This window comes from Herpailurus yagouaroundi, unplaced genomic scaffold (assembly GCF_014898765.1).
Source record: "Herpailurus yagouaroundi ecotype Mexico unplaced genomic scaffold, PumYag 188, whole genome shotgun sequence".
Lineage (NCBI taxonomy): Eukaryota > Metazoa > Chordata > Mammalia > Carnivora > Felidae > Herpailurus > Herpailurus yagouaroundi.
In genome coordinates, this window is record NW_024412419.1 from 25917012 (window position 1) to 25989100 (window position 72089).

Genomic DNA, 72089 nt, shown 5'->3' on the forward strand with positions numbered 1-72089 from the left:
ATTTGCGGATGTTGAACCAGCCCTGCATCCCAGGAATGAATCCCACTTGATCATGGTGAATAATTCTTTTTATATGCCGTTGAATTCGATTTGCTAGTATCTTATTGAGAATTTTGGCATCCATATTCATCAGGGATATTGGCCTGTAGTTCTCTTTTTTTACTGGTTCTCTGTCTGGTTTAGGAATCAAAGTAATACTGGCTTCATAGAATGAGTCTGGAAGTTTTCCTTCCCTTTCTATTTCTTGGAATAGCTTGAGAAGGATAGGTATTATCTCTGCTTTAAACGTCTGGTAGAACTCCCCTGGGAAGCCATCTGGTCCTGGACTCTTATTTGTTGGGAGATTTTTGATAACCGACTCAATTTCTTCGCTGGTGATGGGTCTGTTCAAGCTTTCTATTTCCTCCTGATTGAGTTCTGGAAGAGTGTGGGTGTTCAGGAATTTGTCCATCTCTTCCAGGTTGTCCAATTTGTTGCCATATAATTTTTCATAGTATTCCCTGATAATTGTTTGTATCTCTGAGGGATTGGTTGTAATAATTCCATTTTCATTCATGATTTTATCTATTTGGGTCATCTCCCGTTTCTTTTTGAGAAGCCTGGCTAGAGGTTTGTCAATTTTGTTTATTTTTTCAAAAAACCAACTCTTGGTTTCGTTGATCTGCTCTACAGTTTTTTTAGATTCTATATTGTTTATTTCTGCTCTGATCTTTATTATTTCTCTTCTTCTGCTGGGTTTAGGCTGCCTTTGCTGTTCTGCTTCTATTTCCTTTAGGTGTGCTGTTAGATATTGTATTTGGGATTTTTCTTGTTTCTTGAGATAGGCCTGGATTGCAATGTATTTTCCTCTCAGGACTGCCTTCGCTGCGTCCCAAAGCGCTTGGATTGTTGTATTTTCATTTTCGTTTGTTTCCATATATTTTTTAATTTCTTCTCTGATTGCCTGGTTGACCCACTCATTCGTTAGTAGGGTGTTCTTTAACCTCCATGCTTTTGGAGGTTTTCCAGACTTTTTTCTGTGGTTGATTTCAAGCTTCATAGCATTGTGGTCTGAAAGTATGCATGGTATGATTTCAATTCTTGTAAACTTATGAAGGGCTGTTTTGTGACCCAGTATGTGATCTATCTTGGAGAATGTTCCATGTGCACTCGAGAAGAAAGTATATTCTGTTGCTTTGGGATGCAGAGTTCTAAATATATCTGTCAAGTCCATCTGATCCAATGTCTCATTCAGGGCCCTTGTTTCTTTATTGACCGTGTGTCTAGATGATCTATCCATTTCTGTAAGTGGGGTGTTAAAGTCCCCTGCAATTACCACATTCTTATCAATAAGGTTGCTTATGTTTATGAGTAATTGTTTTATATATTTGGGCGCTCCGGTATTCGGCGCATAGACATTTATAATTGTTAGCTCTTCCTGATGGATAGACCCTGTCACTATTATATAATGTCCTTCTTCATCTCTTGTTACAGCCTTTAATTTAAAGTCTAGTTTGTCTGATATAAGTATGGCTACTCCAGCTTTCTTTTGGCTTCCAGTAGCATGATAAATAGTTCTCCATCCCCTCACTCTCAATCTAAAGGTGTCCTCAGGTCTAAAATGAGTCTCTTGTAGACAGCAAATAGATGGGTCTTGTTTTTTTATCCATTCTGATACCTTATGTCTTTTGGTTGGCGCATTTAATCCACTTACATTCAGTATTATTATAGAAAGATATGGGTTTAGAGTCATTGTGATGTCTGTATGATTTATGCTTGTAGTGATGTCTCTGGTACTTTGTCTCACAGGGTCCCCCTTAGGATCTCTTGTAGGGCCGGTTTAGTGGTGACAAATTTCTTCAGTTTTTGTTTGTTTGGGAAGACCTTTATCTCTCCTTCTATTCTAAATGACAGACTTGCTGGATAAAGGATTCTCGGCTGCATATTTTTTCTGTCTAGCACACTGAAAATCTCGTGCCAATTCTTTCTGGCCTGCCAAGTTTCAAAAGAGAGATCAGTCACGAGTCTTATAGGTCTCCCTTTATATGTGAGGGCACGTTTACCCCTTGCTGCTTTCAGAATATTCTCTTTATCCTTGTATTTTGCCACTTTCACTATGATATGTCGTGCAGAAGATCGATTCAAGTTACGTCTGAAGGGAGTTCTCTGTGCCTCTTGGATTTCAATGCCTTTTTCCTTCCCCACTTCAGGGAAGTTCTCAGCTATGATTTCTTCAAGTACCCCTTCAGCACCTTTCCCTCTCTCTTCCTCCTCTGGGATACCAATTATGCGTATATTATTTCTTTTTAGTGTATCACTTAGTTCTCTAATTTTCCCCTCATACTCCTGGATTTTTTTTATCTCTCTTTTTCTCAGCTTCCTCTTTTTCCATAACTTTATCTTCTAGTTCACCTATTCTCTCCTCTGCCTCTTCAATCCGAGCCGTGGTGGTTTCCATTTTGTTATGCATTTCGTTTAAAGCGTTTTTCAGCTCCTCGTGACTGTTCCTTAGTCCTTTGATCTCTGTAGCAAGAGATTCTCTGCCTTCAGCTATACTGTTTTCAAGCCCAGCGATTAATTTTATGACTATTATTCTAAATTCACTTTCTGTTATATTATTTAAATCCTTTTTGATCAGCTCATTAGCTGTTGTTATTTCCTGGAGATTCTTCTGAGGGGAATTCTTCCGCTTGGTCATTTTGGATAGTCCCTGACGTGGTGAGGACCTGCAGGGCACTTCCCCTGTGCTGTGGTGTATAACTGGAGTTGGTGGGCGGAGCCGCAGTCAGACCTGATGTCTGCCCCCAGCCCACCGCTGTGTCCACAGTCAGACTGGTGTGTGCCTTCTCTTCCCCTCTCCTAGGGGCGGGATTCACTGTGGGGTGGGGTGGCCTGTCTGGGCTACTTGCACACTGCCAGGCTTGTGATGCTGGGGATCTGGCGTCTTAGCTGGGGTGGGTAGGCAAGGTGCACAGGGGCAGGAGGGGCAGGCTTAGCTTGCTTCTCCTTAAGTGATCCACTTCAGGAGGGGCCCTGTGGCAGCAGGAGGGAGTCAGATCCGCTGCCGGAGGTTTGGCTTCGCAGAAGCGCAGAGTTGGGTGTTTGCGTGGAGCGAGCAAGTTCCCTGGCAGGAACTGGTTCTCTTTGGGATTTTGGCTGGGGGATGGGTGGGGGAGATGGCGCTGGCGAGCGCCTTTGTTCCCCACCAAACTGAGCTCTGTCGTCAGGGGGCTCAGCGGCTCTACTTCCCTTTGTCCTCCAGCCTTCCCGCTTTCTGAGCAGAGCTGTTAACTTATGACCTCCCAGCCGCTAAGTCGCGCTTGCTGTCGGCACACATTCCGTCAGGCCCCTCCGCTTTTTGCCAGCCAGACTCGGGGGCTCTGCTAGGCCGGCGAGCCGCCCCTCCGCCCCGGCTCCCTCCCGCCAGTCCGTGGAGCGCGCACCGCCTCGCCGCCCTTCCTACCCTCTTCCGTGGGCCTCTCGTCTGTGCTTGGCTCCGGCGACTCCGTTCTGCTAATCCTCTGGCGGTTTTCTGGGTTATTTAGGCAGGTGTAGGTGGAATCTAAGTGATCAGCAGGACGCGCGGTGAGCCCAGCGTCCTCCTACGCCGCCATCTTGATCATGCTGATTTTCTATGTGTTCTTTTCAAGTGCGCATGAATCATTTACAAGAAAAGACCACATGTTAGGTTGTAACAACAGTTTCAATCTATTTAAAAGGGTTCAATTCGTACAAAAATATGTTCTTTTACCACAATGGAATCAATTTAGAAATCAATAACAGAAAGATATCTGGAAATTTTCTAAACATTTCGGAAATAAATAAAACATTTCTAAGCAATCCAAGGGTCAAAGAAGAAAACGTAAAGGAAATAAAATGCTTGAACTGAAAGATACAGAATGTACGACATATCAAAGTTTATAGGATACAGGTAAAGCAATGCTTAGAGGGAAATTTAGTACTTATAAAAGCAGAAAGTAAGTAATCAAATTTAGTACTATAAAAGCGGAAAGTAAGTAATCTCATAAGTAATCAAAGGCTTTACTTTAAAAATTTTTTTAAAGTAAAATAGAGTTCAAATAGTTCAAAATTTATAAAAACAGTACCATTTATAATAACATCCCAAAATGGGATACTTAAGAATAAATACTACAAAATATGTACCAGAATCTGTATGCAGAAAGCTATAATACACTGATAAAGAAAGCCAGTAAGACCTAAAAAAATGGAGAGACATACAATATTCATGGATTGGAAGATTAAAACTTGTTAAGATGTCAATTCTCTCCAGAAGAAGCCATAGTTATAATGCAATGCAAATCAAAATCTCAAAAATTAATTTTGTAGATGCTAATAAGCTCATTCTAAAATTGATATGGAAAGGCAAAGAAATTACAATAGCCAAAACAATTTTGAAAAAGGAAAATAAGGAGTATATACATACTTGATATCAAAACTTATAAATCTAAAGTTATCAAGGCAGTGTGGTATTGGTAAAAAGACACACAGATTAGTGAATCAGAATAGACAAGGCAGAAACAGACCACACCAATATGGTTAGCAAATTTTTGGCAAATGTGCAAAGGCAAATCAATGAAGGAGAGAGTGTCTTTTTAACAAATGGTGCTGGAACAATTGGATATTCATATACAAAAAGTTAACTAAAACTCATTCCTCACATCTTGCCCCCACCAAAAAAATTAACTCAAAGTGGATTATAGACCTAAATGAAAAAAACATAAAGCTATAAAATATCTAGAAGAAGACAGAAGGGAAAAAAATCTTTGTAAACTTGGTTTAAGCAAAGAGTTCTTAGATATGATACCAGAAATATGATCCAGAAAAGAAAAAATAAATTAGACTCCATCAACGCTAAACTTTTTTCTGTTAAAGGCACTTTAAAAAGAATAAAAAAGGGGCCGCTGGGTGGCTCAGTCAGTTAAGTGTCCAACTCTTAATTTTGGCTCAGGTCATGATCCCAGGGTCATGGGATTGCACCTGTGTTGGGCTCTGACCTGAGAATGGAGCCTCTATCTCCCTCAGCCCCTTGCCTCATTCACACACACTCTCTCTTTAAAATAAAATTAATAAAAGAATAAAAAGCCAAGGCAGAAAATGCGAGAAGGTATTTTCAATACATATATTTGGCAAAGCATTTGTATTCTAAATATGTAACTCGCAAAATTCAACAATGAGAACACAATTTTTTTAATGCAAAAGATTGAAACAGTTTACCAATAAAGAAAATAGATGACAAACAAGCACATGAGAAGATACTCACCATTATTAGGCATTAAGAAAATGCAGATATAAAACGTTTTAAAAATCATTACTCTATACCTACTTAGAATTATCTTTTTTTTTTTTTAATTGACAATATCAAGTGCTGGTAAAGATGCAGAACTGGAACTCTAATATGTTGTTGTCAGGGATGCATAATGACGGGGCCGCTTTGGAAAACCAGTTTGGCAGTTTCTTATAAACATTTGTGTAGTATATTCCAGGATTCCATTCTTAAGTATTTATTTACCCAAGAGAAATGAAACTTATGTTCACATACAAATCTGTACACAAATGTTCATAACTGTTTTATTTAGAATTGCTCAAAACTAGAAACATCCTAAATATCCTTCAATATGTGAAATAGAAAATAAAACGTGGTATCCTTTGGCAAATTTAATGCAATTATTTGGCAATTGTAAGGAATGGACTGATCACATAGATGAATCTCAGCACTGTCATGCTGAGTGACGGAAACCAAATACAGGACAGTACATACGGTATGATTCCAATCAGATAAAATTTCAAACTAACCTACAGTAAACAAACAAACAAAAACCTATCAGTGATCGTCTGTGACCAGGAGTGGAGGGAAGAATGCACTGCAAAGAAGTATAAGGAATCTTTTGAGAATGAGGAAATACTCTGTATCCTGATTGGAAGGGTAGTTTACAGGTGTATATACTTGTCAAACCCATGGTATTTACACTTGAAACAGATAGTTTATTGTAAATAAATATAAATAAATAATATCTTATCAAGTTGATATGAAAAAGGCATCCCTAATCATTTTGCTTTCTAATAACATTTTTCTTTCTCCTAAAAATGAATAAAACATAAAATTTTCTGTCTAATAAAGTGATCTGCCTAATAAACTCACAATGTAGCATCTTTCTAGAGTCTCTTCTCATCTATCAAAGTTTCTCCATCTTTTTTCCTTCACCAGCTCCTTTGAGTGCAAGTAGCATAAGCATTCTGGAACACTAACTCTACTTCTTTAGATAGAAGCTAACTTCCGTTGCCCAGATTGAATTGAACTAAACTTCTTGAATTCTGCATTTTTTCATCCACTCATATCCAGGAGTTTCTGGCTCCATCTCAGAGATCAATTCAACTGAATTATTGATGCTTGGGGAGATTGTATTCAGATTCTCATTAACTGCCTGGAACTATAGGCCAGATTGCCCCAGGAAAACTTGTCAACCAGGAATATTGTCTTCATTGCCTAGCACTCAGAGTCTCAAACTCAGAGTGGGGCTTAGAGAACACTAGTCTAGTCACTGGCTTCCATTCAACCTGACCCTTCACCACCAAGATATCTTCCAGCCTCTTCTTGAACACTCTGGTGATGAGGAGCTCACAGCCAGGTTTGTTGTCTTCCTTATGATTAATCAAATCTCTCCCTTGAAGTTGACTCCTTGTTTCCTTTCTGGACTCTCTCTCCACTTTCTGGGGTGCCCAGGGTTATCTCAACTTCCAATTGCCCATGGCCCCTTCTGCACATCTAGGCAGTTCCCACCCGAGGGCACTCCAAGCACTGCTCAGTCTCTCTTCTGCAGATATGTCCTCTGCTTCGATTTCTTCATCTTGCTCTCTGCCTTGTGCCAAGGTGTCAACCAAACTAATCCTTGCCAAGAGATACTTAACTGTCATTTCAGATCACTTAGTGCTTTAAACCCAAATAAAGGTAGATAGATACCTAGGAGTAGAATTGCTGGATTGTATAGTAATCCTACATAACATTTTCTTTCTTTTTCTTTTTTTTTTTTTCAATATATGAAGTTTATTGTCAAATTGGTTTCCATACAACACCCGGTGCTCATCCCAAAAGGTGCCCTCCTCAATACCCATCACCCACCCTCCCCTCCCTCCCACCCCCCCATCAACCCTCAGTTTGTTCTCAGTTTTTTATCCTACATAACATTTTCAGGAACCGCCAAACTGTTTTCCAAAGATTGCACCATTTTATATTCGCACTAGCAATGTATGAGGGTTCTTTCTGATTTCTTCACATTCCCCTCAACCCTTATTATTGTCTGTCTTTTTTAGTTATAGGTATTCTGGTAAGCATGAAATGGTATCTCATTGTGGTTTTGATTTGCATTTCCCTAGTGATTAACGATGTTGAGCATATTTTATGTCCTTATTGGACATTTCTATATCTTCTGTGAAGAAATGTATATTTGAATTTTTGTCCATTTTTAATTGGGTTATTTTACTATATATTATTGAGTTGTAGAAGTTCTTTATATTCTGGATATAAATCCCTTGTGAGATATATGATTTGCAAATATTTCTTCTCAGTCTGTTGGTTGCTATTTTACTTTATTGGTAGTATCCTTCGAAGTATGAAAGTTTTTAATTTGGATAAAATCCATCTTGCCAATCTTCTCTTTTATTGCTTGTGCTTTTGGTGTCATATCTAAGAGATCATTGCCTAACCCAACATCACAAAGATTTATTCCTATATTTGCTTCTACACATTTTTAAATTTTAGCTCTTACATTTCTTTACCTTTATAATTCATTTTGAGTTAATTTTTGTTTATTGTGTGAGATATGGGTTCAAATCCATTCTCCTGCATGTGGATATCCAGTTGTTTCAATATAGATTTGCTAAACGGATAATGAAAAGTTTGACGTGATTTGTCTTCAGAGATCACCAAGCATCTAGATTTTTCCTATGGTTCTTACAGGCTAAAGGAAAATGATGAACCTATTAAACTGGTACCAGACAGAAAAAAATCTACCTCACATATTTCCAAGGCTTTAGAATGAAGAAGAAAATGCATTAGAACTGTTGACAAAGTGTGATGGCATTTCAGCCACATTAGTCTCTGCAAATAATTCTGTTAGTAGCCAAGGGGGTATGCTGTGAAGGGTTAGAGTATTCATAGCACCTCTAAATTTGGGAAGAAGAATGCCTCATTTTTAAAAGAAGAGTAGACCTCAGCTGAATTTAGAAGACCAGATAAAGATTACACAGAGCCCCTAGAGTCCAAATAAATATTGTACATAAGACAACAGGCCTTATTTTCATCTTTAAAATGTTCTATCCCAAATTTTCAATTAAATATATTGGAAGTTTTGCCCACTTTAAAATTCATCTCTGGTTCCATACTGGCCATAAAGAGAGCCTACTTTATGTGCTGCCTCCGTGAACCCTTCCCAACCTGCCCTAGATACCTCTGCCCTCAGAATTCCAGCTACCCTGGCTTTCCCAAATCCTCAACTCTGTCTTATCAACTCGGGGAGATCACCAGCCTCTGTTTGGGCTTCCCTTCCCTGTGCTGTGGCTTGGAAACTTTCTTTAATCAATTAGCTGAGGAAATCATGGGCTCATCTCCTTTTGATCATTTCCTTTTGCTCAGGAAACACTCATGAATTGTAGTTCAACACTTGGACGTTGTTTCATATATTTTTCTACTATTTTAGTTATAAATACAGTCCCGATTTTTACATAATAACCATTTGTGGATGTCCCATGTCACAAATTTTGCTATGTCATGTTTTTCATTTTCATTTTGATTCAAACATTTTTTAAAGATTTTGTTTATCTATTTATTTATTTTTCATTTTTAAAAATTTATTTGAGGGAGAGAGTGCATGAGCATGAGTGCATTTGAAGAGGGGCAGAGGAAGAGGCAGAGACAGACAGAGACCCCAAGAGGCAGAGACAGAGACCCCAAGCTGGCTCCATGCTCAGCACAGAGCCTGATGCAGGGCTTGATCCCACAACCCTGTGATCATGACCTGAGCTGAAATCAAGAGTTAGGTGCTTAACCGACTGAGCCACCCAGGCACCCCTAAGATTATATTTTTTAAATAATTCTACACCTAACATGGGGCTCACAACCCTAAAATCAAGAGTCACATGTTGTACCAACTGAGCCAGCTAGGCACCCATGATTCAAAATACTCTCATTTATCGTGTGATTCTCCTTTGACATACAGGTTATTTGAAAGTGCACAGATAATGTGCACAGAGAGGAGCATTGAAATTTGACTACGATTATGGATTCATTTCTCCCTCCAGTTATAGAAGTTTTGCCTATAGATTTTGAAGCTCTGTTATTTGATGTGTACAAATTTAGGTTTGCTTTCTTGATAAATTGGCTTATCATGATGTAATGTCTTTCTTTATCACTTATAATATTTTCTGCTCTACAGTCCAAATGTTCATCAACAGATGAATGGATAAAGAACATGTGGTGCATATATGGAATTTTACTCAGCCACGAAAAAGAAGAAATCTCTCCATTTGCAATAACATAGATGGATCTAGAGGGTATAATGCTAAGTGAAACAAGTCAGTCAGAGAATTGACTCATGTGATTTCATGTGATTTCACTCATATGTGGAATTTAAGAAGCAAAACAAACAAATAAAAAAAGAGACAAAGCAAAAAACAGACCCTTAACTATAGGGAACAAACTGATGGTTACTAGAGGGGAGGTAGGTGCGGGGGATGGGTGAAATGGGTTAAGGGTATTAATATCATGATGAACACTAAGTTATGGATAGAACTGTTGAATCACTGTATTGAACACCTGAAACTAATATAACATTGTATGTTAACTATACTAGAATTAAAAATGTTTTTAAATATATTCCTTGCTCTAAAATCTACTTGGTCTGATATTAACATAACCTCTCCAGATTTATTTTAACTAATGTTTTCATAGTATATATTTTCCATCCACTAACTGTAATTTTAGCAGGTTTGTTGAATATAGCATATAGTTGGATCTTGCTCTTTTATTTAGTCTGGAAATTCTGCCTTTTAATTGGAATGCTTATACCACTTCCATTTCATCTAATTACTGATATGGTTGGATTTAAATTTACCATCTCACTATTTTCTATTTTCCCCATCTGTTTTTTATTCAATTCTTCTGCTTTCCCTACATTATTTTGGGATTGAGTTGTTTTTTATTATTCCTTTTCGTTTCCACTATTAATTTATTACCTATATCTCTTTTTTTTTTAGTTGTCACTCTAGAGTTTATGCAGTATACATCTTTAACTTAACACAGCTCACATTCAGATTTATACCTCTCTCTATAGATTTAGCATAAGAATCTTACATTAATGAATTAACTAATTAAATGCATTAAATGCAACTAATTAATGAATTAATTAAAGAAATGTAATTGATTTTATGGCATTTGCTTTCTAATCAATGCTGAAAAAAATGCATCCCTGTAGGGAAGGATCCTTTCCTTTGGGGCCTCTGGAGTAAAGGAAAAGAAAGACCATGAAAAAGCCACACCCTGTGGATACTTACTCCTCTGGAGGCTCCCATCCCCCCACTGGCCTCACCAAACTTGGATGCTACCATGCACTTCTCAGCACAACTCTATCTCTTTCTCACAAGTGTCACTGCTGTACAGACTTAAAACCATCTTTATGAGGTGAGTGAACAGAAACATAATTAAATTATTGTGAGGTACAACCATATGGCTTGTGTTTAAAGAAATTAAGCATCTTCCCTTATGAAAAAGGAGCTCTAAGAAGAGCTTATTCTCTCTCCCAGAAGGATTCTTTTTCTGGGAGGATAAGGAAGGGATCAGACTTATGCAAACTGAAGGCAAGAGAAAGGAAAGAATCCCACCCTGTCGGGAGAGACTCCCTCTCCCAAGGCCCTTTCCCTGACTTTATCGCTCACCTTCCCCTGCCCCTACCCCTGCTCCTCCTACATAACTGCCCACCTCCTCCACTTTCTGTGTTCTCCTCCTGCTCTCAGCCAGCCTGCCATGTGGGAGAGGGTAATGGACATCCCTTACCTAGCCTCTGACTTCACTGAGCAAAGCCAAACCCTGAACTTAACAAAGATTAAGACAAAAGGAACTAAACACAGGTTAGTACATATTTAACCTTCCTCAACAGTGCATTTCATTCACCCACATCCCAAGCTATGGCTGGTGGGAAGAAATGGGACATGATACAAATAACATAGAAGCTTTTAAGATCACAGCCTAATGGACTTACAGAGAGAATGAGTAAATCTCTTACTTAAAAATAAATCCACTCAGTGGCTATTAAATCATCCAAGCACCCACATCACCATCTGGTACCATTCCTCTTTCTTTTATCATGGGATAGTGGAGATGCCATAAAACAATCAGCAGCCTTTTCTAGAAGGTTTTGCTTAGCATTTATTGTTACCCTAGCTTATTTGCCATGCCTGGACTTCGGCCCACAGCCTATTAGAGAAACAAAAGGCCAGGCAAGAAAGGAAATGACTCTTCATGAGTTCATTCCTTCATGTGCCAAGAGCTTTATCTTTTGATTCGTGGTGAGATTACCATAAGGTTACCACAAAAAGTCAAGACAGCTATTAAAAAACTGCAAGGCAGTAAAATCGTAGGCTTATTTATTTGTTCCTGAAAGGGTTAGACCACCTAAATCACTATTTAATTGCAAATTTCTCATTAGAGGTCTTCCCCCCCCCCCTTTTGAATACAGTAAAGCCAGTGCTGCTCCTTCTGGAGGCAAGCATTGGGGGTAAGGGTAATTTGGGACTGGAAACCCTTTCCAGAACACAAATGCCATCTCTACTCACCATGATCTCTACCACACCTTCATTTTATGAAACAGGTTCATGATAATGCATAGCCTGATCCTCTCCACAGAGTGCGGGTAACAGATTCCACAAAATGGATGTGACAATTGGTAGATTCTGAACTGTAGCACCACACTGAAGCTCTGGCTGTTTTTCTCCTGCATGAGTTCCTCAGAAATCTAAATGGTAGCCCCTAAAGGACAAGAATCATGTCTAACTCAACAATATCTCCCACCCCTTACCATTTTTTTGTATTTTGAATACTTAATAAATGATTGCAGATTATGTTCAGGCCTTAAATTCTATGTAGAGCCTACCTATGTGGGCTCTGCTGGGTCTCTCTTACAAAAGCCTGCTATGCCCTAAGAAGAAAGACAAACTTTGTTTTTAAGTTTATTTATTTTGAGAGAGACAGAAGTAGCACAAGTGGGGGAAGGACAGAGAGAGAGGGAGAGAGAACCCCAAGTAGGCTCTGAGATGCCAGCCCAGAGCCCGACCCAGGGGCTCGAACTCAAAACCGTGAGATCGAGACCTGAGCCAAAACCAAGAGTCCAGACGCTTAACCAACTGAGCCACCCACGTGCCCAAAGAAAGACAAACTTCTGATTCTTAAAGGGGCAAGAGCAGGATGGCTGCTCTGACCAGCTACGTGACCTTGGAAGGCATTTTAACACTGCAGGTCTCAGTGTCTCCATCTATTATGTGAATGGGGCAGAACTAGCTGATGTCTTAAATGTACTTTGGCTCTTTCATTCTGAAAACAAACAGAACACTACAACATCTCCCACAAGGTCAGGAGGAAAACGTTCCCTCCATGAAAGTTTCAGCAAGAGCAAGACAGAATATTTTGTTAGCTAAGCCACAGGCATATTTTAACCTCTTGTTTCAAAAACCACTCCATAGAATCCTACACTAACCATATTTTTGTTGCACTCTAGTTTTAGGAAAAAAGGGAATACATTTAAGGATGAACATACCTTCCCTTCAGACTTTTATTGTACTCCATCTGCATACATATTCTAGCCCTACACAGAGAAAACGAGTTGAAAACAATGGCCCTAGAACACTGAGAGTACTTCAGTTTTAAAAGAAGAGTTAAGATTACGTGAAGTTTAATCCACATTATATTTAAATTAAGAAAGTCCACATTAGGGACACCTGGCTGGGCTGATATGATAGATTGTAGGACTCTTGATCTCGTGGTCTTAGGTTTAAGCCCCACGTTGGGTGTAAAGATTACTAACAAATAAACTAAAAAAAGAAAAGTCGACGATCACGTTAACTTGAAATGACAATAGGGTATTTAAAATTTCCAAATATGTAAGTTACCTTATTAAATCAGGGTTGGCCTAAAAATTCTAGAGAGCACCCTCTTGTGGCAAAAAATGCAATTGCTGAATGACAGTTTTATCCAGAGATTGTACCTACCAGGCAAAGAGCAGCTGCCATTCATCAAGCACTTATTACAGTTCAAGGACCAGCCCAGATATTTTATATGGCAATAAAATAAAAGTTTTAATAAAGGCAGTTTTCAATGTCATGGAGAGAACTGGAAGTCTTTTGTTTCACGGAGCCCAAGCTACACCTTAAGGTTTACTTCACTGAGAATGTCTCCCCCACCTGTATATTCTTGAACATGAGGGGTATCATCTAGCCTTAGCACATTCTCCAGCACCTTTCCTGCACCTTCTTGGAGTACTGAGCTGTGCCTGAGACACACTGTTAAGTTATATTTCTCTTTTGTTTTCAACTCAGAGACCCTTATTTCAAGTTGACAAAATGAAGACAGAAGAGCAAAAAGGAAGCAATACTTTAAAAAAAAAAAAAAAAGGAAGAAAACAAAAGGCAAACAACAACAACAAAAAAAAAACCCACAGGTCAACACCTTATAAAAATCTTTATGAGCCCAGGGATCTTTAAATTCAAACAAAATTACTTAGCATCCATGATTTGAGAGGCATTTAATAAACAGAAAAACACTTATATGATTACAATTTATATTCTTCAGTAATATATATCATTCCTAGATCTTCTGAGCATTCTATGTTTCTTATATAGCGAATTTCTGTACTTAGTACCTCGTGTGATAAACCTAGTGTTCATTTCTCAAAAGGGCTTGCTAAATATTACCAACACTTGCCACAAACCTGGACCTGAGGGGACAAATATTTTTGTACATTCTGATTATGAATGTTCAGCCCCTCCCTAGAGAGCCCGATGTCAAGTTCCCATGCTAGGTGACCCCTCCACCGAGGTTGCAAATTCTAATGCCTACTAGCTGATCAGTCCCCATTCTTAGTGGGCTTCATGATCTCAGATCCTCCAACTTTTTAAAGACAATTGAAATGTAGAGACCTAACTTTGAAATTTTGGAAACTTCAAATGTTGAAAAAAAGGAAGTCAAACTATGTGTGAAGCCCTGTCTGAGCCAAACAAAACAGGTCTTCTGCCCAGTTGCGTCCCTCTGGTTCAGAGGCAGAGGTTCAGCATCTGCCCTCAGGGATTCTGAGGACTGCTGTTCAGTCTACCCCCAGGAAATGCCTTCCTGATCAGATCCCGAGGACTGCAGTGAAGAAATCTCAGAAGAGGAGAGCTGCTGAGTGCTTCTGATATGCTTCAGTGTCACTGCAATTGTCTTCAGGCAAGCCATGTATGATCTTATCCAGTCAATTCCCTTCTTTAACATTCTCTCATTACTTGGATATTTCCACAGGTTTCAGAGAATACCAGAGTTGACAATGTCTACTATAAAACACTTTTTTTTAATTCTCTCAGGAACCAACCAGAGTCATGTCTTTCTCTTTGTGGTCATGAAAAGCCGTCCTTCAATAAAACTCACACCAGTTCTGGGGATATCTCCAACAGGGATCATGGAATCTTTCAGAAGATAGGGGCACTGAGATAATATACAAATTTGAAATGGGGTCAGTGCATCGTTGCATCTTTAGCAAGATGAAGACAGCCTCCTCTATTAAAAGTCCATCTCACATCTTTCATAATTAACTAAGGAAAAGGAAAGTGTGACTGAGTTTCCATTTGGGAGTAGATTTGCTCAGGATCCATGCAGCTTCAGATTTTCAATATCTGCTAATTTGTATGGGTATAAAATATGTACCTTTAATAAAGTCTATAAGCAATGCCCTCAACTGGGAACCTCTCTGACTACAGAGATGTCTTACATTGATGTAGAGTAGGTATTCAGCCACACGTACTCAGATCACCCAAAGAAAAAAGTATAGGGAAGTTCTATACTTTCTAGAAGGAATAGCTAAGAAGCAGATAGATGCCTCTGTGTGGAAAAGAGCCTTGTCGAAGCTTCAAAAGGAGATCAGGAAAGAGACGCTCTGGGACAGTGGAGTACACACTAAGTACCCACCTCACAGGATCTCCAGGACAGCTGTTGGAACGCAAGAAGCCTACTATTATGTATATGCACAGTGCAGCTTTAAAAGTTACAGGTTCAGCAGCCTGATGGTGCTCGACAGTCATGTGGGAGCTCTGTTCCTTTTTATCTGGTTTCTTTAAAAGATGAATGGAATGAGGGCTTTCCGAGATTTGGGGTAGTCCTCAAACATCTTGAGGTAGAACCTAAAAGACAAGAAAGGATAATTATAATAAGCAGTGGTCAACAGTGGAGGTTCACTGGGTCTGAAATCCTTATGACTAATCAACCTACAGTTATTCAGGGCCTGACTCTTCCACATGGCCATTTGTCCATCTTCTTTCTCCCTCCTGCACCCTCTTCTGTACATGTTGAAGCTTCTTGTGTTGGGAAATAAAAAGTAACAGCCAGAGGACAGTGGTGATGGTTGCACAACATTATGGATGTACTTTAAGATGACTGAATGGTACATTTAAAATGGCTAAAATGGTAAATTTTATGTTATGTGTATTTTGCCACAATAAAAAAAAAAAGTATAAGCCAGAAAGAATTGCTCAATGGATTCAACCGGGAAATAAGGAACCAAAGACCCCAAAGACAATGGGCAAGGTTACTCCTAGAGACCTGGTAATGTTCCCAGGCGAATATCCCCTCATGAGGCCTGGGAATGCCAAGAAAATGTTATCTTGTGTTATGGGTTGAATTGTGTCCCCCAGAATAGATGCTTGAAGCCTTAACCCCCTACCTGGAAATAGGGCCATTGCAGATATAATTTATTAAGGTAAGATGAGATCATACTGGAGTAGGGAAGGCCCTTAATCCAGTATGACTGAAGGGGAGAAGAGACACCACAACAGAGACAGGCAGGGAAGGAGGCCATGTGGGGACAGAGGCAGAGGTTAGGAATGGAGCTGTGTAAACCATGGGACACCTCGGACGGCAGGTGCAACCAGAAGCCGGAAAGAGGCAGGGAGGGATTCTCTCTTAGAGCCTTCAGAGAGAATATGACCCTATATCCACTTTGATTTCAGACTTCTGCCTCCAGAACCACAAGGAAATAAATTTCTATTGTTTTAAGACACTCGGTTTGCGGCCATCTGTTTCGGCAACCCTGAAAGATTAACAGAAGTTGTGAAATGGCTTTCTCCTTCAGTGACCAGTCTGTCCTCCTAGCTAACTGAAGCTGGTAGTTCTCAGGTTATAGTCAAGATGATGCACTCTGTTAAAGTGCCTTAATTTGAACTGGGGGACACCCAGTAATAATATCCGATGAGAGGTGGCATGTTTCCGGTGCTATGATTATGCCCTCTGGGCCTCCCTCTGGAGCAGTCTGACCTAACAGGACAGGGCCACACTTAGGAATTTGTTGGGGCACCAGCTGGAAACCTCTGGTGGAAATGCTGTCCTTCCCCTGACCAGCTCCACTGAGACCACTTCTCAGGGCTCCTCGAACTGCTGGCTGATGCCCTCTCTGCCCTCTCCCTCTCCACCTCTGGTGGTGAGCAGACTGCCTCAAGAGAGGAAGGGTGCTCTGCAGCCTGTCCCCACCAAGTCTAGGAGGTGGCTGGCACGGGTCATGAGGACAGCTACTGTTTTATTCATTTCTGACAGGTCTGCATAAATTCCACTCCAAGGAAAAGAACCCATTCTTGGTTTAACCTTCTAAACTATGAAATTAATCATTAGCCCAACTAAAACACCTATGCAGGAGACTAAGGGTCCCCCAGATCCTGGTTCCAAGGCTATTCTCCCCTTGGCTATCGCTCGCTCTCTCTCTCTCTCTCTTTCTCTCTGTCTCCAGCCACAAATGACGTTTTATTTTTTTTAATTAAAAAAAATTTTTTTATGTTAATTTATTTTTGACAGAGAGAGAGAAAGAGCATGCGCAGGGGAGGGGCAGAGAGAGCAGGAGACACAGAATCCGAAACAACCTCCAGGTTCTGAGCTGTCAGCACAGAGCCCGACATGGGGCACGAACTCACAGACCACGAGATCATGACCTGAGCCGAAGTCGGACGCTCAACCGACTGACCCACCCAGGTGCCCCTATTTTTTTTAATTTTTAAATTTTATTTAAATCCAAGTTAGTTAACATATAGTATAATAATGATTTCAGCAGAATTTAGTGATTCATCACTTACATATAACACCCAGTGCTCATTCCAACAAATGCCCTTCTTAACAAATGCCATTTTAGAGAAAGGATCTGAAATTCAAGTTCAAAGCCTGGTAACAACTTAGCATGTTACCTTCCTTCCCCCTGCAGTGAGACATTTAGTCAATGCTTTGGTCCCCACCCCATCCAAGGTGCAGGGTTTGGGAGGGAGGTGGAAGTTAGTAAAGCTTTAGGCTAGTCCTACAGAGAAAAGTTTCCAAACCCGTACAATTACCCAGGTGAGGGGACAGTCCTGAAATCATACCACATAAGCACTCACTTACCCTGCCTTCCCAGGAAGCCAGCAATGACCTTGGCTATGACTTATGGAGGGAGGAGGTAGAGGGAAAGGGAAGTACCCATACCCAAGTAAGCCCGAATATTGCACAGATTCCAAGAAAATAATCCCAGAGTTTCCAAGGCTCTTTGATTACCTGGACTGTTAGCACCAAGCCTAGAATTAAAGAAAGGAGCCCCACAAGACCTGGGGCCAGGCTGTGCCTTGGTGGGACTGTATCCTGGCTGTCCCTCAGAATTACCTGTGAGGCTGCGGAAAGTTCCGCCCACGGAACACACTTAGAAATGTGGCAGAAGTGAAATGAACTGAAGCAGAGAAATGGAAGTGAGTTGAACTGAAGCACTCCTTGTGCCTCTTGACCCTTCCCTATAGCCCACTGCCACCCAGGATCCACCCACCAGCAGGTGAGCCTGCTAGGAGGGCACAGAGCCGCCTAACATATGAGGACACAAGGTGCTTCTCCCTGGGAAGCCTTCTTCATCAAGGCGTTAGGTGGCTCCCCAAGTCACTCCCCAATGGGTTTAGTTTTCCTCATAGAAAAAAAAATTTTTTTTTTTTTACAATACTGTCATCTGGCTAAATTCCAAGTTCAGTGAAAGCCCAGGAAGTCAGAATTTACCAGTCCAGAAAACTGTATCAATTTTACCTTATACAAACACATGTCTTAGTTTCTACATCTATCTGACTCCCAGGGCTGAAAGCCTGTTTAGAGAAGAAAGCTACTTGGATGCTGCCACCCTGAGTGCAAAGTTTACCTATGGTGGTGAAAAGCTCGCAGCCCAAGGAAACAAAGTGAGAAAAAGGCAAATGCAAGCGCTGGGAGCGACCACGTGGCCAGGGCATAGCCGATCCATTCAATGATCTCACCAAGGAAATTGGCTCCAGAAACGTAGGTAAACAAGCCACCTGCATGCAGAAGAAAGAAAGAATCATCGGAACTGGATCATTGCCACATTAAAACCGCTCCTCCTATGTAGAAATACAAAGGGGAGCTACAATGGACAAGGGGCTGAGGACTTCCTTATGGTCACTGCAGTCTAGGGCAGTTTTCTTGGGGACAAGGGAAAACAAAGTGACGCAGCCTGTTGTTCTCGGAACATCCCAGAATCACGAGGAGTGGCAGCAACTTCTTGACAGGCTCCAGCCAGTCTCTAGCAACGGCTGCACCACTGGCTCCCAGACAGGACGCAGAAGAGGGGCAGGAGGTGTGGGGTTTGTTTCGTTCTATTAAGTAATGTTTCCAGGCCACCTCTCACCTTCTCCCTTCTCCCGCGGACACCCACACTGCCGCCAGCATATTTCACGCTGGCACTCAGACAAAATGCAACAACACACAGTGTGACAATAAAAACCTGAGTTGATGCCAGAAGTAGATTTGGGGACTGCGCCCCCAGCCCCCCGCCGCCACAAGATCTGCTTCTGCTGATTTTCAAGGTTTACTTTTCTATCCAACCATGTATGTCTGATATCAAAACTATAAATAGAAACCAACACATTTCCAATGACAGTAAATATATCCACTTTCTGCCCCACACTAAACTGGGAAACTCACCCAAAACTAGTTGTTTTCCTTCCACAATTCTATAAAGAATATTTTGTTGTTTTCTTATTTTTTTTAAGTTTATTTATTTTGAGAAAGAGGGAGAGAGCACACATGTCTGTGTGGGAGGGGCAGAGAGATAGGGAGAGAGAGAATCTCAAGCAGGCTCCCCACTGTCAGCCTGTAGGCTGATGCCGGGCTAGAACTCACCAACCCGGGGATCGTGACCTGAGCCAAACTTAAGAGTCTGATGCTTAACCAGCTGAGCCACCCAGACGCCCCAAGAATATTTTGTTTTCAAATCATTCTCTAACATACCTTAAAGTTGGAAACTAACTTCGACAATGGGGCTTTTAAGAGCATTCTTTGCTCTTCTTTGTTTGGTTAGTGAGTGAATATTTAAAATCCCACAGCCCCTTAAATTTATCTTCCTTAAAGATGACACTGCCTCAGTAGTTCCAGACCTGTGATTTTCCAGACCCTGGGAGGAACCACTGTCCTACTGCAAAGGGTCTATAAATTGCCTGTGAATGCAGCAAATGGTATTTATCAATGTATGGCATTATTTTTGTTTTATGTAAGATACCATTAGGATGTCAGCAACATTTAAATTTTTAAAAATGAATATTAATACCATATTGTAACTTAGGAAAATTTAGGTTCCATTTACATCAAAAAGGATGGGAGCCATCCTTTTTAGGTTAAAGGAGGTTAAACCTATATAAGTACCACCTAAAATATCCAAGGATTACTTGGACTGGTTCACTCTCAGCTGCTTATGTTTGTCAACCTCACACCCTGATTTCTTGGGAACAGTTAGGGTTTCAAATATCCTGTGACTTTATATCTGAGAATGCATTTGTAGTTGCAAGACCTCCCATCCTAACTTGTGATTAATTATGGCTCTCCACACCTTTAAGAAAATACAAGTGGTAGGAAATATAGCCCTGACTACTCACTAGACAAATCTAGGTCAACTGGAAAAGACAAGTCATACAGGATTCATCTTTATCTGCTGACTCAGGAAGGACCAACACATGATGCTTAACTTTTTGCGTTAACCTGACCGGGCCATAAAGTGCCTAGATATTTGGTTAAATACTATTTCTGGGTATGTCCATGAGAGCGTTCCTGGAAGAGATTAATGTTTGAATCTATACACTGACTGAAGCAGATTTCCCTCCCTGATGAGGGTGGGCCTCACCCAATCCACTGAAGGCCTGAATAGAACAAAAAGGCCGAGTAAGGGAAAATTCACTCTCTCTGCCTGACTGTCTTTAAGCTGGGATGTTAGTCTTTTCCTGCACTCAGATTGGAATTTACACCACCAGCTTTCCTGGGTCTCCAACGTGCACGTAACAGATCATAGGACTTCTCAGCTTCCATAATCAATTCCATAATCAATTCCTCAGAATAAATTTCTCCATATATATATATATATATATATATATATATATATATATATATCTGTATCCGTATCTGTATCCTAGTGGTTCTGTGTCTCTAGAGAAGCCTAACCCAGCACATGTAATCATACCTATTGTAACTAGGTGGTAGCCTATTTCCACCTTGCCCCCAGCCTTGCACTACCCCACCTTTAGGGTGTTATGATCTCACACCTTCCTGAGGATGCCTCTGCCTTTCTTGAACTTCCAGGTTTAGATAAAAAACACAAATGTGTTGTGGGGTGGGAGGGGATGTCAGAGGCAAATGGAGATATAGTGTGTCATTTGTGCCCTCACTGCTCACCCCCCCCCCCATTTGCCGTTCATAGCATAATCCCTGGGAAAGGCTCCCAAGGAAGAGTAGAAATCTGGAGGGCAGGAGAGACATTACCTTGTGGAATCCTATAGATGACTTCTCCAGGCTTCCTGAGCTGGCGCAGTATACAGTCGCTATGAATGTTGATCCCCATTCCCAAAATAAATAAGAAGACACCTTAGCAAAGAAGACAGAAGGAAGAAGTTAAAAATGTATCCTGATTTTGGTGTTTTTCTCACAAGCTAAGTTTTTTTTTCTTCCTAAAAATGGAGACAAGGGCATTCAATTTCAAATTCTGAGGATGCTACAAATAATGTCAAAGGGTGGCCAATTAGTCATGGTCCCAAATTTGGTGGAGAGGCCACATTGTTTCATAGAACTGTGTCATATGATAGAGGCAGGTGGCAGAGAAGAAAAAGGGAGGCAACACCATCGGCCAATACTTGAATGAATGAATGAATGAATGAAGAGCGAGCTTTTGACTCATTCACAAATAATTAAATTGTGATTGGCAAACTCAACAAGGAATTCCAAATCCCCTTCCTTTGCCTTTCCACACTATAGAGGCTGGAAGTCTGAAAAGTGGTCATGTGACCTGTTTCTGCCACAAGGATGTAAAGGGAAGTGAATGTTCTGGGTGTTTCCTTGGAAATGTTTTGCTTCTCTGATAACAGGGCAGATGGAACAGCCCTTCTTCTGTCACCCTCCTCATTCATTGCCAGATGTGATGCCTCGAGTTATAGCAACTGTCTTGCAGTCCTGGAGTGAATATCATGAGGACCACATACAAACATGTTAAGAACAGTGGAAAAGAAAGTATAGAAAGTTCCTGGGATCTTAATGACATCTGTAAGCAACTGAAGGGATGCAGAAGTCACCTGCCTTTGAACATTCTTGCTATGTAAGAAATATAAATTCTTAATTATTTAAGTCATTATGAACTGGTTTTCTGTGACTCAATGCTCAGAGCATTCCTCATTGATACATCCATTCGCATGAAAGTAACATGAGCTGGACTAGGGAGACTGGCACCTAGTAAACTGGTTTCCACCACTGTCAGTCACACACACACACACACACACACACACACACACACACACACACACTTGTTCCCCATTCATTGGTTCAGAAAGAGCCCTGGTCTGAGGTGAGGAGAGCCAGGATAAGGGATGCTAGGTCTTACACCCCAATGGGCACCATTACAACCCAGAAACACTCTATTTTTCCACATAGATGCCCAACCTCACCTCTCAACGATGTGTATTTGTACCGATCAAAACACATGAGGCAAAAAGCAAGAACACTTGAATTCAAAACAGTCAGATCTACTCTCACCTCATTTAGTGTGATATGAAATACAATATGATATGATTTTCAGTCTTGTCTAGTCGAAAGATCATTGGCCGTGGTATGGCATCAAATGGTGACTACACTTATCTTGGTGATCTCTGAATAATGTATAGAATTGCTGAATCACCATGGTGTGCATCTGAAACTAATATAACATTGTATGTCAACTATACTCCGATAATATTTTTTTTTTTAGTTATTGGCCTGGAAGAAGAGGAAACTGGGGAGAGACACCAAAGGCAAGACGTTGAGAGAAGGAGGGGAGATAGCATGCACAGCAGTGGACAAAGCAGGAACCTTGGACTCAGAGTCTGTGCTGTGTGTCCTTGGGCAAGTCACTGACCTTCTCTCAGCCTCCATTTTGTCATCTGTAAAATGGAGATTCTAACAGTACCTATTTCACAAGGATGGTACAAGACTCACTTATGTGTTCATTCATTCATCTATTCAATTCACTTATTCATTCAACTACTATTTACTGTTAACTATGTACCAAGCACTGTCCTAAACATCAGGGATACAGTAGTGAGAAAACAGTCGAGGTGTCTGTTCTCATGGAGCTTACATTTTAGTGGAAGGAAACAAATGAATTCAAATAATTAAAATTGTTTTAATTATATAATGTCACACCAAAGCAGAAGATTATAGGATCATGAGATAGAGAATGAGCTGGGGAGGGGAAGTGGTGTCTCTACTTTAGATGAGGTGGAAAATCTTTTCTGAAGATTTGGCATTTGTCCTGTGATTTGAATAATGAGAACGCACAGATCTGAGGGACAGCAATCTAGTATAGGGATTAGGTGCAAAGGCCCTGAGGCTAGAATAGGTTTACCATGACTAAGAAGTAAAAACTTTGCAGTTGAAACTTTAAGATAGAGGGAAAAGTGAGAAAATGTGGACTGGATGATAATTAAAAAAAACACAGTAAGCATTATATACCTTGGTGAGGAGTTTGGATTTTTAAGTGCAAGAGAAAGCCAGTGTCAGGTTTTAAGCAGGGAAAAATAGGAACTTATTTCTGTTTATTAATATTACAAAAGAAATAAATATGTGGAATACTACATGTGAATTTGTAAAAATAAGAAAATCAAGACACCTTATTCCCACCACCCAGAAATTACCACCGTTAAACACCTTAGTGCGTATCCTTCCAGATTTTCATCTTGTGTAGTATCTAGGCCAGATTTCAATTTCCCCAGGAAGAAGCAAAATGCTCCTTATAGCTGGGTTGAGCAAACCAAAGTCCAACATAGGACCATATCTTGTAGTTGGTCATTATCTCTTTTAAGACCATTTTGACCTCTACCTTTTTAAAACATTTTTTCAGGGCACTGACTTCTTGAAAAGACTGGACTCTTGTACCTCAGAATGCTCCCCTTTCTAGATAAGACTGGCTCATTTTCTCATGGTGCCATTCAACTTACTTCTTCATTTGCCTTATTTCCTGTAAACTGGCATAAGTCATTTTCCTGTGTGGTTATGTTACCAGCTTGATATATAGTTAGGTACATTTATTTGTTCCCAATTTTAGGGAACTTTTTCCATTTAGATTTTTTTAAGTTTTCTTTAAATTTATTTTTTAAAATTCAAGTTAGTTAACATACAGTGTGGTATTGGTTTCAGGAGTAGAACCCAATGATTCATCACTTCCACGTAACACCCAATGCTCATCCCAACAAGTGACCTCCTTGATGCGTATCATAGATTTTTTTTAAGTTTTATTTAAGTAATCTCTACACCCCACATGGGGCTCAAACTCACAACCCCAAGACCAAGAGTACCTTCTCCCTGGACTGAACCAGTCAGGTGCCCCCACTTAGATTTTTTTTTTTTTACCTAAGTTATGAAGTTTTGTGATTCAAAGGACACAACCATATCAAAAGAGAAGCTCTGCCCACCATCCCATTCTCTTTCCCTGAAAATCTTTGTGTTACCTTTTTAGTTTTTATCAATCTGATACTCCCTTTTCCAGTTTTACACACACACACACACACACACTTCCCTCCCACCATTTTTACATGACAAGTAGCATACTATATATACTGTTCACACTTGATTTTTATATAACCACATATTCTGGAGACATCTTACAGGAACACACAGAGACCTTCCTTGTTTTTGTTTTATTTTGTTTGTTTGTGTCTGTGGCTCCAGAACACTCCATTGTGTGCGTGTATCGGCATTCATATAACTAATCCTCCAGTCATTTGTGTTTTCTTTTTACTTCTCTTTCTTTTTTTTTTTTTTTTTTTGAGAGAGAGAGAGAGAGAGAGTGCACAGAGCAGAGGAAAAGGGCAGAGGGAGACAGAGACAGAGACGCTTAAAGTAGGCTCCATGCTCAGTGCAGAGCCTGATGCAAGGCTCAATCCCGTGACCCTGGGATCATGACCTGACCCTAAATCAAGAGTCAGACACTCAACCAACTGAGGCACCCAGGTGCTCCCGGTCATTTGTGGTTTTAAATGTGGACTCTGACTGCTATGTGCAAAAGGGGCTATTGAAGGCCAGTACCAGTGGTAGGAAGCTTAGTTTGAAGTTCACTGTCGTGGTCCCGGCAAGAGGTCATCGCTGCTCAGATTAGGACAAAGTTGGAGCAGTGAGGGAGAAGTGAGCCCAGTTGGCACAGTTATGGAACTAAATGCAGCTGTACTAGGCTGATGGGTAGAACTGGATGTGTGATGTAAAGAGAAAAATTAAGGATAATCCCTGCATTTTGGTTTGAGTCGAAGTAATGCACAATTGAAACTTCCCAACTTGAGTTCCTCTTGCAGATAATGAAAAAAAAATTCAACAATTAGTGTCTTCTACTATTTTAGATAAATGGTCAGGAAAAGTCTCTTTGAGGAGGCACAACTTGATAGAGACCTAAGTAAAGTGAGGGACCAATCTCCATGAATATATGTGGACAGAACATTCTAGAAAGAGGGAATGGTCTGTTTGAAAGTTTTGGGGCCAGACCAGCTTGGCCATTTCAGGCCCAGCAGGCAGTTCCCTGAGGCTACAGCACAGTAAATGGATGGAGGCAGGAAATAGGGCTGAGAAATCGTGCAGGACCAACAATATTTGGGTGTCAGAAGCAGAGACAGTGGTAAGGAATTTGTATTTCATCCTGAGAGTAATAGAGTTCTGGAGGATTCTCGGGGCGGGGGGGGGGGGGGAATGATGTTTTTCAAAGTGCTCTCCTACTGCTTTATAGAGGAAAGACTGGTAGCAGGGAGAGAAGAGGGGAAGGGAGTCACTAAGGGTTATTGCAGTAGGGTGGGGAGAGGTGATGGTGATTCAGGCTGTTGGAAGGGATATTCACTGGGGTGTGGGTGGGAGATGGTCAGGTGTACTCACCCAGGCTAAACCGTATGTCTGTGTACCAATCAGCAGGGTATTCAGCACAGTAAATCAGATAGTAGCCTTGGAGAAGTCCATTTCCCATGCAGAAAACAAAGCCTTTGACGAGGAACACAACTGGAAAAGGCCTCCCTCTAGTACGCAATGAGTAAACAAATGTCCTGGGGTATATGGGAAAGAAAGGACAGGATACACTGTTTTAAAAAAAAAATCAAATAAGATAAAACAATAAACAATTATATCAAGCCCATTTTTTAATTAATTAATTAATTAATTAATTATTTTGAGAGAGAGAGAGAGAGAGAGTGAGAGGAGGGCAAAGAGAGAGAGAGGGAGGGAAGGTAAGAGAGTGTGGAGCCCAGAGCGGGGCTCAAGTACACCTGGAGCAGGATTCAAATGCACAAACTATGAGGTCATGACCCGAGCCAAAGTCAGATGCTAAAACGATTGAGACACCCAGGTGCCCTCCATCAAACCCATTTTATAAAATCATTTTCCGGTGAACTTATGCAAAGAATATTATTATTCAATTCTACAGCAATCATTTATGCTATTATTTATCTCACTTCATTAAAATCCATAGTAGTCACCATTTATTACCTTATTTTATTCTCAGACCAGCCTTGAAAGTTACATTTCCTCTCCATCCAGTAGTTAATAAATTCAATCCTATGAGCCCAGAATTGGAGATCAGCTTTATATCAATCTACAAGTAAAATCCATACCATCCTGAAGAAAGGGAAAGCCTGCCCTGCCCCATGCAGCAGTGCAATGACATTTTTATAGCAGCCACTCAATGATGCATTTTTCTATGTCTCTCTGATAGACTTAATTACTGATATTGTAGCATTTCTAGAAAGTGGACTGAAAAATCTCGTGAGAAAAGAGAGAGAGTCCTCTAAATGTTATGGAATCTAGAGTAATCTAGGAAGATCGAACTAAAAAAAGTAGAAATAGCCTCAAAATAAAAATTTGCCAAGGTATAATTGAATGCTAGACATCAACTATATCTTCTTTGTAACTTTCCTTCTTTTATCGTTCAATATAACAATCATACAGGTAAGTTCATAAACCTATGTGAACAGGTCTTTTAAGATTTTTAAAAATATTTTTATTTATTTTTGAGAGAATGAAAGAGAGACAGAGTGTGAGCAGGGGAGGAGCAGAGAGAGAAGGAGACACAGAATCCAAAGCAGGCTACAGGCTCTGAGCTGTCAGCACACAGCCTGACATGGGGCACGAACTCACAGACCGCGAGGTCATGACCTGAGCCAAAGCCCAACTGACTGAGCCCCCCAGGCGCCCCGTGCGTGAACAGTTTAATGCATAACTATTAAATAAACACCCATATAATCACTAAGCAAGTCAAGAAATAGAACATTCCCATCACTCCCAGAAGCCTCCCATGGGTCCCTCCCTATTCATGGTACCACCATCACCCCAGACATAACAACCATCCTGATTTCTGTGATAATTTCTTTTTGCTTCTTTACAATTTTACCACATTTGGATGCATCTATAAAAATATGGTTTATTTCTGTTCATTTTTAATTCCATACAAATGGACTCATATTCTATGATTATTAGAGTATCATTAATGTCATGTCTTTAACTCCTATTGTTAATATAAGCATGTTGTTGCATATAAGCTATATAGTTCATATACTTTCATGGTTGTATATTACTGTTATGTATGAATATATCACATGTGTTTATCTATTTTACTTTGATGGATATTTGGGTTGCTTCCAAAGTCTTATAACCACTCATTATTTAATGATTTTACATTTTACTTTTAAACCTTTGATACATTTGGAATTTCTTTTGTTGTAAGAAGTTAGATAAGAATCCGACTTAAATCTTTTTCCTAATGGTAGTAAATTTACTTAATTCTTTTTTTCACTGACATGCACTACCATTGGTATTATTAAACGGCCATAAAAATTGATTCTTCTTCTAGACTCTCGATTCTTTTCCATTGATCTATTGATTGCCAGTATTACACTGTTTTAATAATTGTACTTTTAATATATATCTTAATACTAGGTGGGGCTAAGTAAACTCTACTCCTAATGTGGGGCTCAAACTCACAACCCTAAGATCAAGAGTTGTAAGCTCTAGTGACTGAGTCAGCCAGTTGTAGGTGGGGCTATTCTTAAATCATTACTCTTTTTGAGGCTTTTCAACTTATTCTATATTATGTATTTCTTCATCTGAACTTTAAAACCAACTCATGGAACACTCACCCCGCTAATTTTAGAAATACTCCTAGATGTAAAAATTAATTAAGGGAGGGAAATCACAGAAGGGGGACCTCTAAGAGTTTGTAAAAAAGCATAAAAGCAAAGAAAAAACTGGCAAAAGAATAAAAGTCAAAATCAACTTTGTCAAAACTTTGGGTATTAGCCCAGACTTGCAGTAACATGGGGAGCATTTAGGCAAGAAAATAGCTGAATCTCAGGAAGGGCCACAAACACCGTGCATTTTAACTTACTCATCTTAGTCCCATTTCCCACGTTCCAGCTCAGCACAGCCTCAAAAGTAACAGCCCGCATTCCCAGGATTGGAGGGAGGAAAACAGGGCTGGAGCCTTAGTCCCAAAAAGAAGTCATCATGTTATCTGTCTGGTGGTTCCCCTCAAAAGGCTTGTCTTTTGACCACCTCACTCAACCTTACCCAGGGCTAAATGTTTCTGCGGAAGGGGGATGTTTTTGAATGTTTTACTAGGACAGTGGCCTGAGGCAACGAATAACAGGTGGGGCAGATGAAAAACTCATCCAAAAGCTTTAAAGGAAAGATGGAGGAATGAGATGTCCATAAGGGGTTTTGAAAATCTCAGGTATGTTTCTGGGAATCTACACAGCCATGAACATGCATAGGACCATGCACATGTTCAAAAACAGACCTGAAAATGTCCTACACTCTCACCTCTGATTGACCTTAAGGTTTGCACAAGTAGCTAACAAGGCTAAAAGCAGAGCTGTAAACTACATGGGTGATTACTGAACAAGTCCCTTAACAGACACCCAGAGGTCCTTGGCAAAGACAAGGGAGACTTAATTGGTTCCAGGTGTTTAGGGAAAGCTCTGTGCCATCATTAACTGATCATTGAGCTAACAAGCAGTGACTTCAGTGGCCACAACAAAAAGATGAAGACTTCAGAGAATGAGTTCAGAAAAGTCACTAAGCAAACAAACGACTATGACAATAGACAGCAACAACAACAAGCCCCTGGAAGGCAGGAGAATCTGATTCCCAGAGCTGCCACAAAGTATCATCAGAAATGCTTCATTTTCAACAATCAACCGTGGGACATACAAAGAAACAGGAAGGTATGACCCATACACAGGGGAGAAAAGCAACCAAAAGACGGTGATGCTGTCCCTGAGAAGCCCTATCACTGAGCTTACCAGACAAAAACTATAAATTAACTATTTTAAATATATGAAAACATACATTAATACAAGAACTTGTCCACAAATATTTATAGCAGCATTATTTATAGTAACCAAAATGAAACAACCCAAGCGGGAATGGATGATGAATGGATAAACAAAATGTTGTACATCCATACAATGACATGTTATTAAACCATAAGAAGGAATAAAGTAGTGGTACATATGCTACATGAATGGACCTTAAAAACAATATCCTACATGAAAGAGGCCAGTCACAAAAGGCCACATATTCTATGACTCCATCCATATGAAATGTCCAGAACAGACAAATCCTTAGAGACAGGTGGTTGCCAGGGGCTGGGGGATGAAGGAATGGGGACTGACTGCTACCAGGTACAAGATTTCTTTTGGGGATGATGAAAATATTCCAGAATTAGACAACGGTGAAGGTTGCACAATTTTTTCGACATACTAAAAACCATTTAATTGTACACTTTAGTATGATGAATTTTATGGTATGTGAATTATATCTCAATTTTTAAGTTAACGAAGAGAAAATTCAAGCAGTGGTGCACAGGGGTTAAATTGCAAGGCTTCTTGGGTTGCCTTGGTGTCTCAGTCTGTTAAACGCCCGACTCTGGGTTTTGGCTCAGGTCATGATCTCAGTCTGTGGGTTCGAGCCCTATGTCAGGCTCCATGCTGATGGTGCAGACCCTGCCTGGGATTCTCTCTCCCTCTCTCTCTGCCACTCCCCTGCTCGCTCTCTCTCTCTCTCTCTCTCTCTCTCTCTCTCAATAAATGAATTTTTTTTTTTAATTGTAGGGCTTCTTCCATTTACTAGCTCTATGACCCTGTCACCTAACTTCATTTGTTGTGTCTGTCTCTCCATCCACCCCCATTTCATAGGGTTGTGAGGATTAAGTGAGTCAGTATATGCAAGGTGCTTAGACCGGAACAAAGAAGAGATCAGTAAACGTGTTGTTTTTGGTAATGTGTTTATTAGGTTGTTGTTGACATTACCATTTTATTCAGGTACAGGTGGTTCCTTTGCACTAACTCAGGTCTTTTTTGTGTGTTCCCCAGTACATTTTTAAGTTTCTTCACATAGATTTTGCACATTTTTTGTTATGTTTAATCCCACGCTTTTTAAAATCTTATTTTGTGTGACTGTCAATGGGATTTTCCATTGACCTCTATTAACTGATTGTTTTACATATAGAAGGCCTTTGATTTTTCTACTATTAATATATTAATTTTGTTCCCAACCACATCCTGAATTCCTTGTTATTTATAATAGCTTTCCAGTATACTTTCCAGGATTTCCTGTAACTAATGTTATACTTCACTCTTAGAAGATTCTGGAAGGCTTCATTCTTTGACCGTGCTCTGGAATGACAGATAGCACTAGAATTACACAGTCTTTAAAAATTTGGCAGAAGCTTTTTGTGAAATCTGTCTAGGACTACACTGTTGGGAGGAGGGTTTGTTGTTATTATTGATAATATCTCTATTTCTCTCAGAATAATTGGTTTCTTTGTCTTATCTATGCCTTCTGGGGCACTCTAGTAAGTCCTGAAAAAACACATGTTTTTTATACAAAATCATGCTTATCACTCAAGTTTTTAAATGTATTTGCATAAGGCTGAGAAGATCATACTTTATGATACTTTTAAACTCTCAGTACATTTTATTACTCCTTCACTACAAGGGTCTTTCTTACTATCCTTTTATAGCCACATCCTCTCCCCATTCCTGGTAACCACTAACCTGTTTTCATTTTCCACAGTTTTGTCATTTCAAGATTATGTTAAGTGGATCGAACACATGTAGTTTTTAAAGTGGTTTTTGTCACTCAGCATGATTCCTTCAAGATTCATCCAAGTTCTGAGATTTATTTGTAAGTGAAAAAAAGGAAGCTGATAAAGAGTATATTACAAAAAGCTTGCCATCGTTTTGTAATCAAGAAAAGGAGGGGCGCCCGGGTGTCTTGGTTGGTTAAACATCTGACTTCACGGGCCCCCCGTCTGGTTCTGTGCTAACAGCTCAGAGCCTGGAACCTGCTTTGGATTCTGTATGTCTCTCTCTCTGCCCCTCCCCTGCTTATGCTCTGTCTCGCTCTGTGTCTCAAAAAAATAAAATAAAATGTTTAAAAAAAACATTTTAAGGAAATAATATATACATTTATTTTTTATAAAAGCATTATTGAGATAAAATTCACATATACAAAATTCACCCTTTGAAGTGCACAATTCAGTGGTTTTTAGTATAGTCACAAAGTTGTGCAGTCATCACCATTATCTAATTCCAGAATATTTTCATCACCCCAAAAAGAAATCCCGTAACTGGTGGCAGTCAATTCCAGTTTTCCACACCCCCAACACCACCAGCTTCTGGTCAACAACCAATCTACTCTGTAAGGATTTGCTTCTTCTGAACACTTCTTACCAATGTAATCACACACGATGTGGTCTTCTGTGACTGAGTCCTTTCACTTAGCATAATGCTTTCCAGGTTCATCCACATTGTACTGTGTATCAGAACCTCCCTCCCTCTTGGGGCACCTGGGTGGCTCAGTCGGTTAAGCGCCGACTTCCGCTCAGGTCATGATCTCGCGGTCGGTGAGTTTGAGCCCCGCGTCGGGCTCTGTGCTGACAGCTCAGAACCTGGAGCCTGTTTCAGATTCTGTGTCTCCCTCTCTCTGACCCTCCCCTGTTCATGCTCTCTCTCTGTCTCAAAAATAAATAAAAACATTAAAAAAAATTTAAAAAAAGAACCCCCTTCCCTCTTAAAGCTGAATAATATTCAATTATATGGATATACCACAATTTGTTTACCCATTTGTCAACTGATAGAAATATGGGTTGTTTCCACTTTTTAGCTACTAGGAGTAATGCTGCCATGAGCATTCATGTCTAAATTTTATGTGAATGTATATTTTCCATTCTCTTGGGTAGATACCTAGAAGTGGAATTTGTGGGCCTTATGGTTATATTAACATTTTAAGGAACTGATAAACTGTTTATCAAAGTGGTCACATTTGCTTGCTTTTGCAAAACAAAACAAACCCTAAAGGGTAAATGAGAAACTAATTTTAAAAGATACTTAGCTATAGAGGGCAGAAGGAAGGGAAAGGATAAAGAGTATAAGGGATTGAGGTGGAAATGAAACGTCACTGAATTTACCTTTTTTTTAAAAAAAAAATTTTTAGGGGCGCCTGGGTGGCGCAGTCGGTTAAGCGTCCGACTTCAGCCAGGTCACGATCTCGCGGTACAGGAGTTCGAGCCCCGCGTCAGCCTCTGGGCTGATGGCTCAGAGCCTGGAGCCTGTTTCCGATTCTGTGTCTCCCTCTCTCTCTGCCCCTCCCCCATTCATGCTCTGTCTCTCTCTGTCCCAAAAATAATTAAACGTTGAAAAAAAATTAAAAAAAAAATTTTTTTTAACATTTATTTATTTTTGAGAGAGAGAGAGAGTGAGACAGAGCATGAGTGGGGGAGGGGCAGAGAGAGGAAGGGACACAGAATCCAATGCAGGCACCAGGCTCTGAGCTGTCAGCACAGAGCCTGACGCAGGGCTTGAACTCACAGACCACAAGATCATGACCTGAGCTGAAGTTGAATGCTTAACCAACTGGGCCACCTAGGCACCCCATTTACCTTTTTATATAGCTTTGAAATATGGCCCATGTGAATGCCTTTATGTTTAAAAAGTTACAAAAAGAGCAAACTGTAAAAGTGAAAACAAAGAGAAACATAAATCCAATTGTATATAAAGTTGGTAACACAAGCAGATACACAAAAAGAATCCTTTCAAGTGACTTTTGAACATGGTATTATGACTGTATATCCTTAGTGGGACAGAAAGAATGGCACAGAAATAACAACTGATTTTTTTGTTTTTATCAGTAATAATGGTATTGTAATATAAATTATCTTATTAATATTGTCAGAGAAAGCCAACAAGTATACATGCTATTGTGATTAAGAACTAAGATTTTCGGGGCGCCTGGGTGGCGCAGTCGGTTAAGCGTCCGACTTCAGCCAGGTCACGATCTCGCGGTCCGTGAGTTCGAGCCCCGCGTCGGGCTCTAGGCTGATGGCTCGGAGCCTGGAGCCTGTTTCCGATTCTGTGTCTCCCTCTCTCTCTGCCCCTCCCCCGTTCATGCTCTGTCTCTCTCTGTCCCAAAAATAAATAAATAAACGTTGAAAAAAAATTAAAAAAAAAAAAAAAAAGAACTAAGATTTTCAGGGGCTCCTGGGTGCCCCTGTCAGTTGGGTGTCCAACTCTTGATTTTGGCTCAGGTCATCATCCCAGCGTTGTGGAATTGAGCCCGATGTCGGGTTCAACACTGAGCACTGAGCATGGAGCCTGCTTAGGATTCTCTCTCTCTTGCTCTCTCTCTTGCTCTCTCTCTCTCTCTCTCTCTCTCTCTCACCCCCTCTGCCTTTCTCCCCTGCTCACATGCTCTTTCTCTCTCTCTCTAAAATAAAAATAAAGGCAAAAAAGAAACTAAGATTTTTGGTGTGAAAGAAAAGGATATGAATATAAAGTCAAAGGAAATGTAATGTTGAATTTGAATTGGAGGTATCATATAAATTCATGACTTGTAATTCTGACCATTCAAAGACACAGGAGTAATGACATGCCCATAGCAATAAGCACCAGGTCTTCATTTGTGAATGCTATTCTCTAAAAGAAGCAGGCCACCATGGAGAAACAGCTCATTCCAGACCAGAGGCAGAAAAAGTGCAAGGTGAGACAGAAGTGTTTTGGTTGTGTTGGAAAGTAAGGAAACAATCCAAGATCAAAAGGGAGATGACGGGGACTGTCAAAATTACATACGTGCCAACCGGAAAGGACTTCCACTGGCCAAATTTGTAACAAACTGCATATCAAAAAGAATAATGCCTATAGTTGATGGTTAATATCTGTAAACTGAGGTTAATCTTTACTACCTCATTGGATTCCTGTAAAAATTAAATGTTTATGCAAGGAAAAATGCCTGACACAGGATAGTTGCTGAAGATTTTGTTTCTCTTCCCCTTCATACCCCATGAAGCCTTGAGGGCCTAAAGGTAGCTTAAGTTCTCAAAGGGAAAGGGTCCTGGAAGGCTACAGAAAGGTTATTTGAAAAATTTTTTAAATAGTTGCTTGCCTCCCAGAGTGGCCCTGTCAGTGCCAACAATGCCCCCAAACTGGTGCTCGCATGTGAGCCATGCTTCCAGATCAAATCACATATCTGCCTCACCCCTAACCTCTAGACCTTTTAAATCTGAATGCAAAGCCAAAACTCATCATATCTCATCCAAAGGAGTGTGTTATAATCAGAACAGGCTCATGGCTATAATAAAGAACTCTAAAGTATCAGAGTTTCCACATAACAAAAGTTCATTTCTTGCTCATGCCACAGCATAATGTTCAGCGGTGGTGCTCTGCTCCATAATCATTCAGGATCCAGACTCTTCCAGGCCATCTTCCTCCTCTGATGGGCAAACAAAGAGAGAGAGCATAGAGGATGGTGTATAGGTTTTCCCAAGGGCCAGGCCGTAGGCTGGAAGTGGCCTCACTGGGAAATGTAGCCTCACTGGATTTCCCAGCAGGAAAAGGAAAAGAGGGTTGATGAAACCCATCATAAGGAACAGGCTCTCGAAAGTCAGGAGCCCCAGAAGGGTAAATAATCCTTCTGATCTGAATGATTTTGCTGCTGGAAAGCTGGAAGCAGTTCAAAATAAATGTTTCAATGTAGAAAGCAATAAAAACAATGAAGATAAAGGAAAAGAGAGTCAAGTAGCCCAAGAGGTTGACAATTAGTGCTATGGAGGGTGCAGGTGAGTTTCACATTCAGATCCCACATATGCTCTGAGACTCAGTTTTCCTGATCTGGGACCACTTTAATTCCTTCCTACACTGCTAATGACATTTTCATTCTCTTGTGTTTGTTCTGATACAGAGACTGATAAGTACTCTGTAAATATAAAGTTTTCTATCACTGCTAAGTAAATATTCATTTTGGGGGACTCTTATTGGAAAGGGTTAACTGAAATTCCAAATCCAAATTAAATTAAAGAAACAACCTTTAAAATTACACATCTTCCATAGACCAACTCATATTTAACTAAGTCTTCTTCAAATATAAATGCTATTGCTAAGATTATCAAGCCTATTGAAGACTTTTCACTATATGAAATTTTAGATTTCATTGTCAATCAAAATAAATTCAAATTCTATATGTAAATACAAGGTTTCCATGTATATATTTACTTGTTATGTGTAGTAATAATTCCTTCCTCAATCCATGTCTCCCTTCGTCCACCACCCCATTGTTTTGCTTTCCTTTACAGAAAAACTCCTTCAAAGAGTTGTCTATACTTGCCATCTCTCTGTCTCTCCTCCTCTTCTTTCTTCCTTCCCCAGCCACAGAAACTGATCTTGGCAAGACCACCAGAGACCTTCATATTTCCAGATCCAAGAGTCCATTTTCAGCTCTCTTCTTATTTAACAAGTTAACCTCTCCATCCTTCTGGAAACACTTTCTTCACTCAGCTTCCAGCACACCACTTTCTCTTGGTTCTTCTACTTTACTGATTTCTCCTCATTTTCCTTTGCTGCTTTCTCTTTATTTCCTTGACCTGTAAATATTGGAGTGCTCCAGGGCTCAGGACTCTTTTCTTTATTTATAGCCTCTATAGATGAGACCATGTCTAGTCTCATATCTTTAAATATCATACACAGAGTGACAACTCCCAAATTTATGTCACCAGACAGGATGTCTGCAGTCCTTGAACTCAGATTCATACAGCCAGTGTTCCACTAGACTTCCAGTTTAAAGGATATCTCAAAGTTAATACATCCAAACCCAAAACCCTGATTCCCCACCCTTCCCAAGACCTGCACTTCCCTAAGTCTGCCTCATCTCAGTAAATGGCAAGTTCATTCTTCCAATTGCTGATTGTGGACCTTGAACCACTGTTGACTCCTCTCTCTCTCTCACTCTCTCTCTGCCTCTCTCTCTCATATACCACATTAAATCTATTAACAAATCATATCAGCTCTACATTCAAAATATTTCCAGAACCTGACTGCCTCTCACCAACTCTATCAAATAGAAAAATATCAAGAAGTTCTCCAAAAGTTGGAAACTTAACAGAATACTTCCAAATAATTTATGGTTCAAAGAGTAAGCTTCAAAGGATATCAAAAACTATATTGAACTCAATGAAAATTAAAATTACAATGTATCAGAATTCATGGGACACAGCTAAATCAGTGCTGAGACGGAAATTTGTTGCACTAAATGCATACAATTAGAAAAAACGAAAGGTCTCAAAGCTCCCACCTTAAGAATCTAGGAAAAAAAGATCATAATAAATTCAAAAGAGGCAGAAGAAAGGCAATAATAAAGATAAAAGCAGAAATCAAGGAAATTAAACATCAAAATGATAAGTGAGAGAGGAGAGGGAAGAGACAGTTACTGCTGAGCGAGGGAAGAATCTGAAGCTCACAAATGTGGTAATTTTCCTAGGACCACATGAGATGAGATTCAAATGAGGGTCCTCTGCTTCAAAATAACTCACTCATTTCCAGTTGGAAAGAGAAATTGTGATCAACATATACAACTGGGGGAAAAAATCCCAAATACCCTTCAAAAGAACCCAGGTTTGGTTTTCAGACATTTTAGTTCAAAGATCTATTACATCTATTGGAGTCATCTGTTGTATTTGCCACCCAATATTCATTCTTCCTTATTAGAGTAACTACCTTGGTTCTCCTTCCCATCTTAGCCCACAAGAGGGTTCATCCTCTTCAGGGTCCTCAGCCAATCAAAACAGGGATAGCCTTATCACTCTGGTTATTTCAGAAATTGGCATGTGACCCAACAAATCCCAATAAGGTTTTGCTTACATTTTTTTGAGAACTGTTCTTTTCCACATGTCCTGGATCAGAGAGGATATAAGCTGTTAGATCCTACAGTTGTCTTGCCACCACTAAAGGACAGCCTTTCAGAGAACAGAACCAGAAAAGGTAGAGCCAATAGCTGGAGAGAGAAACTGAGTCTTGATGGTATCTTTAGAACCACGCATCAATCTGGACCTGAAGTCAGAATTTTTCAGTCATGAGAGTTAACAAATTCAGGTTTTATGTAAGTCCATTTGAATTGATTTTTCTGTTACTTGGAACTGAAAGAGTCCTTATTAAAGCACCATCACACTGTTCTCCTTTGAAATAAATCAAACTTTTCCAAAGATAGAGCCAGCAATGGTGAGGGTTTTCAGTTGTATTTAATCATAAAATAGAGTTGCCCCCCAATTTTTCCCTTTGGAGCAGAACCCACCAAGAGATTCTTCCGTATGCCAAAGGGCATTGGGCCAACTAATCCTCTGAGCCCTTGGTTCACTTCCCTGAGTCCTTCCAATGAAATAATAAACACTGACGATGAATAGTCACTTGTCTGTATATACACAGGTGATACCTGTTATTGTAAATAATGGTTTTGGATATATTAGAGAGCAGGGTATGTAGGCCAAATGCAAGGGTGACTAGACACAGAATGAGTCAGTGATGCATCCCATCCAAGCTTACATTTTTTATGGACCTTGAGTCAAATGGTGGCCCCCTAGAAAAGATGTGTCCAACCCTAATCCCCAGAACTTGTGAATATCACTTTATAGCAAAAGAGTGAAGACTGTGTTACATGGCAAAAGATGTGATTAAATTAAGGATCCTGAGAAGAGAGTATCCTGGATAGTCTGGGTGTACCCTGACTGCAATCACATGTAGCCTCATACAAGAAAGGGGCAGAAAAAAAGAAGAAAGACACACAGACAAAAGGCAATGTGAAGACAGAGAACAGAGATGTGACCACAAGCCAAGGAATGTTGATAGCCACCAGAAGACGGAAGAGGTAAGAAATGGGTTTTCCAGAGGGACCACAGCACTGCTGACACCTTGATTTCAGACTTGTGGCCTCCAGAATGGCGAGAGAAAAAAATTTCTGTTATTTCAAGCCACTCAGTTTGTGGTGATTTGTTATAGCAGCTACAGGGAAATAATAAGTCTTGTTAGAGTAATATTAGGCCATTGAGATTAATTTCAGTTCAGACATTTGGTAGGAAATACCAGCAAAGGACACCAGACAGCTAATGTTTATATAGTGCTTCCTAAGTTCCAAGTAATATTCTAGGTACTATGCACATATTAACCCATTTAGTTATTAAAGTTACCTAGAGGGCACCTGGGTGGTTCAGTTGGTTAAGCGTCTGACTTCAGTTCAAGTAATGATCTCATGGTTTGTGGGTTTGAACCCCACGTCAGGCTCTGTACTGACAGCTCAGAGCCTGGAGTCTGCTTCGGATTCTGTGTCTCCCTTTCCCTTTAATCTTCGCCTGCTCACACCCTGTCTTCCCCCCTCCCTCCCTCCCTCCCTCTCTCTCTCTCAGAAAGAAAGAAAGAAAGAAAGAAAGAAAGAAAGAAAGAAAGAAAGAAAGAAAAAAGAAAGTTACCCTAGGAGATAGGTATTACTATATTATTCCATTTTACAGATAAGGAAACTGAGGCACAATGAGAACTGGTATTTAGGTACAGGTAGAGCTAGTTCCAGAGTGTATGCTCTTGATCACTTCACTCTCTAGCAGTTACTATGTGGAAAAGGAATCAATCAGGCACATGGGGATTAGTCTACATCAGAGGTTCTCACTTCTGGTTGTACTTTCAAATCACCTTTAGGCTTTAGGAACCCTAAAGGGGAAGAGTCACACTGAAGACAAATTATTCAGAATCTTCAGCATAGAATCTTGAACATCAGTAGTGCTTAAGATTTCCATCAGATGATTCTAATGTGAAGCCAAGGTTAAAAAACACTGACATAATAACCTCCAATTTGCACATTTAACTAAGTTTTTCAAGTTGGCTTTGACCAGATGTTTGGCTTCTCCAAAGGCTATGCCTACACAGAGAAATTAGATTGCCAAACCTAGTAAAAGGTCTAATTCAGCAAAACCACGTTGTTTTTTCCTGAAGTGGAATAGCTGACCATTTACTATTAAGGGCTGGACCATGGGAAAAATTCAATGTGAGGTCTCCCCAAAGCAAGGATCCTGAGACTTCTTGTCATCTTGCTTTGACACCCTACAAGTGAAGATAGTCAGGGTCCATTATCCACCCCTAGTAGATATCTTCTGGTTTGAATCATCTAGTGGTCATGATCCAGTAGATCTATTTTAATTGTAAAACACATTGAAATGATTAGCTCATGAAGACTTAAAATAAATGAAGCCATTTTGAAGTTTTCTGTTTATGGTTTTTATATCTTCATATTTGTGTCCTGGTAGTGCTGGGGGCTCACTCACTCACTTCTCCCTCTTCCTGCCTCTACCTCAAAAGAGAAGTTCAATCTGAACATGTAATGAACTACCAAAGTTTTAAGGAACTTGGAGGGTTCCTCTGAGTGATAGAAAGATAATCATCATACAAGAGACATACTACTACTGATCACTATTTATACCCCCACAGATCAAAATCTGAGTATACAAATAGAATCAGATCAACCTTTTGGCCTGAGTAACTAATCAATTAATTCGAATAACTAGTTAAACTTTTTAAAAAAAAAATTTTTAAGGGGCGCCTGGGTGGTGCAGTCGGTTAAGCCTCCGACTTCAGCCAGGTCACGATCTCGCGGTACAGGAGTTCGAGCCCCGCGTCGGCCTCTGGGCTGATGGCTCAGAGCCTGGAGCCTGTTTCCGATTCTGTGTCTCCCTCTCTCTCTGCCCCTCCCCCGTTCATGCTCTGTCTCTCTCTGTCCCAAAAATAAATAAAAAAACGTTGAAAAAAATTAAAAAAAAATTTTTTTAAGTGTTTATTCATGTTTGAGAGAGAGAGAGAGAGAGAGAGGTGAAAGTGGGCAAGAGAGAGTGGGCAGAGAGAGAGGGAGACAGAGAAACCGAAGCAGGCTCCAGGCTCTGAGCTATTAGCACAGAGTCCAATGCAGGGCCCAAACCCATGAACTGTGAGATCATGACTTGAGCCAAAGTCAAAAGCTTAACCAACAGAGTCACCCAGGTGCCCCTAACTTATCTTTTCAAGTTGACTGTTTGAGGTGGGTTTTGGCACTGTGTAGGAACACCTGCTCAGCCATTCACTCCAACTGCTCTTGATGAAATAAGTAAATTGTAGATAGCGACATGGGGTGATTTTCAGCTTGAAGCACAAAATCCAGTAAGCTTTGCAGGCTCAGGGAAAAGTATGTAGACTGTTGGACACAAATACATCATCTCTCTAGGCCACAACTTTGTCCCCTTTATTTTTCATTGTTTGCAAAAAGAAATTTATGGTTTTCTAATTCCAGCTCTTTGGCTTTATACTGCAGCCCAGCTTTATTTTTTCTTTTTGTTTTTGTTTGTCTTGCTAGTTTTTAAATATAATTTATTGTCAAGTTAGCTAACATACAATGTATACAGTGTGTTCTTATCTTCAGGAGTAGATTCCCATGATTCATCACTTACATACGACACCCAGTGTTCATCCCAACAAGTGCCCTCCTCAATGCCCATCACCCATTTTCTTCTCTCCCCCATCACCCCCCCACAAACCCTCAGTTTGTTCTCTGTATTTAAGAGTATCTTATGGTTTGCCTCCTCCATTTGAAACTATTTTTCCCCTTCCCTTCCCCCATGGTCTTCTATTAAGTTTCTCAAATGCCACATATGAGTGAAAACGTATGATATCTGTCTTTCTCTGACTGACTTATTTCACTTATGTAGCCCAGCCTTATAGGGCTTCTCATGCTGTTCAGAAACTGTTCTATATAGCCATGTAGCAATGAGGCCTATATAGTGCCATCATTCTGAGAACTTCTCAGAAATTTCTACCTTGATTTAAATATTGTCCTGGCACTCAGTAGCCCCGATCAAAGAGTACCATTTTTTTAAATTTTATTTAAATCCAAGTTAGTTAACATACAGTGTAATAATGATTTCAGGATTGGAATTTAAAGATTCATCACTTACACATAATACCCAGTGCTTATCCCAACACCCATTTATAAAGAAAACCACTTTCAAGGGCAAAATGGGTGATGGACATTGAGGAGGACACTTGTTGAGATGAGAACTGGGTGTCGTATGTAAGCAATGAATCATGGGAATTTACCCCCCAAACCAAGAGCACACTGTACATGCAGTACATTAGCCAACTTGACAATAAATTATATTAAAAAAAAAAGGACACCACTTTCAAAAATGGATCTGCCTCAGTGCATCTCCCTCCTACATCTCCATTCCATTGTTCATGCTGATGAAAAAAGGAAAAGCCTTTTCTAAGGTCTCTGTGGCAGAATTTACCATGCGAAAGTTTCAGTCCTGACATTCATAAGCATCTCCTGCTATCTCCCACACTCTATCCCCCAACTTATAGTCATGGAGCCACGGGACTCATGAAAAGGAACCCCCCATTCTCTTATCATGCTTAGCTCTCCACAGGTTTAGAAACTTGTACCATGGGACCCAAAGTCCATTGCACATTAAACCTGAGAACAGAAAAAGTAATAGTTACAATGAAACAAAGGAAACTATTACAGACAGAATGTTTATGTCCCCCCAAAATTCATAGATTGAAATCTAATCCACAATGTGATGGTATTTGGAGATGGTGCCTTTGGAGGTAATTAAGTCATGAAGGTTGAGCCTTTGTGAATGGGATTAGTGCCCTTATAAAAAGAGGCAAGAGAGCTCACTCACCCTATTCCCACTATGTGAGGATACAACAGAAAGTCAGCCACCTGGAAACCATAAAATGGCCATCAACCAAACTGAACCTTGCTAGCACCATGATCTTAGACTTCCAGCCACCAGAACTGTGAAAAATAAATTTCTGTTGTTGATAATCCACTCAGCTTATGGTGTTGTATTATATGAACCTGCACTAAGATCAAAACACTCAGAACAAATTGGTGGAAAGTTTAGAAACACAAACCAATGAGCTTAGCATAGTAAAACTGAGTACAAGTAGAGGCCACCAAAATCAACAAGTAAACAAGTCCTGCAAAATGTTCAAATTTTCAAAGATAAATGCTAAAACCCATTGGAGGGACTTTAGCTTCCAGTCAACATGGAGTCAACAAGGACTAGATTTATCATCCAGGCTGAACAAAAATACAAACAAGATAAATTATACAAAACAATGATTTATAAAACATTGAACATCAGGCAATGAAAGACAAAGATCCCTGAGAGACACACACACACACAAATGATGTGAGCCATATAACTGATCTAGTTTACTTCGAGAGAGAGTTTTCCTTCCCAGGAAAGATGCCCTTCTCTCAGACAGAAGTTTGCAGATTTGCTGCATTGAAGAAAGAGAACTGAGATTCCAGATCAAGATATCTAGAAGTCTCAGGAGAGACTACTGAAGATGAGAGATATACAAAGAGACCTGCGTCTCAATTATTCAGCGGAATCTTAATTAATGCACTTATGTAAGGAAAGGATCACTCAAAAGGATTAAAGGTAATAGTGCCTAGTGCTTACACATGGCCAGGAATAGAGCCCCTTCCTACCAGCTAGACAGAGAAATATGGTACATTGGGTAGAGTATTCATAAAGTGCTTACCTCAGAGGAGAGGATTAATTATCCCTGTCACTAGCACTCTTCTAGAACCACTTAAAAACTCAGATCAAGTACTGAAAGGATCAAATTATTTCCAAGTAATTCAACTGCATCCCAGAAAAAAGTCAAGAATATTTATAGAATACAAACATATTTAACATTCAAAAAGCTACCTATGACCATCCAATCAAAAATTTCCAGCCATACAAAGAAATGGGAAACATCCCCCTTCATGAGAGGAAAAATCAATCAAAACTGACACAGAAATGACACAGCTGTTAGAATTAGCAGACAATGACATTAAAGAAGTTATTATAACTGTTCCAGTTATGGAATGAATAAGTCATGGGAATAAAAGATACATCATAGGGAATATAGTCAGTGGTATTATATAAGCATTATAGGGTGACAGACAGTAGCTTCACTTGTGGTAAGCATAGCATAATGTATACTGCTCAAATTGCTGTTGTACACCTAAGACTAATATAACATTGCATGTCAATTATACCTCAATTTTTAAAAAACCACCTATTATAACTGCAATCCATGTTCATAAAGTTAAGTAGCAATATGGAGGATAGCAAAAAGACGAAAATCCCACTTCTAGTGATTGAAACTATAATGTCTGAGTTGAAAATATCCCAGATGGAATTAAAAACATAAGACACTGCAGAAGACTATGAATTGAAGACACAGCAATAGACACTACTTCAAATGAAGTACACAGAAAAAAATCCAGGAAGGAAGGAAGGAAGGAAGGAAGGAAGGAAGGAAGGAAGGAAAGAAAGGAGAGAGGGAGAGAGAGTGAAGGAAAGAAAAAGAAAAGAAGAAAGAAAGAAAGAAAGAAAGAAAGAAAGAAAGAAAGAAAGAAAGAAGAGAAAGAAAGAAAGAAAGAAAGAAAGAAAGAAAGAAAGAAAGAAAGAAAGAAAGAAGCATCAGTGAGCTGTGGGATGGTTTTACACATGCATGGGCCTCACAAATATGTAATTGCAGTTTCTGAACAATAGGAGAATGAAGCAGGGAGATGAAGAATAATGTACAAAAATTGACCAAATTTAATGAAAACCTTAAATCCGCAGACCTAAGGACTTAAAAAAACCCCAGCATTAAAGTCATGATGAAATCTACACCAAAGAATATGATAGATTACTCAAAACCAGTGATAAGAAGAAAACACTAAAAGCAGTCAGAGGTTAAAAGACACATGTACCGAGGAACAAAGATATGAAGGACAACAGACTTCTTTTTATTAACAATTCAAGCAAGATGACAATGGAGCAGCACGTGTCAATTACTCAAAGAGAACAGCTGTCATTCCAGAAAGCCATATCCTGGAAATGTATATCTCCAAAAACAAAGGAGACACAAAGACATTTTCAGATAGTCAAAATCTAAGAGAAATAAAGTTCTTGAGGCAAAATAAAAAATAATACCAGTATAAATAGGGATCAATCTCCAAAAGGGAAGAACATCAGAAATGGCAACTATATGGGTAAATATGTAAGTTTTTATGATTTAAATCTCCTTAAAAGATAACTGACTGCTTAAAAAGATAATAGCAATATGGTGGAGCTTTTTATAGCATGTATATATGTAAAACAAATAATGACAATAGCATAAATTTCAAGAGATGACATGGAAGTATTTATTCTTATTCTTATACTGTACGTGAAGGGGTATACTATTACCTGAAGGGAGACTGTGATAAATTTAAGATACATGCAATAAATCTTTAAGCAAACTAACAAAAGAGTTATAGCTAATAAGCCAAAAAAGATATAAAGTGAAAAAAGTTAACAATCCAAAAGATGGAAGATGGAGGAAATGGGAACAAATAACAGAGGGAAAAATAGAAACAAACAGCAATATTCCATAATGGAATTAAATTATAAATTAGTAACATAAAATATCTGGAAAATCCCTAAACATTTGGAAACTAAAAAGCACCCTTCCAAAGAATCTATGAATCAGAGAAGGAATAAAAAATATAAGACATTTGAAAATGAATTAACATGAAAACAACATATAAGAATTTGTGAGGTGCCATAAGCAGTTTATTTGTGTGAAATTCATAACAATACATGCCTATACTACAAAAGGGAGAAGGTCTCAATCTATAACCTTAGCTTCTGCCTTCAGAAAGTAGAAAAAGGAGAGCAAATTAAAGCCAAAGCAGGAGGAAGATAGATATAAGTATCAAAGCAGAAAACAAATAAATAGGAAACAGAAAAACCAATAGAGAAACTAAATAAACCCAAAATACAATTCCTTGAGAAGATTAATAAAATTGATAAAGTTCTAACTAGACAGATTGGGGCAGAGTGAGAAGACATAAATTACCATTATTAAGAATGACAGAGGTGACATTCCCACAGATTCTATAGGTATTAAAAGGATATTTATCAAGTAACATGATTATATTTTAAGGGATCTTCAACATCCTAACTCAAAGTATCCATATGGAAAGTGACAATTTCAGGAGTTAGTGACATCATAGCAGCTTAGTAGAAGAAATCTTACACATGAATGGTGATTCTTCCTTCAAAGCAAATCCCTCAAAGCAGTGCCTACTTGTAGGAGTGTCTTGATCTCTGTGGCATTTAATCGCACGGTCAGTTTGCAAAGTACTTCTTAAAATCTTGTTAATATCAGTGTTATTTCTTCTATTAGGTTTAGTAAGAGTTAAACCATATTACAAGAAACATATAACATATTACAAGAAAAAACAGAAGCCTAAAGTATCAGCTATTTATATCACTTTATATTCCAACCCTTATCAATGTTAATTCATACATGTTGATGTGGATTTTTCAGAGCATACTCTTTATGGGCTACTTTTTTTTACTAAATGACTTTATACGCTTATTTTCATCATATAATCCAAAAAACTAATATTTTTAAGTAAACATGATATTCAATCATATTGATTATAATCAGAACTCAATTATAGGGCATTTAAGTAACTTCCAGTATTTCACAGTTATAAATAATAACATAACTTTGTATAAATTGATTTATTTTAGATTATTTCCCTTGAGTAGTTCCCCTAAATGAAATTCCTGGGCCAAAAAAAAAAAAAAGTGAACAATTGTTCAGCTATTGGTAAACATTGCCAGATTAGATTCACAGAAACTTAGAACAATTCTCAGTGACACAGGGCCACACATACATATAATTTTCTCACTGGCCTACCTGCAGTTTTTTTCATCCTTATTGAGGTATAATTAAGAATCAAGGGCACATATTTAAAGTATGTAATTAAGTATGTAATTTGATAAATTACCATCGTGATATCAAATAATAACATATTCATCACCAACAAATTTTGTTCATACCCTTCATAATCCCACCTTCTGTCCCTCTTTTTCCCTAGGAAACCACTGATACTTTTTTTTTAATCTTTATTTATTTTCGAGAGAGAGAGAGAAAGAAAGAGAGAGAGACAGAGCATGAGTGGGGGAGGAATAGAGAGACAGAGGGAGACACAGAACCTGAAGCAGGCTCCAGGCTCTGAGCTGTCAGCAGAGAGCCTGACCAAACTCACGAACCACAAGATCATGACCTGGGCCAAAGTTGGATGCCCAATGGACTAAGTCATCCAGGTGCCCTAAGAAACCACTGATACTTTAAATATCACAGATTGGTTTCAATTTCATATAAATGAAATCATAACGCATGTATTCTTTTTTGCCTGGTTTCTTTTATCCAGAATAATTATTTTTTAGTTTCATCCCATGTTGTACCATATATCAATAGTTAATTCTTTTTTTTTTAAGTTTATATATTTTGAGAGAGAGAGCACGAGCAGGGGAGAGGAAGAGAGAGAGAGAGAGAGGGTGAGAGCGAATCCTAAGCAGGCTCTGGGCTCAGCACAGAACCCAGAGTGGGGCTCAATCCCACAAACCATAAATCATGACCTGAGGCAAAATCGAGAGCCCAACTGTCTGAACTCCCCAGGCACCCCAAAAATTAATTCATTTTTTAAAATTTTCTTTTAATGTTTATTTATTTTTGACAGAAAAAGAGAGAGAGAGACAGAACATGAGTGGGGGAGGGGCAGAGAGAGAGAATCCGAAGCAGGTTCCAGGCTCTGAGCTGTCAGCACAGAGCCTGATGTGGGGCCCGAACTCACACACTGCGAGATCATGACCTGAGCCGAAGTCGGAGGCTCAACCGACTGAGCCACCCAGGCGCCCTCAAAATTAATTCATTTTTATTGATGAGTACGATTCTATTATATGATTACACCTCAGTTTGTGTGCTTACTCACCTTATATGGACGTTTGGGTTGTTTCCAGGTTTTGGCTATCACAACTAAAACTGCCACGAGCATCTTCATACACATCTATGTATGAATATGTGCTTTTATTTCTATCAGGAAAAGAGCTAGCAAAATGAATGGCTAGGTCATATGGTATGTTTCTGTTTAACTTTTTAAGAGACTGTCAAAATGTTACCCAAAGTGATTGCCATTTACATTCCCATAAACAATGTATACAAATTAGTATGGTCAGTCTTTAATTTTAGCCATTCTAGTGGATGCATAGTGGTATCCCACGGGGTGCTTCAATTTACATTTCCCTAATGACTAATGATGTTGAGCATCTATTCATGTTTTTATTTTCCTTTATGTTCTCTTTAGCAAAGTATCTGTTCATATCATGAGACGCAAGAGCAATTCATTAGAGAAAGAAAAGTATTTTCAGGAATGATACTAAAACAAATGGATATCCATACCAAAAAAAAGAACTTTGATTCACACTTCTAAGCCTATATAAAAGTTAACCCAAGATGGATCATATGCATAAATGTAATACCCTAAACTCTAAATCTTTATTTATTTATTTATTTATTTATTTATTTATTTATTTTTCCTTAATCTTTTAAGGAAACATAAGAGAAAATCCTTGTGACCGTAGCTTACACAAAGATTTCTTAGAGATGACACCAAAAGCACAAAAACAAATAGAAAAATTGGGTGGCATTAAAATTTTAAGCTTCTGATTTTTCAAAAGACATGGCCAGGAGAATGAAAAATACAAGCCACACAGACTGGGAGAAAATATTTGCAAAGCATGTATCTGGGAAAGTATTTGTACCCAGAATATATAAAGAACTTGCAAAACTCAATAATAAGAAAACAAAGGACCCAGTACTCTAATATTTAGATTTGTTTACCAGATATATGACTTTGGGGAAGTAAAAAACATTAATGGAGAGACTGAAGTGAGAACTCGTACTGCTGTTCAAAGAGAGCAAATAGGGGCAGGAGAGAGACAGACACTGCACACAGAAAAGGATCTTGGGATGTTTCATGGTCAGCTATGTCAAAATCATATTGTCTATTTTCTTCACAGTAACTTCTAGGGTCAGCCTTGACAACATAGAATTTTGAAAAGAGCTTGTAGCCTGATTAAGGTTTGGGTAGTAGGATTGGATATTATGGCATACATTTGAAAGATATTTGGTATTAAAAAGAGGAGAAGCATTCCAAGTCAATGTACATAAAGCGCTGGACAATTTTAAGTCATAAGCCATCAGGCCCCTTTTCCTGACTGAACATCACACGCCCACCCACAAATTTGGGAATAGACCATTCTTTGAGGGCCAGACCAAGTGCCCGCCCATTACTCCCACTCAGTCCCACCAATCACTGCACTCAGATGGAGCGCTGTCATTTGTGAAATAGTAGTAATAACAGCAATTGCCTCAAGGACAAAATGAGATAACCAAAGTAAATGTTGTAACATCATTCCTGGAATCCCCAGAGCTCAATAAATGTTGGGTTCTCCTTTCCTTTGTCCCCTTCCCCAACCAAATAGAAGGGAAATCACATTGCTGGCCCCATTCAGAAAGTTCTTTAATTTAGAGCTCCTACGCTGAGCTCTTATTAAAGGATTCTGGGTTGAGCACAGTGACTTTTGAAACAACCTGAGTCTAGATTTGGATGGCCCCTTTGCCATATGTGGCAGGGAGTTAAAAAGCAGAGGGGGAGGTGCTCCACGCTCCAGAACCAAGTTGCCAGGCTCTGGCAAAAATCAATAGGTAGACAACTTTTCTATATATCTAGAAAAGAAAACACTTATGTCCTCCCTCCTGCTTGCTGAGAGCTCATCATCAGAGTATCCCTCTTGGCCCTTCCACTGTTCCTCACTCATTCCTCCTCAGCGAAGAAGTGAATTGCCTGATTGGTAAACGTACAAACTTACAACACCTCTCAGGAGGTGTACACAGCTCAGCCTTCTCTCCCTCTGCTGTCTTTTGAAAATAGGCTCCACAGAGAAAGACCTACGGTTGTTCAGCTATGGGTGTTGCTGGTATTTTTGAGGTATAGTGTTAGGAAGCTCACATGATCTAAAATGTAAGCCACGTTCCCCCAAATCAACTTTAATTAACTCTACTAACAGTAGTGATTGTTGCCTAAGTCTTAGGTTTATCTCTCAGTTGGTTCTGAACTTGGGTAGGAGGAGGGAGTGTCCTCTATTTAATGCACACTCAGGCACAGACAAGACATTCAGTGACAGGACTGTGTCCTCCCCAATTAGGTCTGTATCTCCCTCAATTTGCATTTTCCCACCTGCCCTAGACCTCTCAGACTGACATTGCCACCACCCAACTTTCACACCAGAAAGAATGATAGACACATAATGAGGATTCTTTCTTGCCTTCCTCCTGGAGAGCAAGCACCGGGAGGTGCTTCTCTGTGTCTCCTATGGGACCTAGCATGCTTCTGAGCATGTGGAACGCTGACAAAGAATCAGAAGGCTGAGTTTAAGCCCCACGCTGCCCCTTCCTGGCCATGTGATGTCATACACATCACTTCACCAGTTTGGATCATTGTTTCCTTATCTTATTTGTTCATTTTAAGCAGCATTACGTGAGATTTAAAATGAGCAAGAAGTTCGTCCTTTCTTCAATGTGGCAAAAATGAAATGGTCAAGATCTCTTAAAGCTTGTTTACATTTTTGGCAAACAGAGCTCTATATTTTTCAGATGTGCTTATGATGTCATCCCATTTAGATGTAAACTCCAAGACTCCTCCTATTTCCCACAGGGTTCAGATAAAGGACTTGGAACCTAGGAATTCTCAGTAAATGATGTCACTACCAAATTCGCGTTTAAATGCACCAGAAATTTTCTAGAATCTGCCCATTGCTTTGCTACAGGATTTAACAAAATTTTATTATGGTATTACCTGAAATACAATCAATTTACTGATTGTAAAGCTATGCCATTCATGGTTTTCTTAAGGAGAGGCCGGCAAAAATTAACGGTCCACAGGCCAGAGAAGGAACACAACCACATTCATTTGTGCACATATTACCTGTGGCCGCTTTCACACTATAACTGCAGAGTAGAGTAGCTGCAGCAGAGACTATATGCCTGCCAAGCCCAAAAGAGTTACTATCTGGCGTTAACCCTCATTCTAAAGAACCCTTTAGTTACTCTTACTTGATCAAATTATGCTTCATGAATGTCCGTAACTTCTGATCAAGTGACAACAAAAATGTGGCTCATCCTGCTTTTCTTCTCAATCTGCAAGAGAAGAAACTTGTCTAGATGGTTTCCAACATAGGCATCACTCAACACTGATTCTTAGCCAACGAGTCGTTTCCTTCATAAGGATTTTAGAGGGGGTTTTTTTTTTGAGTTTTTATTGTTTTATTTTACATGTAAGGACACATTTTTCTTTTTTTTTTTTAATTGAAATAGATTTATACACAGCGTTACATTAGTTTCAGGTGTACAACATAGTGATTTGACAAATTTACATATTATTCTATGTTCACCACAAGACTAGCCACCATCTGTCACGATACAATGTGATTATACTAACATTGACTATATTCCCTGTGGTGTACCTTTCATCCCGGTGACTTATTCATTCCATTACTGAAAGCCTCTATTTTCCATTCCCCTTCACCCATTTTGCCCATTCTCCTCATCCCCTCCCCTCTGGCAACCATCAGTGTGTTTCCTGCATGAGGTTGGATTACTTCTGAATATTTGAGACATCAGCACTGCTTGTGAAATTGGAGAAGCATTGGCAAGGCACATCCAGAGATTCGAGTCCCAGCCCCCTCTTTGCCCCTAATTCTTGGTGCTTTATTTCTGTAAAATGAGGATGCTGGATGAAGTTTCCTTAGAGAAGATAATCATGATCCAGTGTGTAAAGTGCCTCACAGAAGGCCACACTGGCTGCTATGAAAGCCCAAGGAATGGTATCACCCCTGGATTTACAGAGAAGGGACTCAGAGAAAGCTTCTTGAAGGAAGCGATCCCTCCCTGATCTGAGTTTTGAAGAATAAGGGAGAATTCATGCTTCTGGAGAATGAACTGACCCATTGAAGCAAAAATGCATCTTATGGAAGCCATCATTTTATTTGGCTAATTGGGAAATGTCATCTGTTTCAACATCTAAACCCCAGGAAAGATCTAAATTTAAACAGACTCTAAAGTGCACACTATGCTGTGCTTCTGGATGGATACATGTCAGGAAAAGTCACACTGCAAGCAACTTTTCACAATATAGTCACCTTTTTTGTGAAAAGAGCCTTCTTTTCCTTTTTCAGCTAAATACCAAAGTCACATCCAAATCTTGAAAAAGACATCAACCACCACAGGCATAGGTGGCATAATGATCATTGCACAGGACACAAAGGCTTCTCTGGAAACATGAGGATTAAACAGAGTGTGAGCAAAGGATCATTCCAGGGCTGTAGGCAAGGTCAACAGAGATCACTCTGACTTCAAAATAACTTTGGCAGTGGGATTAGGCAACATGCTTACACAGCAATCTTTTCCTGTGGCTAGACCATCTAAACATCCACAACAATAGATTCCAAAGGGAGGAGAGGTGTCTCATTTGACCGAGCCATGCAATCTCAGCAGTAATTTCTAAGTATTCACTTGCTCTCCTACAATCCTGACTGCCTGAACTAATGTCAGAGGTAGAATCCATTCACACATTCAACAGATTTAGTGAGTACCAACTATCTACTGGCACTTTTCTATACACTGGGGACACAGTCATGAACAAATAAGACAAAAATCCTTGCCCCTGTGGAACTTACATTCTAGCATATCCCCTTTGTAAGGAGAAAAGTGAAAAGAGTTTTAACTTCTATTCAATAGGACATATTGCTGTTCTGAATAGTCCTGAAGGGACAGTTTGCAAAAGATTCTAAGCCACACTTGAGCCAGCCTTCCTCCTGAGCCCCTGTCCCTTCATCCTAGTTTCCATGTCACAGCAATTTACAGAACAGAGTAAAGTCAAGGAAGCCTGATGCTTTCTCCTAAATGTACCCTTATTATCAAGCTACATAACTCCTATAGCCTCAGCACAAAAATGTTCATAGCCTTTGAACCACCTCTGGAAATATTGACTGACAAAACACTCCTACGTTCTGAAAAGAAGGTAGGTTGCAAAGACATGATTCATAGATTTAACCCCTGCAAAAAAAGGAGGGGGGCAAATTGAATGTCCAACTATAAATTAACAGATAGGTAAATTATTGTTTTACATGAGATGAAATCACAAGCAACCATTAAGATTGTATTTACAAAGATTCTATGATAATGTGGGAAAACACTTATTATAAAATGTTAGGTTATCAAGCAGAACAAAACCTATTTATATTCAATATAGCAAGCCTGTGTAAAAATCTACTAATAAAAATAAAAGCCTTGCTAGAAATGTTCCAAAACATTAACCACTCATATACTTAGGTGTGGAAATTATGGGTGTTTTTCTACTTTTTGTATTTTCTGTTTTTTCCTTAGTGAACATTTATTATTTTCAGAATAAAAAAATATTAATTGTAAGTCTAAGTAGGTCTTTAAAAGGTAAAGACAAGGCAGCAAGAACAAGCATAGAAGAGTTTATCATGGTAGCAAAGAACCTGACATCTGAATTCAAACTCTCTGGGTCTGAGCCGTGGCTCCCCATGTTACTGTGTGGCCTTGGGCAAATGATTTAACCTTTTCTTCCCCCAGTTTCTCACTTGCAAAATGGGGGTGAAAATAGTGCTGATCTATATACGTTGAATGAGGATTAGTAGATAATCCACAAAGAGTGTTCAGCAGAGTATAACACCTCATACACACTCAAAATGACAGCAGATCCAGTACTCCAGTGGCCTCGAAGAAAGAGCTCACACAAGGGGAAGGTGAGCAAATATCACATCTTCATGCCTCAAGAACAACTAACTCAGAGCTGTGCTTTCAGTGGGCAATTTTCCCTCCATCAGAATCCATCTCCAAATCCTTTACTTTTATTTTAAAAATTTCCCCTGAGATACAGGAGTGCTGATGCATAGGGCCACATGTACCCCAATGTTTATAGCAGCACTTTCAACAAGAGCCAAATTATGGAAAGCCTAAATGTCCATCAACTGACAAATGGATAAAGAAGATGTGATTTATTACACAATGGAATACTACTTGGCAATGAGAAAGAATGAAAACTGACTATTTGCAGCAACATGGATGGAACTAGAGGTATTATGCTAAATAAGTCAGTCAGAGAAAGACAGATACCATATGTTTTCACTCATATGTGGATCCTGAGAAACTCAACAGAAGACCAGGGGGAGGGGGAGGGAGAAAAAAGTTACAGAGAGGGAAGGAGGCAAACCATAAGAGACACTTAAATACTGTGAACAAACTGAGGGTTGAATGGGGGTGGGGGAGAGGGGAAAGTGGGTGATGGGCATTGAGGAGGGCACCTGTTGGGATGAGCACTGAGTGTTGTATGGAAATCAATTTGACAATAAATTATATTAAAAATGAATAAAATAAATAAAATAAAATAAAATAAAATAAAATAAAATAAAATAAAATAAAATAAAATAAAATAAAAAAGATTTCCCGTGAAAAAGATGGACAGTACACCGATACTCATTTTATGGGTAATTACTTCTTTTTTTTTTTTTTCTTTTTTAATGTACTGGTCATCATTTATTGTGCCAAGTGACTTTTAATTTTAAAAACAAGTCTAAAAATTATGTTAATAGGACTGTTAGAGAACACCAATGATTACTTTTAAGATGAAATGACCTCAAAAAAATACTGTCTATGGTGCTAACAGACAGTTGTTAATTTGAAGATAAAAGCCATTGTTGTAGAAGCATACTTTTTGGTCAAATGTCAATTCCAAAAACAGTGAAATCAAAAGATCGTCTCTTATCTGTTTGGTTTTTTTTTTTTTCCAGTACACATGAAACCATTTAAATCTGGGCAAAATGACATGGTTGTTTATTAAACCTGCACCTTGACCACAACAGACTTTTTGTAAATATTTGCACAAGGGACACCCATTTCTGAAATTTTAAATCTTAGTTCTTGTTGCTTGCCAATCCTCATCTTTTTAAAAGAATGAGAATTCACTTTCAATTGTATAAATATTAAATCTTGACCAATAATAAAAGATCCAGAGGATAAGATAGATTAACATTTGTCTCTCTACAAACTCCTGCTCCAAAAAATGAGGCGTCCTTATGGAAAAGGATTGTGCCTTTCAGTTTCCAGAGGCATTCTTATCCTAAATTCTAATCTAAACTTCCTTCATCTTTTGACTCCAGAAATGATCTACTCAAAATTAGTCTGTGCTTGTGTTCAACTTCTTGATTTGGTTTAGCAACTTTTCTCTGCCATGGACTCTGTTTTCGTCTTGCATGGACTTTGTGCCTGCTTAACGTGGTGAAAACGTCTTGAACGGTAGAGTTTCACTGACTTAAGAGTTTCATTGAAACGGTGGAATTGCATTGACTTAGATTTGAATCTGGCCAGGCATTAGCTGCATCGTCTTCCTGGAGTCCCTTAACCTTTACTCAGCATCGGCTTCTTTGTCTGCATAGTGGCATAATTAATTACAGATCTCGCCAGGTTACAATGGGGCTGGAAGAGACACCAGATGCTAAATGACAGGACGCGACAGGCAACTTACTCAGGTGCTCCTTCCCTCCCCAGGGAGTCTTTTTTGAGGGTCTGCAGTCAGTGTCCGAATCCCCGAAGCCTCTGGTTTCGGTCCCATCTTTCCTTAGACCGGAAGGCAAAGTTGTCCCCAATTTGGGATTCTTAATTTAGAAGAACATTTGAGCTCTAAATTAACTTCGACTCATTCACGCTTATGTCCCAGGGTAACTGACCAGGTAGATGAGTTGGTGGCGAGCCGCAGCCCCTTAGGGCTGAGAAGTGGGGTTCCCGCTCGGGCCAGGGGGTTCCCACACGTTCTCTCTCCCATCCTGGAAGTCCGGGTCAGGCTCTGCCCACCTCCCTCCTCAGACCCACAAAGGTGAAGTTATGGGTCCCTCCGAGCACGGCCTCCTCCGGGAGATGCCAATACGTAGACTCACTCACGATCCCAGGACCAGCCCGCCCCCCACCCTGCAAAGGAAAAGTGAAGTGGGACGGAAACGGAGTGGGGGGGGGGGGGGGTGCGGTGAGCCGCAGGTGACCGAACGCGCGCGCGGAGGGAACAGTGGGTGCCCGCAGCTCTGCCCAGCCTGAGCTTGCCAGCCCACCTCCCGCCCGCCGGACCTGCCTCCCCGCGGCAGCCAGAGGGCCCCAAGCCAGCCCGAGAGGGGCTCGCGGGGCCGGGGCAGTGTCCCGCGACGGCTCCTCGCCTGGCCCGCGCCCCGCCGGGTGCTCCCCTCGAGCCGGGCTCCGCGCTCCCTCGGCGCTCCCTCCTGGACGCCGCGCCCGCAGCGGGCAAACGCTACCTGTAGAAGTAATGTCCGCAGAAGAGGCCCAGCAGCACGGTGGCCGGAGGGCCGAAGAGAGCACGCGGCTGCCAGGCGAGGATCCCCGCAGGCACCGCGAAGGATGGCAACTCCTGCAGGAACCAGGCTGCGCGGGCTGGCAGGCGAGCAGCGGCGGGCATTGCGCGCTCCGAGTACTTCCCGTAGCCGGAGGGCTCCGCCAGGTACAGGACCAATGCCCCCAGGGCGGCCAGGGCGGCGCTGCCCGCCAGCACCGGGCTCTGCTGGCAGGGAACCCGCATCGCACCACGTTCCCCGCCGGTGGCCACAGCCCACGCAGAAGAGAGCGCGGTCTCACTGCCCCTTTATGGGGCGCGAGACGCCACCCTGCATCCGCCCCTTCGGCTTTGGCCCCCGCCCCTCCATCCTGCTTGGCGCGGCGAGCCCTGGCTCGGCTCAGCATCCATGCCCTTTTCGCACGGCTGGCGCTTGGGGAGGCAGCCGGGGAGCAGGCGAGGACGAAGGGATCCCCCACCGGACCCCACCTGGGACTAGCCCTCGTCCGCGCCTCCGCCCGTGCGCCCACCCTCCCCACCTTCTGCCACTGGCCTCCCCTTTAGATTGCCCTTCGAAGACCTGTTCCTTACCCATCACCCTCTGATGCTGTCGCTCCTAACACCAGGAAATCAGAAGAGAAAACCACAGGGAGGATTTAGCCGGGGTCGTGCTCCCGTCCCAACACACTTCTGTTCCGCAGCCACGCATCACCTCCAGCCTCAGACCATCCCAGGATCTCTCGAACCCCTCCGCTTCCCTACGCGCCTACACTCCCTGTCCGTTCCCACCCAACCCTGCACCCATCTTCCGACCCCGGGCTGATTTCCAGGCACTTCCCGAGCCCGTGTGAGCCCTTCTGCGCGGGGGCTCGGCGCTCCTTCGCTACTCTCAGCGTCAGAGTCCCCTCTGCCCGCACCACGCCCCCAGGGCCTTCATTCCTTCGCGGTTTCTCTCTGCTTTGCTGGGTGCACCCCTCGGTCAACGAGGCGCACGTCCACTGAGCACCGACGCATAAGCAAGGATTGCGGCCGGGAGTAATGATCCACTCGGTCCGCCCTAGCTTCTCCGCCACCCCGGGACCCCTGGAGTCTGCCCGGACTCCAGCTAAAGTCTAGGGCTTCTGCGGTGGGACGCCCTCTCCCCACTCCTGGAGTGGATGAGTCGGGCTCCATATGGTGGTGCCACTGGAGATGCTACTGTGCTCTGAACATCCAGACGTGGTTCTTTCTTCCTTCTGTTTTCCATCCTCCTCTCATCCTTCACCCCACTTCGTTCATTATCTATTTCTTCTACCTGCTCAGATTTAGTATCTGGAACCTCTTTGGCTGCCCTCCTTCTATGTTTTGTGCCCCCCTTTTAATGTCTTCTGTCTTTCTTTGACTTGACTTCCTCCAGGATGGCCTTCTCCTCCCAAGTGCTGTTGACCTCATACCTCCATTTTCTTGTCCCACCCCAATAGGGATTACTCTATCCCTATTAATTTTCCCCTCTGGTCCCTATGTCAGGCTCTACCCCAGTCTTCCCCTCACCCCAATCTTCCCCCACACATACACACACACTCCCCTTTCCTTGGCTCTTTCTTCATCCTTCTCTCTTCATTCTTCACCCTTCACTGCTTCTCAGGAGCCCCAGTCAGTATTCCCCCATCCATTCCTTCCCTGTTCTACTGTCTGTTCCATGAAAGGCACACGGTCCCATCTGCCCAATTTAAAGGGTGTTTCCCGACACCTGGGACACTTTCCAAATTTGATGAGAATCCCATCTTACAGATCTAAGAACCTTGATCAACTCTAAGCAAGAAGAACACACACCTCCAACTCATAGCCAGCAATCAAATTGCTGGCAACCAGTGATAAAGAGGAAAATCTTTAAACCAGCCAGAAAAAAAAAAAAAAAAAAAAGACCTAGAGGCACAAAGGTAATAAGTACAACAGATTTCTCAGATACTATGCAAGCCAGAAGAAAATGGGATAATACAATTAACGTCCTGAAAAAGAATTTTTATCAACCAAGAATTTCACATCTAATTAAAATAGCCTTCAAAAATGGAAGTGAGATTGGTTTCCAGACATGATAGACTAAGATTCTTCTAGACAGACAGACAGACACACACACACACACACACACACACACACACACACACACACACACGCACACAGCAGAAAGTGATGACAAAACCTGGGAGGAAAGAAGTCTGCTTGAAGTTACTACAGAGTGAACAGCAGCAAACATGCTCAAGGGGAAATCACCTTCACATGGAGGAGGGACATGGACAGCTATGGCCATAAGTTCCTATTTTTTGACACTTTTAGCCTGGGCTAAATGCAGTCTGAATAATGCACACAGCAGCAACAAAGACACATGTGAAAAAAACCTACCAGAGTCCTAAAACAGGAAGAGCCAGAGAGGGCAATCCCCCAATTTTGTCTACCCATACCGCTGGATGACTCCTTAACAGCACATTATAGAAGAGACTCAAAGCAACTCTGCTCAGACAAAAGTTCTGAACAATGCAAGAAGTTCAATCCCAGCCAAGGAAATCACCAGCTAAAACAAATGAAATATTCATAAGAGAAAAAGAATATAACCCATTATCTCTACTATTTAATATGCATAATGTCCAAAATTACCTGACATAGGAAGAATCAATTCAATGAAACACATTCTCGAGAGAAATAAAAATCAATCAAATCCAATATTACAGTGAACCAACCTTAGAATTAGTAGACAAGTATTTTAAAGTAGCTATTATAATTGTAATAGTTTGTTAGGGCTGCTATACCAAGTATCATGGTGGCTTAAACAACAGAAGTGTATTGCCTCACAGTTCTGGAGGCTAGAAGTCTAAGATCAAGGTGTCAGCAAGGTTAGTTCCTCTGAGGGCAGTGAGGGATAATCTGTTACATGCCTCTTTTCTAGTTTCTGGTGATTCACTGGAAATCTTTGGCATTCCTTGGCATGTAGAAACTTCATTCCAATCTCTGCTTGACTCTTCACATAGGCTGCACCCTGTGTGTTTTTATCTGTGTCCAAATTTCTCCTTTTTATAAGGATACCAGTCATATTGGATTAAAGGCCCACCCTACTCCAGTATGATCTTATCTTAACTAATTATATCTTCCATGATCCTATTTCCAAATATGATCATATTGTTATGTACTTGGGTTAGAGTTCAACATAGAAGTTTTGAAGGAGACACAATTCAACCAACAGCAGTAATTAACCTCAGTAAAGTATAAAACAAAACATATCTTCAATGCATGAAATCACAGTGTAGAAATGGGAAATAGTGAGATATTGAAATGATTTTTTAAGGATGGAAATTCTAGAACCAAAATTACAATTTATGAAAGAAAAAATTATGGGATAGACATAACAGCTGAACAAAGATGGAAGGAAGAATAAGCAAACTCAAAGATAGATTAATTGATAAAAGGCAGAAGTTTACAGATTCAGATTATTCAGTAAGCAATAAGCAGAAGAACACAAAAGCCCATGCTGAATCAAATCATATTTAAGTTATTGAAGATCAAAGATAAAGATGACATCTTAAAAGCAGCAATAGAAAAACATCATACTATATATAGGAGGACAACAATCTGATTAATAGCTAACTTCTTATCAGAAAACTTGTGAATCATAAGTGAGTGGAACATCTTTTTTTTTTCAATATATGAAATTTATTGTCAAATTGGTTTCCATACAACACCCAGTGCCCATCCCAAAAGGTGCCCTCCTCAATACCCATCACCCACCCTCTCCTCCCTCCCACCCCCCATCAACCCTCAGTTAAGTGGAACATCTTTAAAAGCTGAAAGAAAATCTCTGCCCACAATTCTACCTATATCCAACAAAAGTATTATTCAGTAATGAAGGTGAAATATGGATATTTTCAGAACAAAAGCTATGCACATTCAAAACTTCAATACAATAAATGGTAAAGCTCTTGTGGCTGAAAGGAAGAGATAACTGATAAAAACATAAAGGATGGTGAAATATGAGTTTATAAGTTTGCAAGATTTCTTATTTTTTTAAGTGAAGCAGTACATTACAACTATAACTACACCATGATAGTTATGAATGCATGTTGAAATCCATAGGGAAATCCTATAAAAAATTTAATGAAGAATAACTACTGTGTATAAGGTTGAATGTTAACTAGACTTACTGTGGTGATCATTTCACAATGCATACAAATATCGAATCATTATGCTGTACACCTGGAATTCACATAATGTTACATGCCAACTATACCTCAATTAAAAAAAAAGAATAACTATTAATTCAACAGTAAAATCAAATAAAAATCTTTAAAAAACCCAAATAACCCAAATGGAGGGGACGGGAAGAGAATAACAGGAACAAAACACAGAAGAGTTAAATTGTTGGAACAGCTTGGAAAGGAAAAAGTGAAACTACATCTATTCATAAATGACATGATCTTGTATATAAAACACTAAGAAATCTACCAAAAAACTATTAGAACAAATAAGCAAGTACAGCAAGGTTACAAGATACAGGATCAATATAAAAATATCAATTGAAACTAGCAATGAGAATCTGAAATGAAATTACAAAAACAATCCATTTATAACAGCACCAAAACCCCCCAAATACTTAGTAAGTTTAACAAAAGTTTAACAAAAAAAGAGTAAGACTTATGCACTGAAAAATATAAAACATTGTTGAAAGAAATTAGAGAACACTTAAATAAATGGAAAGATATCCCATGTTCATGGGGTGGAAGACTTTATATTGTTAAGATGTCATACTCCCTGCTATAGACTGGATTGTGTGCCCCTAAAATTCATATGTTGAAACCCTAGCCCCCAATGTGGCTGTATCTGTTTCTGAAAATAGGCTCTTTAGGAGGTAATTTTTAAAAATATTTATTCATTTATTTTGAGAGAGAGAGAGAGAGAGGAAGCAGGGGAGGGACAGAGAAAGAGGGAGATAGAGAATCCAAAGTGGACTCCACACACTGTCAGCACAGAGCCCGACGCAGGACAGACTCAGTCTCATGAACCATGAGATCATGACCTGAGCCATAGTCAAGAGTCTGATGCTTAACTGACTCTAATCTATTATGACCCATCATAATGATGGGACTCTAATCAGATAAAGGACTGTGACCTTATGAGAAGATCTCTTTCTCGTTCTCTCTCTCTCTCTCTCTCTCTCTCTCTCTCTCTCTTTCTCTCTCTCTGTCTCCCACGTGAAGAAATAGTGAGAAGTCAGCCATCTGTGGCTCAAAGAGCTCTCACCAGACACCAACCTTGCTAGTACTTTGACCTTGGACTTTTAGTCTCCATAATTGTGAGGATAAATTTAAGTTTAAGCCACCCAGTCTATGGTATTTTGTTATGGCAGCCTGAGCAGAGGACACTCCAAAAAGGTCTTCATATTCAATTAAATTCCTATCAAAATCCCAGCTGACTTTTCAGAAATGGAAAAGTTGATCCTAAAGTTCATATGCAAATGCAAGGGGCCTGGAATAGACAAAGCAATCTTTAAAAAGAAGGAAAAATTGAAGGACTTATACATCCTGATTTCCAAACTTATTACAAAAGAACAGTAATCAAGACAGTGTGGTACCAGCATAAGAATAGATATATACATCAGTGTAATAGCATTTAGAGTTCAGATATAAATTCATACATCTATGATAAACTGATTTTCAACAAGACTGCCAAGATCATTCAATGGGGAAAGAATAGCCTTTTAAAAAAATGGTGTTGGTAAAATAAATAGTCCCCTGGAAAAGAATAAAGGATGGCCCTGTGGTTGGCAGAGGGGAAGCCCTGAGTTGTCTTAGTTCCTCCACCTTATTTTGCATAAACCAATTCAATTCAAGATAAAAATGCTAGGAAGTATAATTGGAGCTATACGTCAAAGCTGTGTTCTCCAAGGCAACCTTACAAAACTTTATAAAACTGATATTTTGATGTTTGTTGTTATTGTTTTTGTTTTGCATGAAAGCAATTTTTAAAGGTTGATTCCAAAAATAAATAAATATTCCACTAATAGATGAATGGAATAAATATCTAAATTTTTAGATTCAAAGGTTCTCATTTATATAACCAAAAAATGCATTTTATCTGCTTGGAAAACTCCTAATCATTCTTCAAAACCCAGCTCATATTTATCTCTCCTATGAAGCTTTGCCGGGAAGAATTAATCATGCCCTATTCCATTTCCATGGTACTTTCTGCATGTCTTACTGTATCATTTTCCACAGTTTTCACAAGTTTCTCTTTTTTTTTACTTGAAAAATTTATTTTTTTTTTCTTTCTCCATATTTTTATTTAAATTCCAGTTAGCTAACATACAGTGTAATATTAGTTTTAGGTACAGAATTTAGAGATTTGTCATATACATATAACACTCAGTGCTCATCACAACACATTTCCTCCTAAATTCCCATCACCCGTTTAGCCCATCCCTCCTACCTACCTCTGTACCCATCAATTTTCTCTCTATAGTTAAGAGTCTGTTTCCTGGTTTGCCTCTCTTTTTTCCCCTCCTATGTTCATCTGTTTTATTTCTTAAATTCCACATATGTCATATGGTATTTGTTTTTTTCTGACTTACTTCACTTAGCATAATACTCTCTACCTCCATCCACATCATTGCTAATGGCAGTGCTAATGGCACATCATGCTTGGATGCTCAGTCTGAGACCATGGAGTTGGTAGAAATCAGTGATTTTTCAGAACATTGGAAGGTGCACACAGTTGGCACTAGTGTATTTTTTGTCCATTCAAAGCACCTATGGACAGTCCTTTGCTTTTCCATACAAGAGTAAACTTAGGAATGCTTAGCTTCATTCTAGGTCAGGCTGCTTGCAGATACAGACCCTTTACTCTGGAGCCTTACTGTCAGTTACATTAAATACAGTCTATGACAAGAGTTTCTTCATACTGTACTACAGTCAACATCTGTTAGTGATAGTGAAAATTGTCCTACGCAATAACCCTCCTCTCTCTTGTCTCCCTTACACCAGCCATGAAGGTTTTCAAAGTTAAGTGCAGGTTAATTTGTTTATTTTTCTTTATATTTTGTATTTTGTTTATTATTTTGTATTATATTACAATTTTGGTATCATTTTTATATGAATATTTTTGGGTTGTGGAATAAATCATCTGAGTTTCTTTTTTTATGGGGAAATTTGCCTTGACATACAAGTGTTTTGGATTACAAGCATGTTTCCAGAACAACTTAGGCTCACAAACCAAGGTTTTATCAAAACTTCTTTATCCATTCATCAGTTGATGGACATTTGGGCTTTTTCCATATTTTGGCTATTGTTGGTAATGCTGTTATAAACATCGGGGTGCATGTATCCCTTTGATCAGTATTCTTGTATCCTTTGGGTAAATACCTAGTAGGGCAATTGCTGGATCATAGGGTAGTTCTAGTTTTAATTTTGTGAGACACCCCCATACTGTTCTCCAGAGTGGCTGCACCAGTTTACATTCCCACCAATAGTGTAAGAGGATTCCTCTATGCATCCTCACCAACACCTGTTGTTCCCTGTTGTTAATTTTAGCCATTCTGACAGGTGTGAGGTGATATCTCATTGTAGGTTTGACTTGTATTTCCCTGATAATGAGTGAAGTTGAACATCTTTTCATGTCTCTGTTAGTCTCTGGATGCTTTCTTTGGAAAAATGTCTATTCACTTCTTCTGCCCATTTTTTAACTGGGTTATTTGTATTTTGGGTGTTGAGTTTGATAAGTTCTTTATAGATTTTGGATACTAACCTTTTATCAGATATGTCATTGCAAATATCTTCTCCAATTCCATAGGCTGCCTTTAATTTTGTTGATTGTTTTCTTTGCTGTCCAGAAGCTTTTTATACTGATACAGTTCCAATAGCTTAAATTTTTGCTTTTGTTTCCCTTACCTCAGGAGATATATCTAGTAAGAAGGTGCTATAGGATATCAAAAAAGTTACTGCCTGTGTTCTCTTCTAGGATTTTGATGGTTTCCTATCTCACATTTAGGTCTTTCATCCATTTTGAATGTATTTTTGTGTATAGTGTAAGAAAGTGATCCAGTTTATTTTTTTTTTTCAAAGCAATCTACACATCTAATGCAATCCTTATCAAAATACCACCAGCATTTTTCACAGAGCTAGAACAAACTATCCTAAAATTTGTATGGAACCACAAAAGACCCCAAATAGCCAGAGCAATCTTGAAAACGAAAAGCAAAGCAGAAGACATTACAGTTCCAGACTTCAAGTTATAGTACAAAGCCATAGAGATCAAAACAATACGGTAAAGGACAAAAACATCCATAGATCAACAGAATAGAATAGAAAACCCAGAAATGAACCCACAACTATATGGTCAACTAATCTTCGACAAAGCAGGAAAGAATATCCAGTGTGAAAAAAGGCAGTCTCTTCAACAAATGGTGTTGGAAAAACTGGACAGCAACATGCAAAAGAGTTTTTACAAGTTTCTGTTTACATGGTAGTACCCCCTGAAGAACATAAGCTCCTTGGGGCTCCTGGGTGGCTCAGTCAGTTAAGCGTCTGACTTCAGCTCAGGTCATGATCTCGCGGTCCATGAGTTTGAGGCCCACGTCAGGCTCTGTGCTGACAGCTCAGAGCCTGGAGCCTGTTTCAGATTCCGTGTCTCCCTCTTTCTCTCTCCTCCCCTGATCATGCTCTCTCTCTTCTCAAAAATAAATAAACATTAAAAAAAAAAAAAAAGAATGTAAGCTCCTTGAGGGCTTACATAACATTTAAGATAATAAGGTTTGAAGTCCAAATGTTGGCTCTTTTCTCTACTGTTAATAGTTGTATAACGTTGAGCATCAGATTAAACTCTCTGACACTGATTTTCTACATCAGTAAAATGGGTATAATAATACTATCATGAGCAATCGTTTTTAAGATATAAAATGACAGAGGGGTGCCTAGGTGGCTCAGTTGGTTGAGCATCTAACTCTTGGTTTCAGCTCAGGTCATGATCCCAGTGGGATCAAGCCCCACATCGGGCTTCATGCCAAGCATGGAGCTTGCTTAAGATTTTCTCTTTCTCCCTCTGCCCCTCTCCCCATCATGCTCACACTCTCTCACTCTTTCTCTATCTCAAAAAAATAAAAATTTTAAAAAGGCATATGGCAGAAACCTAACTCAAATGATCTTAACCCAAACAAAACAAAACAAAACTTTGTGTGCATGTATTCATAAGTAGAGAATTCAAGAAGTGGCTACAAGGCAAGACTGGATCCAGGGGTCCAAACTTTGTCACTAGACCCTCCTACTCATCATCAATTAACTCTGATTTCTTCTGCTTCATTTTCAGGAAGGGTATTCTAGCAGCTCCAGATTCAGTCAGGCCTTAGTTCTTACAATCTAAGTAGATTCCTCTTGAAGAAATCATTCCCTTTAGAGAATTCTATCTCTGCTTATGTCATATGCCTGGAGAGGAACCGGCTACTTTGAATGGGGTAATTTTGTGCCCATCCTATGGCCCGGAGGCATCTAATGATAATCCCATTAAACCTAAAATTCACATGGTTATGTGAATGTGTGTACACACATACACAGGGCTGGGAGTTAGTCAAAATTTAGTGTGAAAACTAATAGTACTCAAACTACTTCAAGCAGAAAGGCCCACCTTGCAGAAAATTACAGAATTGTTGGAAGGGGCTGCAGTAGCTAAAGTCAAGACACTGCTGCTGGGCTTCAAATTCACCTCACCATTGACTTCATACAAGTGACACACAGAGGTCAGCATCTTAGTGTGGCCCATGAAGTTGAACACACACTGGAAAGTGGGTTCTGGCAGCTGTAAAGACTCATTTCTGCACAACACCCCCAAAACGATCACCAGGACAAGTAGGCTGGCCTTCACCTCCCTTTGACATTCTAAGCCTCGTTGGAATACCTCTCATTAGCAGGAGCTAAATCACATCTAGAAACCTAATTGCCAGGGAGTGTTGGTCAGACTACTCCTTATAATACAAGCAGATCTTAGGGGGGAGAGACATGGATACTGACTACCAATAAACAACACTGAACACTAACAACCAAAAGTAATAGATAACTGGTTTTCAATATCTATTTTAATGTATACTTCACAGTTTTACACTTGAGCAACTGACACATATGAACTATAATTGCTCATTTTTCCCATGTGCAATACTAAATTCTTACTGTACTTTCAGTGTAGGGGAAGAGTTCACATCTTAGTTCCCATTATTATTGTTATATAGTAGCTAAAAATTGTTATAAACAAAATATCAGAACCTCTGTCACTTCATAACTTTAATTCATTCCTGAAAAATGTGCTAAGTTAAGGGATTTGACATGGGTAAGAATTCCATTAATCTTAATGAGAAAAGTCAAGATGAACTCCAAGCCAAGATTCACACAAAAAAGTCAACTGAACATTGAAGTAACTTCATATACATAATACATAGAAATTTTTAAATAAATAAGTAAAGTTCGGATGTAAACTGTAATTTAGACAAGGTTTACTGTACTCGCTAAAGAAGGCAAAGAAAACCTGATAAGAAGTGGTAATTGATGTAGAAGGCTACAACAGAGTAATTCTCTAGCAGGCACATTTGTCATTCTGTACCATTTTGTTTGTATTTCAACCTTTTGTCGCTTTGTGGTTATCTTACATTCAAAATGTGCTCAATGGAAAGAAAAACACAAATTGAACAAAATAAAGCTAAGTAAAAGAACATCTTGAAATACATGGAATCATGTGCACATATATGAGACGGAAAAACCGCACTGCTTCTTCACCCTGCTTGCTTAGCATATACACAAAACACACACTGTCTGGGGCTCATCCGAAGATGTTGAGCAATTCAAATCTCTTCCACTACTTCCTGATTAGAAATTGTTCTGCCGGGTAAACTGATGAGTCTTTGCCTAAAATCATAATGTTGAAATATTACTTCTTAGCATTTATTTAGCGTGCTTCATCATGAAAAGATATACAAAAAATCATCTAAAACGTGGTCTATGTTTTCAATAGCATGTTCCAAGGGCCTTAATTGAACAGTTGTTGTGTAAGCTAAGTCTGTCCTTGAAAAATTCAAAGCAAATAATTTCGAGTAAATTCACTTGCAGTTAGAGAATTACCTTATGCTTAAAATATCACTTTAATAATTAAATGAATTAATGTATGTAAAGTACTGGGAACTGGGTTTGACACACAGCAAAGATTTATTAATATTTGATAATATTAGTCTCAAATTATACTTTATATTTTAAACTCATACAGTTATTAATTGTGTGATGTCACTTGCTCAATTTCAAATCAATTTAAAAACCTTACTGGTGAAACTTATATACACTAGACTGGTTTTGGGGCAGGACAACAGAAAACAACAGTGGCCCAACACCAATCTAATAAGCAATAGCAGTCTACCAATGGGGAAAAGGCAGGAGTGTATAAAGAGTTACCCTCTGTGGTGTAGGCATATACAGGAAAGGCTAAAAGCTGAGACTGGACCAGAAACATTGGTATAAACTTCCTCACATCCTAGCCTTCACCCAACACACAGGATAACACAGAGGGATTTGAAACAGTAATGCACTAAAGACAGCCATAGCAGCAATAATGGTCAAACCTCATTTTCTGAATAGACTGACTCCACTCACAAACATGAACAGTCAAGCAGAAGAAAATATTCTTCTCACTTTCAGGCATAAATATTATTTACCTCAGTTCTAGTGTTCTACTACAATGTCAAACATTCAACCAAAATGTATGAGATGCAAAAAAAAAAACAAGAAATAAACAACCCATGACAAGAGATAGTGCAATCAACAGAGACAGATTCCGAGATGACTCAGATATTGGACCTACCAGGCAGAATATTTAATATAACTAATTAACATGCCAAAGTGTATAGTGGAAAAGGTGAACAATGTGAATGAATAGGAAATTTTTAGAAGAGTGATGGGGGGTGCCTGGGTGGCGCAGTCGGTTAAGCGTCCGACTTCAGCCAGGTCACGATCTCACGGTCTGTGAGTTCGAGCCCCGCGTCAGGCTCTGGGCTGATGGCTCAGAGCCTGGAGCCTGTTTCCGATTCTGTGCCTCCTTCTCTCTCTGCCCCTCCCCCGTTCATGCTCTGTCTCTCTCTGTCCCAAAAATAAATAAACGTTGAAGAGTTTAAAAAAAAAAAAAAAAAGAAGAGTGATGGGAAGTACAAGAAGTTAAATGGAATGCTACAAATAAAACACATGAAAACAGAAATGAAGAATTGTTTCAATAGGCTTATTACTAGACCGGATTCTAAGAAAAAAAATTATTGAGCTTGGATACAGGCTTACATAAACATCTTACAGATATAACAGTCTATTTTAGGCTGATAACATTTTTTCTTCAATCACATACAAAAACTCTATGCTGTTACTTCTCCTCCTCCCACACTTGATGCTATTGATGTCACACTTTATATCTTTTTATATTGTGCATCCATTCACAAGTTATTGTAGCTACAGTTACTTTTCATACTATAGTATATATAAAAAAACAAATATATTAGAGGGACATGGATACTGTCCATTGGATACTGTCATTCTTTTTAAATGAATACATAAAGTTCGGATGTATAAACTTGGATGTTTATACAACCAAAATGGTTGTTTATATATTCTAATATAAAAACAAATATATTAGAAATAAAAGAGATTCACACACCATTACAGTAGTAGGGTATTCTGAATTTGACTACATATTTACATTTATCAGTGCGTTTTACATTTTCATATGTTTCATGTTGTTAATGACTGTCCTTTTGTTCAACTTGAAGAACTCCTTTTATCATTCCTTATAAAGCAGGTCTAGTGGCAATGGACTACCTTAGCTTTTGTTTCTTGGGAAATATCTTTATTCCTCTGTCATTTGTGAAGGACAGTTTTACCAGGTATAGTATTCTTGACTGGCAGGGTTTTTTTTTTTTTACTTTCAGCACTCTGAATATATCATCCCATTCCCTCATGGCCTGCAAGGTTTCTGCAGAGAAATCCACAGAGAGCCTTATAGGAGTACCCTTGTATGTGAGGAGTCATTTTCCTCTTGATTTTTTAAAATTCTCTTTGACTTTTAACATTTTTATTATCATGTGTCTCAGAGTAATCATCTCTGGGTTGTTCTTGCCCAGGTTCCTTTGAACTTCCTGTACCTGGATAGCTCTTCTAAGGTTTATGATTTATCTTCTACTGAGATTCTCATGATGCAAATGTTAATTTGCTTGATAATGTCCCATAATTAACATAGGCTTTCTTCATTCTTTTTCATTCCTTTTTCTTTTTGTTCCTCTAAGTGGCTACTTCCAAATGATCTGCCTTTGAGCTTGCTGATTCTTTCTTCTGCATGATTACATCTGTTGTTGAAGCACTCCATTAAATTTTTCAGTTCTATCATTGTATTCCTCAGCTCCAGGATTTCCATTTGGTTCTTTCTTATGGTTTCTACTTCTTCTTCAACTCTCTAATTTTGTCCATGCGTTGTTTTCCTGATTTCATTTAGTTGTCTATTTTCTCTCTTGCATTTCACTGAGTTTCTCTAAGATTTTTATTTTTAACTATTTGTTAGGCAAATCATAGATCTCCACTTCTTTGGGGTCAGTTATTGGAGTTTCATTCATTTCTTTTGGTGGTGTCATATTTGTCTGATTCTTCATGATCATGAGCAAACATTTCCATGAGCAAACATCTCTTCCAGTTTTTACAGACTGGTTTCAACAGGTATTGACTGTCTCCTTTCTATTCCCTAGGCTGATAAGATTACCTCCAGAATCACAGTCATGCTGGGATGGAGCAAGTTTTGAGGTTGTCACTGAATCTGCATGGGTGATGGGATCATTACCAGGGCATTGGGGATGCATGGATCCTGTCTGTCCCTGGGTGGATGATACTGTTTCCAGTACCTCGTTCAGTAGGCTGGTGCTGGGACAAAGGTCCACAGTTGGATCTGGAGACAGTGGGCCTATTATCAGCTGTGTAGACAAGTGTGGTTCCAACCAGGTCCCTAGAAGAGCTCCTGCCTTGTCAATGGAAGGGCCCCTGGGTGAGAAGGAGTGGCCCTGAACCATGGCTGAGAGGGGTTGTAATAAAGTCCTACAGATGTTTCAGATTTCATAGTTAAGACTGAGGTATTCAGACCTGGCTCTGGATAGGTGTGTCTCCCACTAGGTCCCTGGGAAGGCTGGACTGCTCCCTCATCATGGCTGAAGTGGTTGAAGTGGTTGGAGCCATGTATAGAGATGTTTCAGGATCTCATGAGGTACAGACTCAAGTCTCCCACCAGGTCCCCATGCCACCAGGACTGCTCATGGACTGTGGCTAGGAGGGCCTATAGTCAAGTATAGGGCCCTTTCAGAATCTACAGTCTGACCAAGTTTGGCAGGTTTATATTTCCAATGTTTCCTAGACCAACAGGGACTGGAGCTGGTTCATATGCCACTTCAGGGTCCACAGCTGGGACCAATGCCTGTATATGTATTATCTATGCACAGGTGGGCATGACTCCTCCCAGGTCCCTAGGTGCATGGTGCTGGGGACAGGACCAAAGCCAAATGTGGCTGAAGCTGAGCTCTCAGGGGTATACAGCTGTTTTCAATCTGTAGCCAGGACCAAGGCTGCCAAATCAGCCACCTGGATGTGAGCCTACCTTCTCAAAATGGCTCTCCTCAGCCTTAGACCACCCTGGGGTTTTTCAATCTCCGCACTGGATCCCAAAGCTCCCACAAAGGCACTCCTGTCCATGGATGGATGCCAAATTATCACCGTTAAGGGAAAATGCTAGTAAGGGATGTCTCACTTGGCCATCTTGCTGATGTCACTCCAGAATTACTTCATTCTTTCTCACAAATGCTGAGTTTATTCTATGGATGTGCCTAACTTTTTACGTACATGAAGACTTTGTGCCATTTTGCTATTACAAATAACATGGGGTATTCATGTGTGCACATTACCTTACACAAGTATAAGTGTGTTTGTAGGATGAATTCCTAGAAGTAGAATTGGGCCAAAATGTGTATGCCTTTTTTATTTTGCTAATGGTATCAAATTGCCCTCCTTACAGGTTTTTAACAATCTACACCCCCTCCTCAGCAATATATGAGAATTATTCATTGGGAAGCTGATATGTGAGGATGGTTGAATTGCCCATAATGTAAATTTAGCACATGTCAAATGCACCAGCATAGTAAAGGCATTAAAAAATGAGTAAAAAGGAGATCCAACATGGTGGAGAAGTAGGGGGATCTGAACTTTCCTCATCCCTCAAACACAACAGTGTTGAGGCCAAAGAACTTTCTGTTCCAAGAGTCCAGGCTTCAGAGTGATGGAGACATCTCCAGTGACCCATGGGGACAACCTGGTGGGCCATAGGTATGTGATGGCGAAATGGGAGAGAGAAAATGGGTGACAGAGGAATGGAGAGCAGGGATCCCGTTCTGCAGAGAGACAAAGAGAAGAGAGAGAGAGGCTGCGGAAACATAGGACTATATCTGGACAAGAGAAAAACCACGGACTGGGAGAGAGAGGGAGAGAAAGATCCAAACTCTAACTACGGGGCTTCCTCCAGACTGGGGCTGGCTGCCCAGTTCATTCACCTGGGGAGGATGGGAGCCAGCCCTGGGCTCAGGAACTAGTTCAGAGGCACAGTCCACAGAGGGAGAAAGCAATCCCCTCCCTTGAGTGCTGTGGAAAGATGGTATACAAGCATTCGAAGAACAAAGGACCCTGCCTGCACCCACCAGTCAGAGACCATTTATCAGTGGCACAGAGCGGCACTTCCCTGGAATCAGGGCGCACGGAGTGGGACTCTTTAAGACATCAGGTTTAAATCCCAGCCGAGTGCCAGGCAGACAGGGGAGTCAGCAGAAAGGGACAAACCTCCTCATTTGCACCCACGCAGCACTGGGAGGAGGTCTTCCATAGGTGGGGTGAAGTGGCACGTCCCTGGAACCCCGGGCGTGCAGAGTGGGACTCTTTGGGACATCTGGGTTTGAATCCCAGACAAGCCCCAGGGAGGCATGGGATACTGTGGAGCAAAAAACAAAAACAGCCTGCTGGAGCCTGCACAGCACTGTGAGAACTGCCTGAACAGAGTGGTTTGGGACACCCAGTCCAGGGAGGAGAGACTGGGGTGTCACCATTTTTCTCCCCATCACCAGCAAGGTGGGGCTTCAGGGAAGGGACAGTGGGCCCACAGTGGAGGTGGGACCCGCCTACACCAAACTACACCCCTTCGTGCCTGGTAACTACATATCTACGGGAGTGGGATTGATGCTGACAAACCAGATAGCCGAGCCTCCAGACCAGTGCTGCTACCAGTCCCAAGGCACCCAGCAGCTTTGCATCTTCTGATTTAAGTCTTGGACAATTCTTACTACATATATATTTTCTTTTCTTCTTTTTCTCCTTCTTATTTCTTCCCTCCTTTAGTCTGGTTTTTCTGGTTGTTGGTTTGTTTAAGCAGACATATCTAATCTATTCTCTTTATACCTGTACTATAACTCCTTCTTTATTTTTCTCTCTCTCTCTGGATTAAACCATATAGTTTCTCTGGTCAATTTTCTTTTCTTTTTCCCCACCCCTGTCATTTATCTCTTTATATGGAATAAGGCCTTTTCCACCAACACCACCCCCACCCAGTTTTTTGTTGTTGTTGTTTTTGCTGTTGTTTTTGG

The 72089-nt window shown here is 40.0% G+C and overlaps 1 protein-coding gene across 1 annotated transcript; it reads right to left on the reverse strand.

The window, feature by feature from the left end:
* Nucleotides 1-13701: 13701 nt before the first annotated feature.
* On the reverse strand, nt 13702-55698 carry SRD5A2 (steroid 5 alpha-reductase 2). The gene is made up of 5 exons (XM_040496443.1): nt 55371-55698; nt 25649-25812; nt 21035-21136; nt 18414-18564; nt 13702-15411 (listed from the first exon to the last, which is right to left on the reverse strand). The coding sequence occupies exons 1-5, from the start codon at nt 55649-55651 to the stop codon at nt 15345-15347; spliced, it is 765 nt and encodes a 254-aa protein (XP_040352377.1). The 5' UTR covers nt 55652-55698; the 3' UTR covers nt 13702-15344.
* Nucleotides 55699-72089: the final 16391 nt, after the last annotated feature.

What these genes read in the sequence shown, in the direction of transcription:
- SRD5A2 (XM_040496443.1), bottom strand. Translation starts at nt 55,651, where the DNA reads ATGCGGGTTCCCTGCCAGCAGAGCCCGGTGCTGGCGGGCAGCGCCGCC. An exon ending in TGCGGACATTACTTCTACAG is followed by an intron (nt 25,813 to 55,370) that starts GTAGCGTTTGCC and finishes CATATACCCCAG; the next exon opens with GACATTTGTTTACTCATTGC. An exon ending in CATCTATAGGATTCCACAAG is followed by an intron (nt 18,565 to 21,034) that starts GTAATGTCTCTC and finishes TTCTGCATGCAG; the next exon opens with GTGGCTTGTTTACCTACGTT.